The 72,089-nt window shown below is 41.8% G+C and overlaps 1 protein-coding gene, 1 long non-coding RNA gene and 1 other non-coding gene across 8 annotated transcripts in view; 2 read left to right on the forward strand and 1 right to left on the reverse strand.

The window, feature by feature from the left end:
• LOC130719221 (uncharacterized) overlaps positions 1-741 on the reverse strand; it is a 951-nt gene extending 210 nt beyond the window's left edge. Inside the window, exon 1 of the mRNA XM_057569853.1 lies at positions 1-741. This exon is cut by the window's left edge and continues 210 nt beyond it. Within this exon, the coding sequence (XP_057425836.1) occupies positions 1-741 (741 nt within the window).
• A 12,943-nt stretch (positions 742-13,684) lies between these two features.
• On the forward strand, positions 13,685-55,762 carry LOC130721260 (uncharacterized). Of its 6 annotated transcripts, none has more exons than XR_009013367.1 (4): positions 13,685-14,288; positions 14,392-16,152; positions 20,676-20,753; positions 54,966-55,762. It is a non-coding gene; the product is annotated as an uncharacterized LOC130721260 (long non-coding RNA). The 6 variants fall into 6 exon arrangements; XR_009013365.1 differs by lacking the exon at positions 54,966-55,762 and adding an exon at positions 22,513-23,321; XR_009013368.1 differs by lacking the exon at positions 20,676-20,753 and having other exon boundaries at positions 13,686-14,288; positions 54,966-55,761.
• On the forward strand, positions 24,771-24,877 carry LOC130721736 (small nucleolar RNA R71). Its single transcript, XR_009013655.1, has one exon. It is a non-coding gene; the product is annotated as a small nucleolar RNA R71 (small nucleolar RNA).
• Positions 55,763-72,089: the final 16,327 nt, after the last annotated feature.

The following is a 72,089-nucleotide window of genomic DNA, read 5'->3' on the forward strand; positions in this document are numbered from 1 at the left end:
TATCCTAGGTATGTGGCCGATTCCTGCTTGGTCGAAATTGGCTAGTAAACCCGTTGCTTTTACGTAATACTTTGCAAAGTTTTCACTAACGCACTTATACTCCTTGGTTAGTTGTTTTATTACCAACTCGGAATCGCCTTTAATAATGACGTTTCTTGCCCCCAAAGCCAATAGGATTTCGAGGCCCGAGATTAAGGCTTCGTATTCAGTTTCGTTATTAGAGCAACTTTCTCTAATTCGAAACATGAACTTAGTAGGGATGCCTTGTGGGGATACTATGAACATCCCAATTCCTGATCCCTCTCTATGGCTTGAGCCATCGAAGAACAGTTTCCAAGGTTGCATTCCTACATAGGTTATTTCCCTAGGCAGAGTGTGGTCTGCTAAGAAATCTGCTACTGCTTGCCCCTTAATTGCTTTTAGAGGGACATATGTAAGTGAATACTCGGTTAAAGCTAAAGACCATTTACCAATTCGACTATGCAAAATAGGTTTGGATAACATGTGTTTTATTATATCGAAATGAGAGAAAACCATTACATCAATTGGCTTTATATAATATTTCAGCTTGGTACAAGAGAAATACAAACACAGACACAACTTCTCGATCATAGTGTATCGAGTTTCAGCATCATTTAAAACGCGACTTAAATAAAATATGGCTCTTTCGATGCCATTTTCATCCTCTTGAGCTAGCATGCTTCCAATGGTTTCATCTGTAGCTGAAATGTACAACCTCATTGGCTTCTATTTTATAGGAGGAATCATCACGGGAGGGCTTGCCAAGTACTCCTTGAGTTCGTCAAACGCATTTTGGTGCTCTGCTTCCCAACGAAAAGTCTCTTCTTTTTTGAGTCGAAGAAGCGATGAAAAAGGCTTGGTTCTTTCGCTAAGATTTACAATGAATCTTCTGAGGAAGTTGATCTTCCCCAACAGTGATTGCAACTGCTTTTTTCTGGTTGGTGGACTCGTGTCAAGAATAGCTTTGGCCTTATTCTTGTTGATTTCAATGCCCTTCTTGTGCATCACGAAGCCCAAGAAATCACCTGCAATCACACCAAAAGCACACTTAAGAGGATTCATCTTCAAACCATGCATCCTCATTCTCTCGAATGACTTCCTTAGATGCAACAGGTGGTCATCCCTGGATGGGGATTTTACCACTATATCGTCGATATAAACCTGCATAAAAGTTTCAATGAAATCATGGAAGATGGTATTCATTACCCTTTGGTAGGTCGCGCTAGCGTTTTTCAACCCAAATGGCATGACCACCCACTCATATGTCCCCAATGCACCGGGACATCGAAACGCTGTCTTCGACACATCTTCCTTGGCAATAAAGATCTGGTTATAGCCAGAATATCCATCCAACAAACTCAAATATTCGTGGCTAGCTGCTGAATCCACCATCATCTCGGCTATGGGCTTGTGATATTCGTCTTTGGGTGTGGCGGCATTCAGATCTCGGAAGTCAATGCAGACACTCATCTTACCATTTTTCTTGATCACCGGAACCACGTTAGCGAGCCAGTCGACATATCTGGCTGTTCTAATGAACTTGCATTTCAAAAGTCTTTCGATTTCTTCTTTGATCTTTACCAAGACATCTGGATGAAACCTCCTAGGCAACTGCTTCACATGCTTCTTGTCTTCTTTGATTGGCAATCGTAGTTCTACCAACTCTTGACTGAGTCCGGGCATTTCATCATAGTCCCAAGCGAAACAATCTTTGAATTCTTTCAGCAACTCTACCATTTTATCCCTGAGCTCTGGGTCAATCAGGGCACTTATGTAGGTTGGCCTTTTCTTCGATCCATCTCCCAGATCTATTTCCTCCAAAGGATCTTGAGCCTCCATTTTCGTGACATCTACTAGAGGTTTCTCGAATCCCAAGGGGCCATCATCATAAATGCAGTCCAACCTCAGGTTGTGCACATCGTCCATGGTTTCCTCACCTGGTTCGTCTAAACACGAGTTATCCTTTCCATTTCGAGTTAACATCTCGACAGGAAAAATCAAAGCTTCAATTTCTCCTTTGATGGCCAGGTTTTCAGCCATTTTGTAGGCCTCTAGAGCCGTTCTTATCTTATTTTCGGCCGCGTAAGCCGAAATTCGAGCCAAGCTCGAATTAATCATCATTATGTGGTGTTGCCACTTCTGCAGTGGCATTTTCATCTTTTGCCACTTCTGTCGTGGCATCTTCATCTCCTTCACTTCGCCATCCGCTCATGGCGTCTACCTTGCAAGACTCGTTGAGGTGCAATCCTCGAATTGGGTCCAAGGTTACTGAGTACTCAGAGTAAGGATTGAAATATTGGTTAGCCACCGTATCCAAGGGCGCGATTGTGGCCAAATTCTTTTCGAAATTCTTCTTGTCGACGTACCCAACTTCTGCTAAATAATAGCTTTGATCTGCCTGTACATTTTCGACCACGCCATCTGCCTTCCAAATAGGGATCCTTTGGTGCAAAGTGGAGGGCACTGCTCCTACTCCATGGATCCATTCTCTACCCAACAACAAGTTGTAATTGGCCTTTGATGGCACCATGATGAATAAGGTGGATCTGCTTACCGTTCCAACGGTTATGTTGAGCATCATAGCGCCCATGGAGGTGCTTGTTTTGCCCTCATAATCTGAAAGAACCATGTCATGAGGAATCAAGTCTGCTTATGTTTTGCCTAGCTTCTTCAGCATAAACCGGGGCATTAAGTTAATTGCAGTTCCTCCGTTGACAAGAACTTTGTTGACACCTTTGTCTTCCACTTTGGCCCACACAAACAATGGCTTCAGGTGGCTTTTCATGTGCTCTGAAGGCCTCTGGAAAATAGCCCTCTCATCTTCGACAGATCCTCTTTGCATCACGTAGTAGCACAAGGGGTTGTCATCAGCCTCTTCCTCGACGTAGTAGTCCTCTTCTCATTCTGTTATTTCAGATATCCTGTCGAAGTCTGCTGGCAGGATGGACACTATGCATATTATGTTGAGGTCTTCTTCATCTCTATCATCGAAATCGTCTATCATGTCTTCATCTTCATCTTCAGCTGTTACCTTTGCTTTTTCCTTGGATGAATCTGGCAGGGTCATCCCTTGCTTGATAGCATGGTCAAACTGGTTGATGATTGAAGCCACACTTGGCTTGTCCGCTGGAGGGTCCTCTGGTTTGACATCCCATAATGAACGGAATCTGCCACCTCTTTCCCTTTCAGCCTTCCTCTTTCTTAGGAACCGTCGAAATTGGGTGCAGGTCATCTTCTCTGGCCCGTAGTAATTTCTTGAGCCATATGAATAATTTCTGGAAACTTGAGAATTGTTGACATAAGTGGATCCTTGGCCCATGTCAATCTTCGGCCACTTCTAGCGCGACTTGGGTTTAGGAGGTGCTGGCCTAAACCACTGGTTCCTGGGTACACCTGAGCTGGGCAAGTAAGATCTCCCCTTGGGGTCTTGGCCTTTCTGGCCACAATGTTCTGGCGCCTTTTCGACTTGCACTTCATGAGGGTATGTGAGCCTTCTTGCCACGGGCTCTTTTTGTCGATAATGCCTCTTCATCTTAGAGTCCTGATAAGCCTTTGCAGCTGACTTATCGAACACAGCACTGCATCTAGGGCACAACATGACTTCCTTTTCCCCATCTTTGCTTCGAGAAAGGAATTCGACAAGGGATTCTCCATCTTGGGGATAGACTTCTTCTAGACTCACGTCTTCTCCCACCGATTCCTTGACTTGTGTATGGCTTCTGGCTCTCCAAGAGTCAAGCCCAAGTCGAGCTTTTCAGCGATATCCACCATGCAAACGTGAGTTGGTTCCACGTAATTGGCCTCAGCTTTTTGCAGCGGGTCTGAGTCGATTTTCATCGGCCCCTTGGCTTTCTCGCCATATTTGAGTCTTCCCAAATCCAGTGCTCCTTGAACAAGGTCCCTGAAACGAACACATTGTGAGGTCCAATGGCCAAAAAAGTTGTGATACTTACAATATTTCTTGCTTTTCTTCTGCTCAGGAGAAGGCAATTTTTGGTCCTTAGGGACCATTATTAGACCATCAGATACAAGTATGCCATAGATTGCATCACATTCAGTCACATCAAACGTATAAGTTTTAACAGTAGGCATCTTTGGGGAATTCTTCCCCAATCTTATTGTCATAAGGCTTCAGTGCCTTACAAACATAAGGGTCTCCAGGCTGAAGTTCAGCCAAATTAATGTCATTGGAGTAGACATCAGGAGAGACGTCATGATACACACACGGGTTCTTGCAAATAGATTCAGTATCTATGTAAGCCATTTTCTCTTTCTTGGGCCATTTGTGGGTAGTCTTAGCTTTCTCATCATTCTTTTCTACTTTCAGTAATTCGACATGTCTTACTCTATCAGTGAGTTGTGACATGTTGCGAATGTACTGCGTGTAAGATTTCTTCCTGATTGAGTATTCTAAGCCACCTGCGACCAAAACAACTTGCTCATGCTCTGGGACATGAGTAAAACATCGAGATTTCAGCATCTTGAACCTATTCAAGTAATCATCGATGGATTCGACGTTTTTCCTTTGGACACTAGCCAAATCCTTCGGGCTCACCTTGCATTCCCCTCTAAAGAATTGCTCATGGAAAATTCTCTCCAATTGTGTCCAAGTGTGGACTGACCTTGGAGCAAGGGTTGTGAACCATGTGAACGCGTTTTTCGTCAGAGAGCTTGGAAAATACATCATTTTCAAATTCTCGTTAATGGCTAGGTCTCCAGCCTCAATTTGGTACCTCGCCACGTGTTCTACAGTGGACTCTCCTGAGTCCCCATAAAACTTAGTGAACTTCGGGAATTTCTAGCCTCGAGGAAGTTCTGCTTCGAGAACCTCTCCAGTAAAGGCTGAAACGAAATGGGGTCTATTCGCAAAAACCACATTGAAACCGTGCTTATTTAGCAATTGTTCGACAACTGCAGCAACATTTTGTTGCCCCCCAGCGTTCTGGTGTCGAATTCTCTCTAATACTCCATCGGCATGCTCATTTTTGTTCACCACATATAAGTTCTGTGGTGCTAGCTGTGCCCCTTCATTTTCTTCGAATAAAGGGTTTTGTCCAACATTTGGGTAGGGTCGTTGTTAGTCAATCTGCAAGTGTACAGAATCTACCCGGTTTTAATTTATCGAACCACAGGGAATTGGAATGTGAATTCAGTTTAAGCCTCGAGTTCACGGTAGGAAAGCGAGTAAAATTCAGTTTTAAAGGTTGATTGTTTTGGTGATTAATTAACAAGCAATTGAAATATAAGTGTGTGATAATCAATAGTGAGAATGTCTTGGGTTCTTGCTTGACTAATTCAGTTCTAATCAACCTATTCTATCCACAAAACTCTGAGTCTCTCCTTGATGTTCTAGCCTTATCAATCATCTATCGATGCCTCGCATAGATAATCCTCTCAAGCCAAAAGATAAGCACAATTCCTTGATAACCTAAACATTTGCTAAAGGCATTAAGCATGCAATTCAGGCCAACAAACCCCAACCCTTCCTCTATTCCTAGTAGCAAGTATAGAAGAGGTAATCCCACAACAAGTCCCTAATCTATAACAAACTTCCGTTCTATTATAGAAAAGTATAAAGCTAGCACATGTTCTAACTTGAAACATAAAGCATGGATATGGGATTCAAGGGTTTACTCAGAGGATTCATGAATAGAAATAGGAATTAAGATTAAAACATCATAAGTCTTACAAAGAACCCAAAGCAAAAGGGGTTTAGCCAAACATGGCTATGAAATCCATACAAGAAGATAAAGATGAAACCTGAAACATAGGGCTTAGAGAAAGCTCCTGAAGCTCCAGAACTCAAACCCTCTCTTCTAACTTATGAAAATATGATAAAATGACAAAAGGTTCAAAGAGAAATGTCTAAAAACCAATTTATAGCCAAAACAGTCGAGTCTGGGCTCTCAGGCGCCAATTCAGAGCGCCTGAGCGCCAATTCCAGCCCAAAAACATGCTCTCTGGAGGTGTCTGGCGCCTAGGCGCCAATTCCCAGCGCCTAGGCGCCAATTCCAAAAGCTTCAGGAAATTGCACTAGCGCCTAGGCGCCAATTCCCAGCGCCTAGGCGCTCAAGCTTCGCTGGAACAGACTTTTCAGCTCCTTGTAACTCCTCTTCAGGCCTCTTTAAGCCCTCCTTCAATTCCAAGCTTCTTGGCCTTCCTCATCCATCAGTTTTAGACCTGGTAACTTAGGCACAAAGTAAAAGAGATATCTAGAAGCTTCAAAGAGTTAATTAGCAAGGAGAACCTTCAATTAAAATAGAAAAGATATGCAAGTCCTCTAGCTAATCAAAATGCAAGAAAAGTCCCTATAAAACTACAAAATTACCAAAGCAAAGTAAAAACACAAATAAAGATAAAAATGCATGAGAATGCATGAAACACTACATGAGACTCAACAAAAAGACTCGAAACAAACTAGGAAATGACCCTAAAAACACTACTAAAATAGGGTCATCACACCACTATACTCAACGACAGCTCGCCCTCGAGCGTAAAGAACACTCGCTTGCCCTCAAGCGCAAGAAATGCTCCCTAAACAAGTGCTCTCAACAAGGAATACTTAAAAGAAAACCGGGGGATTTAGCAACTACAGCTGGTTCCAAAAGAAAGACACAACAATCCACTTCATGCAACTTTTAGACAGAGGAGAGTTTAGAGTCCATCATGAGAAGCATATAGATCTAAAATTCCTAGGATGACATATATATTAAGTACACTAAGCACACAAGTAGTTCATAGGTTATGGATATCATTCACTCAAGAGCAACAGAGATCAAACATGCACAAATTCAATGAGACTTCAAAGGGTTTAAATGTTGGCTTGGTGAAGTACAAGGTGGTTGGTCCCTAAGGAAGACTAGGCTTCAACACTATTGAGTGTGGTCCAATCACATAACCCCGGAGCTTTCAACAATACACTTTACAAACACCAGTCTCTTGACCCCTTTCTCAACTTTCTTTTCTTTTCTTTTTTTTGCACTCCAACTTTGATTAGGAGTTCTTTTCTTTTTATTTTTCTTCTTTTTCAATATTTTTCACTTGGGGCAAGAGACACTTTCAACTTTACTTAGCTCCAAAACAATGCAAGGACCAACACTCCCCAAAATCCAACCAAACATCCGTCCCAATCACTTGGCTACAACAAATTCTCCAATAAGGCTCAAATGGGACAACTAAGGACAATGTTCAAACCAACAACTCTGTAGCTCAAAAACCTACAAGTCTCAAGAATTGTACAAGTATCACAAAGCATGCAAAGAGTGAAATCAATACAGAACCAAGAAGTACAAGTGAGTCAGGATCCTCCAGGGAAATTTTATGGTGAAGGGTCAAAGATAGACCCTTATGGACTCACACCAACTCTATCCTTAAGAAACACTCGGAAGACCAAAGTCTCCTCCTCTCTTCCCCAAAGCATGCAATCACTCATCCCCAAAAGAAAACACAAGTATTCACAAAAACATTTTCAAAACCAGCACAAGTACGAGAGCATAACTACGGGCTAAAACATGTGAGTATAGGGAAGTAAAGACCCAAAAACGACTCTAACAAAACAATGCATGAATAAAAGAAAAATAAAAGCTACAAAAGAAAAATATGCAAAAATGCATGAGGTAAACTAAGGGAAAGAGTTGACCTCCTTTACAAGTTACCATGGAGGCCTTAGATACACCTCCTACTCCATAATCCATGCTCTCATTCCCTGCAAAATGAAACAAACCAACAAGCAAAATAAAACAAGACTTGGGTTGTCTCCCAAGCAGCCCTAAGTTATAGTCCTAGGTGGACTCTCCTTCCTTTGGTGTTAGGAAGGAAATTCCTTACCATCAATCTTCTTACCACATGGGCAAGGTAGCAACCTTGCACAAAACCTTTGGAACAATTCCTCCCAAGAGAGGGTTTCATCTAAACCATCGTACCAAATCCTTGCTCCCCCATTCAAGGAGTGAGGGAAGAGCTTAATCATGAACTCATCACTAGTCACACCTTCCATATTTACAAGGTGACTAGCTTGAGTGAATCGGGCCGTGTGGGCTGTAAGACCCAAGTTTTTAAGCTTATGCTAAGTGAATAAAATCTTATTCACGATTAGGGTTGATGTATTGTGAAGGGAAACCTGAACTAGAGTTTACCAAATGAAATAAATATATGAAGGAGAAAGCTCAGGAAAAGTCTGAGGATCGTACCGAAGTCGATAAAAGTTATAGCACGATCGTTATACGCTTAAACCTAGGTCAGAAACCCTAGTAAATAGCTAGTTTTCACTTATTGGCATTATGGAAGTTAATTCCAAAAATCCTCAGAGAAATGTTAGAACTTCTCTTTTTCCATATATCACAATCGTTTCGAGGCGAAACTCTAGGATCTACGAACGTCCGATTCCAATCATCGGAAGTTTGCCGAAACCGAAACCCTGGTATTTTAAAACCCTAGAATCACCCGACAATGAAGACTTTTTCTATTCAGAGCTTCAAATGAAGATTCTACACGCGTACACCCAATTCTCTTGATGATTTCAATCTTTCTTCAGAAGAAAGTTTTCTATTCCGACATCCGATGCAAAAAGCAACTTATCGGGTAAAATAGTTTTATACCGATTATGCATTAGTCGCCAAAAATACAAGGAGACCTCATTTTAGTTTTGGAATTCTTTCGCCAAAACATATCTTAGAATTCACGGAGAATGAAGCCGGAAAAATCAGATTCGCGAAACTTTCATTTTACCGCGTTTTGACAACCTCTATATATAGCCAAGAATGAGAAAATATCACAAAATCTTACCCATTTCCACCAAGAGGGCCGCGAGTTTGCATAGGGGAGGAGGAGAAGAGATTTTCTTCATTTCTTGCTTGATCGTTGATTAATCAGTGGCTACTTCAAGGTTTCGAGGTATAGTCGCTAATCCTTACCTCTGATCGCTTTTTCCATAGCTTTTCTCTAGACTTTTCTGAGCTGATAGTTTAGAGGTTTTTACAAAACTATCCTGAATATTTCATTTTTGATTCTAAACATCTTCCTTACGTGCCCAAGATCACTTCTGCCGGATTAGTTTTTCCGTTATGTCGCCGAAATTCCGCCGGAATCAATTTATGCCTCAAATACCCATTTTTGGAGTAAAGCTTCGTCTTTTGGGCTGAAAACTATCGCCTTAGCTTAGTGCTAGTAGGATTAGTTGTCATAAACGTCGTTAGTGACGTCCCTGTCAAATTTGCTTTTTGGGATTTCAGTTTTGAAATTCTAAGTTAAAAATCATGACCAAAATACCCCTGCGACAGTTTTTGATCCGATAATTTTTCCGAGTTCAGAATACCCTTAGTTACGGCTAATGAAAGCATAGGAACCAAGTTTGATCGAAGAAAAATCGAACCCTACAATTACCAAAAGTGGCCGAGCCCTATAGGGGGGAGGGGAAAAATTTCCTTTTTCGAAAACTTGTCCTTTCGCGCTAGATTATCGTACCTCGGAGTATGTACTACTTCGTGTAACCTTAGTGATGTATTGATAGCTTAGTTTCTGATAGATTCTGATAGTATTTCTGTGGTTTTGCTCTAAAGGTGATTTTGAGGAATTTCCAGCGGAGCAAGGCTTTGATTGTGAAGAAGCGTTAGAAGATCATCCTGGAGAATCTTCAGGTGAGGGCTTCTCACTGAATCTCTAGTTAATGCTTAGGGTCGATGCTTTCGACATTGTTTACTGTTTATGCACTTGCTTGTGATTGATGGGAAAAAATGTTTTCTGAGGCTTCGGCTGACAATGTAGATGATTCATCTACTGAATGTTTTTGAGAGTGAACTACATGCTATGTGCTATGTGGGTAATTTAGGATGTGTGATGCATGCCTTATATGCTAAGTGCTATGTGGTTATTGCTTAATATGTTGATATATGACATGTTGATTGATTGTGCTGAGTTATTTATGCTTTTGCAATGAAATCTGAGTTTCTGAATAGTGAGAATAGCGGGCAGGTCATGCCGATTTTATTTTGAGAGTTTTGAGAAAGTTTGATAGGACGAATGAGATTCGGGCCTTGTTATGGTGTTTTATGGATCGAGACATTCTCTGGAGTTATTTGGGGATTAGGAGATCCCGAGAACTTATAAGTTTTTAAGATAAGACTAAAAGGATATTATTTTGTAAAGAAAACTCATAAGATATTAAACAACCTCTAAATCTTCAAATAAGGATAATAAACTCGAAAGAAAGCTTTGGATGCAAAATCTTAGTTTTGGAAAACGAGAAGTGTCGTCGGATCCAAGTGTTGAGGAGATGGTAAGTTCTGAGTATGTTGATACTCTTGTGCTCTGGGAGCAGTTGTGTTGATAGGCTATCCAAGGGATGAGCCAAGGAGCTTCACTGAGGTGTGAGACCTTGTGAATGCGGGATACTCCACTGAGGCGTGAGACCTTGTGGAAAGCATGGATCTTCACTGAGGCGTGAGACCTCGTGAACAGCATGAAGCTTCACTGAGGCGTGAGACCTTGTGAATGCGGGATACTCCACTGAGGCGTGATACCTTGTGGAAAGCATGGACCTTCACTGAGGCGTGATACCTCGTGAATAGCATGGAACTTCACTAAAGCGTGAGACTTCGTGCAAGTGTGTAAATTCACTGGGGCGTGAGACCCCGTGAAAGCATAAAACTTCACTGAAGCGTGAGACTTTGTGAATGTGTGAGACTCCACTGAAGCGTGAGACTTCGTGAGAGCATTGATGACTCGAAGAGTTATCGTGAGTGGTTGCACTCATTTTATGATTATTGTATTTTGTCGCAGAATCGACTTTTACCTTAGGGTATTCTTTATAGAGACATAAAGTTAGCTAGAACACGTGGCGACGTGTCGAGTGAGGTCGGAGACGTTGTTTGGCTAATCACATTGCATTCATGCACACATAGGAGGTTAATACACGGCGTGATTACCAGACCTTCGTCGGTTTCCAAAATGGTCATAAGACCCGGAATGCCGTGTAAGAGCGTTTGTAGACGACTCTTGTAGCAGACCGAAATGGCAGACCTTAGGGTTTACTGCTGATCTGGCTACCTTTGTTTGGTGTAAGAGGCACGCGGGCAGAAATGGTCCCACCGTTGCTGGTGCTAGGATTGATCCGTTTGATGTCCATCCGTTTCCGGAATGCATTGGTTAACTGGGTTAACCGCCATATCATTTCATGCAACATGCATACTAACTTAGTTGCTGAGTGTGATTGATAATCGTTAATTTTATCTGATGCATGCTATGTGTTATTACTGTCGTTATATTCATTGCGCAACCCTAGGATGTTATCCCTAGCTATAAGCCTAAGTGGTTATTTTATTATCTGTATCTATTGGTGCTATTATTTACGTAATTCTTTGGAGTTGACCCTCGCGTCTTCTGTGTGTGCTTTGGCAGACAAACGCCCTTTGTCAGATGTCTTTGGCGGGCTGGTTCACGACGGTTCACCCTTCTGGGGAAACCAGGTCTGAGATGCTGGAACCGGAGCGTATCGCGGTTGCGAGAGGAGGACGGATGGTGTACATAGACTAGGTCGTTCTGGATTTCGAATTCAGACGACGATCATGCTAGCATGTAGGATTGAGTGTTAGTGTGAGCTCCTCGAGATGGGATTAGTGTAGGAGTAGAGTCTTAGCTCTGAACATCATTTATTTCTTTGGGGACAGGGTAGTTTCCCACCTGTAGCTTTTTGTGTGGTTTCTTTACGGGAATCACAGAGAGTTGGTTGGACTTAGGAGGTCTTGTTTCAGGCCGATTGGGCTAACTTATTCTCGTTTTTTTGAGGTTTGTGTTGCGGACACTTCACCTCTACTTTGGTCTGTAGTTTTGCCTACGGGCGTTGCTCTCTTTTACTTTCCGTCACTGGAGGTTACTCGTGACGAGGTTGGGTACTTACGGCGGGGGCTGTATTTGTTATTGTATATTAGTTTCTGATTATCCTTCGCATTAGAGTTTAATTTATTTCAGTCTTGTTTATATTATCGAAAAAAAAATATTCACGTTTTTGCGCATTAAGTTTATTTTTGTTACTAAAGTGACGCCACCGAAATCGGGGTGTTACATTGTGGTATCAGAGCACGGTCGAGTCTTTCGGGAGTTGTTGGGGAATAGGTCTTCTGTGCTAGGTTGTGTGACTCTGCAAAGAGTAAAAATTGATTGTCTGCCAAGCGATTTTCGCTTATAATTGATTGAAGTTATTGCTTAATCATATTGTATAGTTACGGAAAAGCTATCTTATGATTAGTACTAACTGTTGGTTTAACTAACCCGAACGATGGTAACCTTCTAACTATTCCTTCTCATTCTAGGATAACATGCTTTATTACTCTCGTAGAACGTGCAACACACCTAACTTGCCTTTACTGTCGAGCTTTGACTTTATAGTTATTACGCCTAATAATACTTTATTTGACCGTTGCTCGTGTTTAAACTATAGAAGTTACACGAGGTTTAGAATAACGCGTTAAGCCTAGAAAAGTAGTCTTGCACCGATGCGTTTAACAAAGAAGCTAGAAGCTGAAGAATGAATCTCCGAGGGATTCCGTATGGATAGTATACGTATGATGTTGAGAGTGTGTAGTTCCGTAGCAACATCATTGAGGATTTAATATCAAGATATTTGTGACTATTGGATGATAGGAACTCATTGACTGATCCAGTAGGTTTTTCTAGATTTCCACCTTCGATGTATTAGGCCTGATCAACTTAATATTGAGGGGGTGATATTCGGAATCACAGCTGGCTATGGACTTTGATAGAAGGATTGGTAAGATTAACTTGATTTGATCGAAGATTAGTTGAGTTTGGGAGGAGAAAGTTCTCATTAAGTAATTGTTATCCTTGCGAAGGAGTTGCAGTTTTAGGAGATGAATATTCTTTTAGGAAATGTGGAAGAGTTACAGAGCATCAGAGATCCAAACTTGGAAAGGTTTAGGTTTTAAGTCTATTAATTCTTGTCATAAGTGTGTAGGACTTGAAGTTTGTCATAATTTGATTGGGAGATTAAGAAGTTTATCGACGAGATGGTAATCAAGTTACAAGAAGGAAAGTGTTAGTATTAAGATGAATACTGTAAGATCCAGAATTAGATAGACTATTTATTTATTTAACTCCTTAATTCACGGCAACGCGTATTATTTATTAATTAATTATGATTGAAATATTATACGCGCCACGACGACGAGAAATACCTTAAGGAATATTTTCCTTATAGTTATTTAATCGCACATTTATATTGTAGTATTTTTATAATATTTTCTTGACTCGAATCTAATCGCGATTTGAGGAAATTTATTAAGATAATTAATTTCAATATTTCAATCTTATAGAGGTTTATTTAAATACAAAAATAAAATTAGAATTATTTTCGTGTGTTATTTCATTTTAATCTTAGGAATTTATACTATTTAATTATCTCTTTCTCTTATAGAAATGACATGTTCTAACATGTCACATTTTTATAATTACCTATGTTAGCCTATCACCAAAGAATATTCTTTATTCTTTTCTTAACCACTTATCCTTTCATTCAAATTTCCACTAACACTTTCTCTCTCTTCGTGGACCCTACCTCAATCAGTTTGACTTTTCCTCTCTTCCCTCATTCACTCTCCAACCGTTTCCACTCTCTCTCTTTACTCATCCAATTTATTTTTCCTTTCCCAATCTCTCTCTCCAAGGGCCCCACATCCACCTATTCAGACTTTTCTCTTCCTCACTCCACACTCTCCCTTCTCACTCACGATTCTCTCCCTCTTTCTCCCACAAAAGAAAAATATCTCTCTTTCTTTTATTATTCTGATTTCTTTCTCTCAAAAACAAAAGCTGCAGAACACTTTCTCTGAAGCTTGTCTGCAACTTCTCTTCTTCCTCCTCACCATTTTCTTCTTCCCAACATGTCTGGAACAACAACACCACCACGAGCCAAAACCGCGAGCACCACCACCTCTATGCCTCCTTCACGCAGCAACCACCACTGTCCATGTTCTGTTTTTCCTCTCCATGAGAGCCACCACCAAAACCCTAGCCGCCACCTTTTTCCTCCGATCTCCGGCGAACCATTAAGTTTTTGGAGAAACCAACGCCACCACTGAACTCCTCTCATCAACCGCAACAAAACCCCTTCATCGATTCGATGATCGGCCACCGTGACTCCGGCGACCGCCGCCGCCGCCGTCTTCTCCGGCGAGCTTTGTTCTGAGAAAGGAGGCCAATTTCTTGAAGCTATCAACCTCCTCTTCCTGAATCCAAGGCTCAATCATCATTAATAGGTGATTATTCTTATCTATTTCAAATTTCCCTTTTTAAAACCCTAGCTTTTCTCTTGTTCATATCCTGAGTTCCATTCTCTGAGTTATGTGCCTATATTTTCAGTTTCAATGGCCACTGGAGGAAGGGGAGAGCACGACTAGACCAGACCAGAGGAAGAAGTGAAGCTCAGTCCCAGGACCATGAGACTTGAGGTAGAAGGAGAAAGATTTGAACACTGTGTTTAGAAATTATATGTTAATAGAAAAAAAAAATATAGTGGTAGTATTTTGGGCTTATCCTTGTATTAATTAGTTATGATGGAAAATGATATTGTTGGTGTCTATATTGGTATTGTTATTCTAAAAATAAAACCATACGTTAAAGTTGAAGTAAATGTTTTGAAGGTTACACTTAGGTTATTTTGGCTGATGAGATCAATGGAGTTATATTGAAAATAAATAATTAAAAATTTCAATCCTTTGTGTAATTTTGCCATGATTCATGGTTATTTAGGGCTGTCCCTTGTTAAATAGAATTTGGATTTTTCACTGGACTTTTTCTGTCAAAATGGTCTCTCACGTAAGCCTTGTAGTTTGTTGGACCATCCTCCCCAATTTTGATGTATTTCAACTCCAATTTCGTTAGCCATTATTTCTAGTTACCTAATATGCTAATGTACAATGACTAATACTCCTTTTTGGGGTCATCTAGTTTTAACTTAAAATATCATTCTCTTTTAACAAATAATGGCCTTGCCTAGACACTAGACAGTTTGATATAGCTCTTGTGAAAATACAACAATTGATGAATGTAGCAAAAATACATTAAAATAAGAATAGTTCTTTGCAACTTTTAGTTCACGTTTTCATTACTCTTGGTTTTGATTGAAGACCTCAGTTTTAAAAGTCAAGCAATTAGAATCACTTAAGTTTTTGACAATAATTTTCTATTGTGATTCCCACACTTAAGATTATAAATTTTCTTTATTTCTAGTGAGCTATTTTGTATCACGAAAATTGGGACAGCTATACCTTTAAAGTTGAGTTTGGAAATGCTTTTGCCTAAAGTGAGTTTGAATTTGGGACTAGCTTCTCCTAGATTATTATTTCTACGCCTTTATCACCTACATGAAGTTTCCTTACATGAAGTTTCCTTCCAATTTTAATGATAACCATTTTAATTGCTCTAGTTGTATAATCCTTTGGGGATTCAATGTTTAAATAATTATAAATAAAAGTTTATCCTCTTGTTAATTAAATGATGTAGGTGACTATATGTCTAGTATTTCTCGTGGCACCAAAATAGAATTTCAAAGAAAGGTATTATTCTATGTGTGTGTGTGATTGTATAAAATAAAGGAAAAGATTTATTGTGAGATGCTATGTAATTAATTAAATTGAAAGAGACTCATTTGTATGATATTGTGAAAAGACCTCAATGAGTATCCTAATAGAGACTGAGAACTCTAAGGAAAACTAGAGGAGTAAATACTAGTTATGTATACTTTTCTATTTTAAAGATATCAGTATTTGGTTTTAAAGTCGACTTACTAAGTCAAAAGTTTTTTGAAGTATTGAATATTGTTACTATTTTGTTGTTATTACAACGACTTGTCTGAATTTCTGAGTTTTATCCTAATGGGTTATAGCCATTATGGGGATTAGGTTTAACATACGTTCGCTTCGAGTCAAATGCCTGAAGTCATAGTTTAGACTTTAAGTCAGTATGTTAACTCGAATAGTAATTACGTTATGGGTACTCATGAAGGGTACGAATGACGGGTGCGCATGACGACGAAGCTAAAGAATAAAAGGGAGCGAACCGACACGGGAAAGCAAAGATGTGTTGGGATTGAAATTGCAGTTAGTATGAGAATTGGCTAAGGTGAGGGCTTCTCACTGAATCTCTAGTTAATGCTTAGGGTCGATGCTTTCGACATTGTTTACTGTTTATGCACTGGACTGTGTGTGATTGGAAAATGTTTTCTGAGGCTTCGGCTGACAATGTAGATGATTCATCTACTGAATGTTTTTGAGATTGACTTACATGCTATGTGCTATGTGGGTAATCTAGGATGTGTGGTGCATGCTTTATATGCTAAGTGCTAAGTGTTTATGATGAGATTTATTGATATATGACATGTTGTTGACTGTGATGAGTTAATTATGCTTCTGTAATGAAATCTGAAATTCTGAGTAGTGAGAATAGCGGGCAGGTCATGCCGATTTTATTTTGAGAGTTTTGAGAAAGTTTGATAGGACGAATGAGATTCGGGCCTTGTTATGGTGTTCTATGGATCGAGACATTCTCTGGAGTCAATTGGGGATTAGGAGATCCCGAGAACTTATAAGATTTTGCGATAAGACTAAAAGTATATTATTTTGAAAAGAAAACTCATAAGACATTAAACAACCTCTAAATCTTTAAATAAAGATAATAAACTCGAAAGGAAGCTTCGGATGCAAATCTTAGTTTTTGGAAAACGAGAAGTGTCGTCGGATCCAAGTGTTGAGGAAGTTGAGGAGTGTTGAGTATGTCGATGTTCTTGTGCTGTTGGAGCAGCTATGTGTTGTTGGGCTATCCTGGGGATAAGTCCGGGAAACCGTTAGTTTCCGAGAGTGTGATATTCTGTGCTCGTTGAGCAGTTGTGACCATCAGATTGAGATGAGTCGGATGATTTGGAGATCATCGTGAGTTATGTGTTGTTATGAAGAAGTGTCTTTTGTCGCAGAATCGACTTTACCTTAGGGTAAGCTTTTAGAGACATTAATTTAGCTAGAACACGTGGCGACGTGTCGAGTGAGATTCGGAGACGTTGTTTGACTAATCACTGCATTGCATGCACTCATTAAGTGGTTTAAACACGGCGAGATACCGGACCACGGCGGATTCCAAAATTGGTTATAAGACCAGGATTTCCGCGTAAGAGCGCTGCTAGGTGACTCTTAGTAGCAGACCGAAATGGCAGGCCTTCGGGTTTTATGCTGATCTGACTACGTGTTGTTGTTGGAGTAAGAGGCACGCGGGCCGAAATGGTCCCACCGTGGCTGGTGCTAGGGCTGATCCGTTGATGTCCATCCGTTCCGGAATGCATATTGGTTGACTGGGTTAACCTGCATATCATATCATGCAACATGCATACTAATTTAGTTGTCGAATGTGATTGTTATTTGTTAATCCTATTTGGAACATGTTAATTGTTATTATTGCTGTTATGTACATTATGGAATATGCAACCCAAGGATGTTATCCCTAGCTATAAGCCTAAGTGGCTATTCTATTATCTGTATCTATCGATGCTATTATTTACATAATTCTTTGGAGTTGACCATCGCGTCTTCTGTGTGTGCTTTCGCGGACAAACGCCCTTTGTCAGATGTCTTTGGCGGGCTGGTTCACGACGGTTCACCCTTCGGGGGGAACTAGGGTTGAAATGCTGGAACAAGAGCGCATCGCGGTCGCGAGAGGAGGACGGATGGTGTACATAGACTAGGTCGTTCTGGATTCAGATTTGGACGACGATCATGCTAGCATGTAGGTTTTAGTGCTGGTGTGAGCTCCTCGAGATGAGATTAGTGTAGGAGTAGAGTCTTAGCTCTGAACATCATTTGTTTTTCTTTGGGAACAGGGTAGCTTCCCGCCGATAGCTTTTTGTGTGGTTTCCTTACGGGAATCACAGAGAGTTGGTTGGACTTAGGAGGTCTTGTTTCAGGCCGATGGGCAAGCTTATTCTCAATTTTTGAAGGTGTGAGTTGCGAATACTCAACCTTTCCTTGTGGTTTGTACATATTGCCTACGGGCGCTACTCTTCTACTACCGTCACTGGAGGTTTACTCGTGACGAGGTTGCTACTTACAGCGGGGGCTGTTTATATATTGTATATTAGTTCTATTGCCTTTCGCATTTGGGTTTTATTTAATTAAGTCTTGTCTTAGTTATTATCAAAAAAAAAATATTCACGTTTTTCCGCATTAAGTTTACATTTTGGTTACTAAAGTGACGCCACCGAAATTGGGGTGTTACAAATACTTGAAGTTGTCATATTTGGACAAGCTACTCAGAGTCTAATAGTGAATGGAACTTTGTTATGGATTTCGGTGATGCATGCTAGAGTTAGCAAGTGAATTTTGCTCAGTTGAATAAGAATCCTATGATTAAGATTGACTTGGGGAGTTGAAAATCATGTATGAGTAAGGGATGTAGTGGTGATAGCAGTTACGATAGTAGTTAAACCTCAGAAGGTTGGAGGATCGGATGACGAAATGACTAGTTAAGTCCCTTGAGGTATAGTTATGATTTGATCTTCTAGAGGATAAATCTCGATTTATGCGAAGTGTTAGAGATTTCAGTAAGTCTGAGTTGGTTTGAGTGAGGAAGGTTTTGAGGACGAAGACGATAATAATGAATTGTTAGATATTAAGATGAAGGTTAGCTTATAAGTTGTTGATAAGTTAATGTTAATGGGGATGAGTCTTGTGATGCACAAGGTATTAAGACTCAAGTTGAGCATTCACTCCGGAGCATAGAGATGTACCGAGTTTCTAAACAACATTTTGGACGAACAAAAGCAAAGGAATAAGTGGTAAAGGCTGTGCGATTGCACGAATGCCAACAAATATTATTTCCAACGGAGACCCGATGCAAGTGGTCCAACCGGACAACATAGAATTGAAAGATGATATGTCTGTTGAGACGCCGGCGGTCAACATTGGGACTAGAAGAGTGAAACAATCGAAGGGAAAGCAGAGTGCTTTAGAGAAAGTCATTTGGAAACAAAGACACAGACGGTGCCATATGGGAGTTAGAGGAAAAGATCAAGGAACACGATCCAGAACTTTTTACTGATCCTTAAGTTTCGAGGACGAAACTTTCTTTTTGGAGGGTACTCATGTAAGACCCAAGTTTTTAAGCTTATGCTAAGTGAATAAAATCTTATTCACGATTAGGGTTGATGTATTGTGAAGGGAAACCTGAACTAGAGTTTACCAAATGAAATAAATATATGAAGGAGAAAGTTCAGGAAAAGTCTGAGGATCGTACCGAAGTCGATAAAAGTTATAGCACGATCGTTATACGCTTAAACCTAGGTCAGAAACCCTAGTAAATAGCTAGTTTTCACTTATAGGCATGATGGAAGTTAATTCCAAAAATCCTCAGAGAAATGTTTGAACTTCTCTTTTTCCATATATCACAATCGTTTCGAGGCGAAACTCTAGGATCTACGAACGTCCGATTCCAATCATCGGAAGTTTGCTGAAACCGAAACCCTGGTATTTCAAAACCCTAGAATCACCCGACAATGAAGACTTTTTCTATTCAGAGCTTCAAATGAAGATTCTACACGCGTACACCCATTTCTCTTGATGATTTCAATCTTTCTTCAGAAGGAAATTTTCTATTCCGACAGCCGATGCAAAAAGCAACTTATCGGGCAAAATAGTTTTATACCGATTATGCATTAGTCGCCAAAAATACAAGGAGACCTCATTTTAGTTTTGGAATTCTTTCGCCAAAACATATCTTAGAATTCACGGAGAATGAAGCCGGAAAAATCAGATTCGCGAAACTTTCATTTTACCGCGTTTTGACAACCTCTATATATAGCCAAGAATGAGAAAATATCACAAAATCTTACCCATTTCCACCAAGAGGGCCGCGAGTTTGCATAGGGGAGGAGGAGAAGAGATTTTCTTCATTTCTTGCTTGATCGTTGATTAATCAATTGCTACTTCAAGGTTTCGAGGTATAGTCGCTAATCCTTACCTCTGATCGCTTTTTCCATAGCTTTTCTCTAGACTTTTCTGAGCTGATAGTTTAGAGGTTTTTACAAAACTATCCTGAATATTTCATTTTTGATTCTAAACATCTTCCTTACGTGCCCAAGATCACTTATGCCGGATTAGTTTTTCCGTTATGTCGCCGAAATTCCGCCGGAATCAATTTATGCCTCAAATACCCATTTTTGGAGTAAAGCATCGTCTTTTGGGCTGAAAACTATCGCCTTAGCTTAGTGCTAGTAGGATTAGTTGTCATAAACGTCGTTAGTGACGTCCCTGTCAAATTTGCTTTTTGGGATTTCAGTTTTGAAATTCTAAGTTAAAAATCATGACCAAAATACCCCTGCGACAGTTTTTGATCCGATAATTTTTCCGAGTTCAGAATACCCTTAGTTACGGCTAATGAAAGCATAGGAACCAAGTTTGATCGAAGAAAAATCGACCCTACAATTACCAAAAGTGGCCGAGCCCTATAGGGGGGAGGGGGAAAATTTCCTTTTTCGAAAACTTGTCCTTTCGCGCTAGATTATCGTACCTCGGAGTATGTACTACTTCGTGTAACCTTAGTGATGTATTGATAGCTTAGTTTCTGATAGATTCTGATAGTATTTCTGTGGTTTTGCTCTAAAGGTGATTTTGAGGAATTTCCAACGGAGCAAGGCTTTGATTGTGAAGAAGCGTTAGAAGATCATCCTGGAGAATCTTCAGGTGAGGGCTTCTCACTGAATCTCTAGTTAATGCTTAGGGTCGATGCTTTCGACATTGTTTACTGTTTATGCACTTGCTTGTGATTGATGGGAAAAAATGTTTTCTGAGGCTTCGGCTGACAATGTAGATGATTCATCTACTGAATGTTTTTGAGAGTGAACTACATGCTATGTGCTATGTGGGTAATTTAGGATGTGTGATGCATGCCTTATATGCTAAGTGCTATGTGGTTATTGCTTAATATGTTGATATATGACATGTTGATTGATTGTGCTGAGTTATTTATGCTTTTGCAATGAAATCTGAGTTTCTGAATAGTGAGAATAGCAGGCAGGTCATGCCGATTTTATTTTGAGAGTTTTGAGAAAGTTTGATAGGACGAATGAGATTCGGGCCTTGTTATGGTGTTTTATGGATCGAGACATTCTCTGGAGTTATTTGGGGATTAGGAGATCCCAAGAACTTATAAGTTTTTGCGATAAGACTAAAAGGATATTATTTTGTAAAGAAAACTCATAAGATATTAAACAACCTCTAAATCTTCAAATAAGGATAATAAACTCGAAAGAAAGCTTTGGATGCAAAATCTTAGTTTTGGAAAACGAGAAGTGTCGTCGGATCCAAGTGTTGAGGAGATGGTAAGTTCTGAGTATGTTGATACTCTTGTGCTCTGGGAGCAGTTGTGTTGATAGGCTATCCAAGGGATGAGCCAAGGAGCTTCACTGAGGTATGAGACCTTGTGAATGCGGGATACTCCACTGAGGCGTGAGACCTTGTGGAAAGCATGGATCTTCACTGAGGCGTGAGACCTCGTGAACAGCATGAAGCTTCACTGAGGCGTGAGACCTTGTGAATGCGGGATACTCCACTGAGGCGTGAGACCTTGTGGAAAGCATGGACCTTCACTGAGGCGTGATACCTCGTGAATAGCATGGAACTTCACTAAAGCGTGAAACTTCGTGCAAGTGTGTAAATTCACTAGGGCGTGAGACCCCGTGAAAGCATAAAACTTCACTGAAGCGTGAGACTTTGTGAATGTGTGAGACTCCACTGAAGCGTGAGACTTCGTGAGAGCATTGATGACTCGAAGAGTTATCGTGAGTGGTTGCACTCATTTTATGATTATTGTATTTTGTCGCAGAATCGACTTTTACCTTAGGGTATTCTTTATAGAGACATTAAGTTAGCTAGAACACGTGGCGACGTGTCGAGTGAGGTCGGAGACGTTGTTTGGCTAATCACATTGCATTCATGCACACATAGGAGGTTAATACACGGCGTGATTACCGGACCTTCGTCGGTTTCCAAAATGGTCATAAGACCCGGAATGCCGTGTAAGAGCGTTTGTAGACGACTCTTGTAGCAGACCGAAATGGCAGACCTTAGGGTTTACTGCTGATCTGGCTACCTTTGTTTGGTGTAAGAGGCACGCGGGCAGAAATGGTCCCACCGTTGCTGGTGCTAGGATTGATCCGTTTGATGTCCATCCGTTTCCGGAATGCATTGGTTAACTGGGTTAACCGCCATATCATTTCATGCAACATGCATACTAACTTAGTTGCTGAGTGTGATTGATAATCGTTAATTTTATCTGATGCATGCTATGTGTTATTACTGTCGTTATATTCATTGCGCAACCCTAGGATGTTATCCCTAGCTATAAGCCTAAGTGGCTATTCTATTATCTGTATCTATTGGTGCTATTATTTACGTAATTCTTTGGAGTTGACCCTCGCGTCTTCTGTGTGTGCTTTGGCAGACAAACGCCCTTTGTCAGATGTCTTTGGCGGGCTGGTTCACGACGGTTCACCCTTCTGGGGAAACCAGGTCTGAGATGCTGGAACCGGAGCGTATCGCGGTTGCGAGAGGAGGACGGATGGTGTACATAGACTAGGTCGTTCTGGATTTCGAATTCAGACGACGATCATGCTAGCATGTAGGATTGAGTGTTAGTGTGAGCTCCTCGAGATGGGATTAGTGTAGGAGTAGAGTCTTAGCTCTGAACATCATTTATTTCTTTGGGGACAGGGTAGTTTCCCACCTGTAGCTTTTTGTGTGGTTTCTTTACGGGAATCACAGAGAGTTGGTTGGACTTAGGAGGTCTTGTTTCAGGCCGATTGGGCTAACTTATTCTCGTTTTTTTGAGGTTTGTGTTGCGGACACTTCACCTCTACTTTGGTCTGTACTTTTGCCTACGGGCGTTGCTCTCTTTTACTTTCCGTCACTGGAGGTTACTCGTGACGAGGTTGGGTACTTACGGCGGGGGCTGTATTTGTTATTGTATATTAGTTTCTGATTATCCTTCGCATTAGAGTTTAATTTATTTCAGTCTTGTTTATATTATCGAAAAAAAAAATATTCACGTTTTTGCGCATTAAGTTTATTTTTGTTACTAAAGTGACGCCACCGAAATCGGGGTGTTACATGGGCTTGGAAGTTCTCATCTTTAGACCCCCCATACTTGTTTTCACTAACAAGCTTGATGAGAGCTTGATTAAGCCCAACATCTTTTTCACTTACCTTGGGGGTCTCCCTTGAAGACCTGGACAAGCTTTTGATCATATCACAAACAAAACCATCATTAATGTTAGTTTGCAAATTAGAATTGAAAACCGAAAATCTTACCTTGTCCTCACCAACTCTGAGAATGAGCTGACCCTTATCAACATCAATTTTAGCCCTACCAGTGGCTAAGAAGGGTTGGCCTAGAATGAGAGGAATCTTTGCATCCTCTTCCATGTCCAGCACCACAAAGTCCACAGGGAACACATACTTTTCCACCTTCACCATAACATCTTCAATGATCCCATAAGGTGTTTTTAGGGATCGGTCTGCCATTTGTAAGGAAAGCATGGTCGGGGTGACCTCTCCTAAGTTCAGCCTTCTAAACATGCTAAGCGGCATCAAGTTGATGCTCGCTCCCAAATCACACAAGGCTTCAACAACAGTTAACCCCTCAATCTCCACTGGGATAGTGAAACTCCCAGGATCCCTTCTCTTCTTAGGCATTTTTCTTTGCAAAATGGCACTACACTCCTCAGTCATCATGATAGTTTCATCTACCTCACTCAACTTCCTTCTTTTACTTAGGATATCCTTCATGAACTTAGCGTAGATTGGCATTTGCTCCAAGGCTTCAGAAAAAGGAATATTAATGTGGAGTTTCTTAAAAACCTCCAAAAACTTGGAAAATTGTTTATCCAAATTTTTCTTAACCAAAGCCTTGGGGAATGGAATCTTGCTGAGTTCAGGAGAAGGAGTACTCACAACTCTAGCTTTCACCGGTTCACTCACTCTCTTCTCCATGACACCCTCATCTTTTTGCTCTACTTTCTCATTTTTCTCTCCCTCAACTTGTTTTTTTGACTCATGTAACACTCTCCCACTCCTAGTGGTAACTACAGCAGAATTTTCTTGTTTAGAAAAAATTAAAGAATCGGGAGAAAACTTACCTTGAGGTATCTCGGCCATTTGCTTGGCCAGTTGGCCAATTTGACTTTCCAAGTTCTTTATAGCCACCCTTGGTTCTTATAGTTGTTCTTCATGCGGTTGATGCAGCTCTCCAATAGCTCCTCTAAGCTCTTCTTGCCACCATCATCTTCACCAACTTGCTCTTGGACTTGTTGAGAAAGTCCAGAGCTTTGACCTTGGAAACCCTGACTAGTAATGGTGCAAAATTCACTAACATTGGGCCCTCCAATAGCCACACACTCCACTTTGGCTGCTGTAGCACCGACCAAATTGGTCGCCTTTATATGTTTCTGGATTTCCGCCATTTCCTCGGAGAGTTGCTTGTTGGAGGCTATGAGCTTGTCATAAGTTTCCACTTCAAAAGAACTTCTTCGGATTTGGCGTTCATTCTTGGAGTTCATGGCTCTCACCGCCATTTTTTCAATCAAATCATACCCCGCTTGTGGGGGAAGAGCATCGAACTCGCCATTTGAAGCTGCATCTAGGCCAAACCTCCAAGAGTATTGTAGACCATCATAAAATGTTGTAACCAATTCAGCTTGGGTGAGATTGTGTTGAGGACATTTCCTCAAGAGCTTCTTGAAGCGCTCCCAAGCTTCATAGAGATTTTCTTCAGTGGGTTGCACAAAATTCATGATGTCTTTTTTCAATTTCCTCAAAAGGGCTCTTGGGAAGAACCTTGTTGTGAATTTTTCTGCTAGGTCTTCCCAAGTAGTGATACTCCCTTGAGATTGTGAAATCAGCCATTCCTCCGCTGCATCCTTCAAAGAAAATGGAAACAAGCTCAACCGAATTGCATCCGTCGGAACATTGTTCACACGGTAAGTGTTGCAATTCCGGATGAACCTCTCCATGTGAGCATGTGGATCTTCCAAAGTACCTCCACCATATTGGTTTTGGCTCACCAAGTTGATGAATGTCGGTCTCAACTTAAAGTTTCCCACTCCCTCGGGAAAGACAATGCTCCCGGGATAGTCATAACTCATGGTAGCCGAAGTGAGTTCCCGAAGAGACCGGTTGGCATTCTCAACTTCTTGTTCACATAATCGGAGGGTGATCCCCTCTTGGATTCTTGCCTCGATATGGGCTTGCATCTCCTCCTCCGTCATTTGGCCACCCATGGTGGTGTCTCTTGTGAGAGTAACCTGAATCTGTGACACTTAAACAGAGAAAGATTAGTAGCACCAATTCTAGACAAAGATAAAAACAAAAAATAAAACCACAAACTAAAAACTTAAACCAAAAAACCACAAACAATTCCCCGGCAACGGCGCCAAAAACTTGTTAGTCAATCTGCAAGTGTACAGAATCTACCCGGTTTTAATTTATCGAACCACAGGGAATTGGAATGTGAATTCAGTTTAAGCCTCGAGTTCACGGTAGGAAAGCGAGTAAAATTCAGTTTTAAAGGTTGATTGTTTTGGTGATTAATTAACAAGCAATTGAAATATAAGTGTGTGATAATCAATGGTGAGAATGTCTTGGGTTCTTGCTTGACTAATTCAGTTCTAATCAACCTATTCTATCCACAAAACTCTGAGTCTCTCCTTGATGTTCTAGCCTTATCAATCATCTATCGATGCCTCGCATAGATAATCCTCTCAAGCCAAAAGATAAGCACAATTTTTTGATAACCTAAACATTTGCTAAAGGCATTAAGCATGCAATTCAGGCCAACAAACCCCAACCCTTCCTCTATTCCTAGTAGCAAGTATAGAAGAGGTAATCCCACAACAAGTCCCTAATCTATAACAAACTTCCGTTCTATTATAGAAAAGTATAAAGCTGGCACATGTTCTAACTTGAAACATAAAGCATGGATATGAGATTCAAGGGTTTACTCAGAGGATTCATGAATAGAAATAGGTGTAATTCAGGTTCCCTCTGATACGATCGTCCTGCGCGATGCTGGGACAAGAGGTTCGACAACCGCTTAACAGTAAAACAAAACTTAACAACAGAAACAACAACACACAGTAATTGTTAACCCAGTTCAGTGAAAAACTTTCACCTACGTCTGGAAGGTTTGCACCCAAAGAAAGGAAATCCACTATCTCAAGATTCAGGAATTACAGACACTCATGAACAACTCAGTTCATAGTTCACTTCCTAATCTACCCAGTGTATTTCTACTTAGAATCTCAACCTAAGTATGAGAGCCCCTCTCACTTTCTCTCAATCACTGCCACAGTGATTGGTAAACACAATGAACAATCAGAGTTTGAACGTAATCAAACAACACAGAACCCTACTTTGCTTTATAGAATCAGTGAGCAAAGAGGATTCACAACTAACAAAGAACGAAGCACAATAACAAATCCTAAAACACTCGATCTCTCTCTCTCAGCTTCGGTCATTCACGTTTTAGGTCTTCATCCTTTTATAGACTTCAGCAGCGGTAGCATGGGCTTTAGGGTTGGCACGGGCTGAAGAAACAGATATCAGTAACAGCAATTCAAAAACACAATCTTGATAGATTCAGTTTCTTATTGCACAAGTAACGATAGAAACCAATCTTTTAGCAAACATATCTTCAGTAAATCTTGCTCCACAATTAAAACCCTTCTGGATAGCTACTTGCTCCTCAAGTAACTCAAAAACATATCTTCAGTAAATCTTCAGAGGGCCCACACCATAAACACAAGCTGAGGACTGATGCCCTAGCTTCACGAGGTCAGATGCCACGGCATCTGCTTCGATAATCGGTTGTTTTGACAAAATGCATGGCAACATGTTCCAACAATCTCCCCCTTTGTCAAATTTTGTCTAAAACAACTCACAATCAGAGAGGATAAAAACTAGAGAGACAATTCTCCCCCTTAGTCAGAACTCCTCCTCAAACTGATGCATCTACACAACCAACTACCATACTTCAGAAGACATAGTCGGAACAAACCACTTAGCAGCACAAACACAAAACCAAAGGTACAATCAGCCTTAGCACATGATGACACCAAAATAGATTAGCTTGAACATCATCGTATCAGAAATACTACCTTCAGAAGCTGGCAGCACATGATCAGGAGCACTACTATCAGAAGTAACGTATCAGAAGTAACGGTTCAGAATCAAACATAGCCATTGTCTTGAACTTGTCTTCAAAATTAAACAGACCAATGCTAGCACTATCAGAACACACATAGCAGAGACAGAACTCCACAGTAGAAACATAGGTCTTCACAAACTTCTGACAACTCAAACATCTGAAAACTCCTCACAAACTTCTGAAACCTCAAAACGGCTGAAAACATCTGAAAACACTGTTCACAAACTTCTGAAACTTCAAAACAACTGAAATCTGAAAACTCCTCACAAACTTCTGAAACCTCAAAACAGCTGAAACATCTGAAAACACTGTTCACACACTTCTGAAACTTCACAATAGCTGAAACCATCTGAAACATCTGAAAATAAAACACATGCATACTACTCCCCCTTTTTAGCACAAATTTGCAAAGGGTGCACGAATACATCAGAAACAAAACAAACTAGTCTTCAGAACTGGAGTCCTTTCCTGATCCTTCTGCACTTTCCTCTGCACACTCTTCAGATCCTTCCTCCTCTTCATTACTCACATTCGGAGCAGCAGCACTTTGTTCACCATCTTGACGTTCTTCTTCTTGTAGCTTGAGTAGCAACGCATCAACTTTGAGCTTCCTGGCAGTGCTCACCCTGATTGTCTCCTGCAAAGCCTTGGAAACCTCCAGTAATTCAGCAATGATGGCCTTAGCGTCAGATTCAGTCACAGGAGGAGCAGATGTTCGGCTGGTTGGTAAGGCAATGTCTAGAACATGTGGCTCCATAAACAAACGGTGATCCAAAGTGATTGGAACTCCACGAGACATAGCCACATCATCTGCCCTCAGAATCTGAGGATGTTGCTTTAAGATTATCTCAGTAAGAAGTGAAGGAAATGAAACAGGCAGCTTCACAGCACAAGTATCAGCATGCTTCAATGTCTGCTCAAACACAAAAGTTCCAAAGTCAAAAGCCATAGACTTGCCAATCCTATAGATCAATTTGGCAAGCGTTGCAGAAACACCAGAAGTATGTTGAGTAGGAACCCAATTCACAGCACCAATCCGGTTAAGAATAGCATACTTCACACTCAGATTTCCAGTAGACAACAACTTCTTGCTGGGCCACTTCTTCACATAACCTGCAGTAAGCTCCTTGGCAACATCATCCATGGACACTTCTTCATCAACAAATTCAATAGCACTTCTTCCAAGTGCTTGATTGACCACAGCAGGTGAGAACATCACACATTCAGCCCGCACATAGACTCTCCTGAATTCTGCACTATCAGGAAGTCCCACATCAACAGAGAGATTCACCAAGAACTCTTTCACAAGCTTCTCATAGCACCGTCCCACATTCTGAATAGTCTTCATCAGACCTGCTTTCTCAACTAGTGCAATGACATCTCTGCATTCAAGAACATCTGAACCAACTTCCCTTTCCTTGGCCATTCTCCTCTTGCAAACAAACTTCCACTTCTGCACATTCTCTTCTAAGTGGAAAGACACTCTATCAATAGGAACAGCAGGAACATTCTGAGGAATACGCTTACCAGAGAACTTCTTTTTCTCAGAAGATCGAATGTCCCAGACACCGACTTCAACATCTGACTCAGAGTCTTCAACTTCAACTGAAATCTTCCTCTTCTTCTTCTCAGTGGGAGTCTTTTCTTCCTTTTGCTTTCCCTTACTCTTCACACTGGCCTGTCTGGATTTCTTTGATGGAGTAGGAGTGACTTCAGGAGAAGAAATCCTTCTTTTCTTCTTCATCCTCGCAGCAACACTATCAGCAAAAGACTCAGTCAGAGGAACATCATCAGAAGCATCATCAGAGATGTCCTGAACAGAGGCTGGATCAGCATCCTTCGAAGAGGATGAAACAGAGATATTAGGCTGGGTAGCATCGCCTGAATTTTCAGGAGAAGTGGAATCCTTTCCAGGAGTTTCTTGAGCAGAACTTCCCTTAGACCCAGTTGCCTCAACATCAGCCACAACATCAGGGGGCGATTTCACTGGAGAATCTTCATCATTGATTTCCTCTTCGTCCGGAACATCCTCAAGAATAGGAACATGTGGGGCTTTGCTGTTCTTGATCTGCGATTTGTAGACCTTACACGTTGGGTTTCTTGATCGCATCTTCTTGGAGGCTTTCTTGGACACAGAAGATGGTTGAGAAAGATCACTCTTCAAACCCATGCACTTGACTCCTTTAGCAGTTCTTTCAATCTTGGCCTTGACAGATTCCTTCTTTCCTGAACTTTGAGACATGATGAATCGAGAGCAAATACAAACAGAGTACAGAACAATGAAACAGATTTGCGAATGAGAGATGATAAGTCTTGAAGAAGATAGATGCACACTCGGTTGAGAGAACACAATTTGCCCGTTGGATGGAGTTATAGGATAAATGAACCATGAAGTAACCTTTTCTCTGCTGATGTCACAACGGCAGTTAATGATGACCAAGAATAAACTAGCCGTTAACATACTGGGGCAAGCTAATTGCTATGCATCAGAAAGACAAATCCCTAGACTTCCTCTTAATTTTTCAAAAGTGATTGCATCAAGGGGTTTTGTGAAAATATCAGCCAATTGCTTGTCAGTTGTAACATGATCCAAATTAACAATCTTATCCTCCACCAAGTCTCTAATAAAATGATGTCTAATGTCAATATGCTTGGTCCTGCTATGCTGTATGGGATTCTTAGAAATATTAATTGCACTGAGATTGTCGCAGTACAATGTCATGACATCCTGTTCAACATCATACTCTTTCAGCATTTGCTTCATCCACATGAGTTGTGTACAACTACTTCCTGCTGCAATATACTCTGCTTCAGCTGTAGACAATGAGACACAATTCTGCTTCTTGCTAAACCATGAAATCAGATTATTCCCTAGGAAGAAACATCCACCAGATGTGCTCTTTCTATCATCTGCACTACCTGCCCAATCTGCATCACAGAAACCAACTAAAGAAGAATTTGTATCATGAGTATAGAGAATACCATAGTCACTCGTGCCATTGATATACTTGATAATTCTCTTGACTTGTAGCAGATGACTGGCTTTAGGAGCTGCCTGATACCTAGCACAAACTCCGACAGCAAATGTGATGTCTGGTCTGCTAGCAGTGAGATACAACAAGCTACCAATCATGCTTCTATAGAGACTTTGATCAACATCTTCCCCCTGTTCATCCTTGGAAAGTTTGATGTGTGTAGCAGCAGGAGTTCTCTTGTGACCAGCCTTCTCAAGGCCAAACTTCTTGACTAGCCCTTTAGCATACTTACTCTGTGATATGAACATAGAATCCTCCATTTGTTTCACTTGTAGTCCTAGAAAATAGTTCAATTCACCAACTAGGCTCATCTCAAATTCAGATTTCATTTGTCGGACGAAATGCTCCACCATTGAGTTCGACATTCCTCCAAAGACAATGTCATCCACATAAATCTGTGCTATCATGAGCTTACCTTTGTCATTCTTCACAAACAGAGTTTTATCAAGAAATTCAATTAATCTTTCATACCAAGCCCTAGGTGCTTGCTTCAAACCATACAACGCCTTCCTCAACTTGTACACATGATCTGGATGATGCGGATCTGTAAATCCTTTAGGTTGTTCAACATAGACTTCTTCATTCAAATAGCCATTCAGAAAAGCACTCTTCACATCCATCTGATATAGTCTGAACTTCAAGAGACAAGCTACACCTAACAAGAGTCTTATAGATTCCAGTCTAGCTACAGGAGCAAAGGTTTCATCAAAATCAACTCCTTCAATCTGAGTATATCCTTAAGCAACTAGCCTTGCTTTATTCCTTGTGACTGTTCCAGTTTCATCTGACTTGTTCTTGAAGATCCACTTAGTACCAATGATGTTTACTTCTTCAGGTCTAGGAACTAACTCCCACACTTCGTTTCTTCTGAACTGCTCTAGCTCCTCTTGTATAGCATTTATCCAGTATTCATCAGTGAGAGCTTCATTGACATTCTTGGGTTCTATCTTGGAGATGAAACAACTGTGAGCAATTATACTTCTGGATCTGGTAGTCACCCCTTCTTGAAGATTACCAATAATGTTTTCTTGAGGATGATTCTTCTGAACCCTGATTGATGGAGCTTTGTTTGATGTGATATCTTTGTCTTCCTTTTCATCAGCACTTGTTTCTGACTCATTGTCGAGGGCGGTTGCTGAAGCATCGGCTGGAACATCAGTACCATCATCATCTTCATTCAGAACTGCTTCTTCCTTCTTGCTTGGTTCATCATCTACAGTCACATTCACAGATTCCATCATGGTCCTTGTGCGAGAGTTAAAAACTCTATAAGCTTTGCTGTTCATAGAATATCCCATGAAAATTCCTTCATCACTTCTAGGATCAAGCTTCCTCTTAGGATCACGATCTGCAAGGATATAACATTTACTTCCAAATATGTGAAAGTATCTTACAGATGGTTTTCTACCTTTCCATAGCTCATACTGTGTGGAGGATGTCCCTGCCCTGATGGTGACTCTATTATGTATGTAACAAGCAGTACTCATAGCTTCAGCCCAGAACTGGTGTGGTATCTTCTTAGCATGTAACATTACTCTAGCTGATTCCTGGAGAGTTCTATTTTTCCTTTCAACTATTCCATTTTGCTGTGGAGTGATGGGGGCAGAAAATTCATGACTAATACCTTCTGTTCCACAGAACTCCAAGAATTTTGAATTCTCAAACTCCCTTCCATGATCACTTCTTATTCTCACAATCACACAGTCCTTCTCATTCTGAAGTCTCATACATAGATTCTTGAATATTTCAAAAGTCTCTGATTTTTCTCTCATAAATTCAACCCATGTATACCTTGAAAAATCATCTACACAGACAAACACATACCTTTTTCCCCCCAAGCTTTCAGCCTGCATGGGACCCATGAGATCCATGTGAAGCAATTCCAGAACCTTTGTCGTGGTCTGATGCTGGAGCATCTTGTGTGGCACCTTGGTTTGCTTACCAATCTGACATTCTCCACATAGCTTTCCTTCTCCCAAGCTCAAATTGGGCAATCCCCTTATTGCTTCATCTGCAAGAATCTTTTGCATGCTCCTGTAGTTGAGATGTCCTAGTCTTTGATGCCATACATTCACCTCATCTTCTTTAGTTAACAAACATCTGGAAACATGAGCTTTTTCTTCTGATGTCCACATATAACAGTTGTCTTTTGATTTGACTCCTCTCATCACAACTTTCTCATCATCAGTGGTCACAACACATTCTATCTTATTGAACTTCACATCATATCCTTGATCACACAGTTGACTTATGCTGATTAGGTTGGCTGTTAAACCATTCACAAGTAACACATTGTTCAAGTTAGGAGATTCTGTGCTAACAAGTTTTCCTACTCCCTTGATCTTTCCTTTAGCTCCATCTCCAAAAGTAACATAGTTGGTGGAGTGACTTCTGACGTCTTGCAAGAAGCTCTTGTTTCCTGTCATGTGCTTTGAGCAGCCACTATCAAAATACCAATCTTCCTTTGATGATGCTCTGAAGGACGTGTAGGCTACCTGACATCTGACTTCACCCTTGGGTTTCCATTGCTTCCTCATCTGAACAGGCTTTTTCTCGTGCATCTGAGGATAACCATATAACCTGTAACAGTAGGGCTTTATATGACCATTCTTACCACAGTAGTGACACTTCCAAGGTACAGTTTTGTCAAGCTTAAGCTGGGGTTTCACATGCAAAGGTACATATCGAGGCAATGAATCTGACAACTGATAATTTCTGGGCTTCTTGAATTCAGTTTGTTTTGCAGCAGACACAAATTTCTTTGAACCTTTCTGATTTCCTTTGTTTGCTGTTTTATAGTCAAAGTCAATTCCCTTCAGACTCCCTCCTTGCTTGCTAGTTTCTTTCAGAATTTCGTCAAGCATATCAGAACCACTGTTCAACATTCTAACAGATTTGTGAGTAGCTTCAAGCTTTCTTGTCAGAGTTGCCACTTCCTCTTGAAGTCCTGCATTAATCAACACTAGATTAGCCTTTTCAACAACATCAGCATTATTAAACTTACTTTGCCATTCCTCCAGATCTTCCTTCAGCTTTGTGCTGAGCTCTTTCAGCCTTTCATTCTGAGAGACAAGTTGATCTATCTCACTTTGCTTTTCTCTCACAAGTTTACATGCTTCTTCCCACTTGATGTGTAGCAGCTTGTAAGTCTCAGCCAATTCCTCATCTGTAATGTCCTCATCACTTGTATCAGACTCATAGATGGTTCCAGAGAAAGCATTGACTTTGTTTGCAGATATCTCCTCCTCATCTTCTGTGTCTTCATCTGACCAAGTTACCATCATACCTTTCTTCTGCTTCTTTAGATAGGTGGCGCATTCAGACCTGATATGACCATATCCTTCACATTCATGACACTGCACTCCTTTATTCTGACCAGATCTTTCTTCTTCTTTGGTCTTCCTCTGTGAATTAGAGAGCTTGAGTTTGTTATCGAACTTCACGTCCTGAACATTAGGCCTGGTTCTTTTGTCAATCTTTCTCAATGCTCTGTTGAATTTTCTTGCTAGCATGGCCAGAGCCTCAGAAAGATTTTCACCCTCACAATCTTCATCATCACCTTCATCAGTGTTTGACACAAAAGCAATACTCTTATTCTTCTTCTCAGATTTTCCACTAAGTTTCAACTCAAATGTCTGCAAAGAGCCAATAAGTTCATCAACCTTCATGTTCTCGATGTCTTGAGCCTCCTCAATTGCAGTGACTTTCATAGCAAACTTCTGAGGAAGAGATCTCAAGATCTTCCTTACAAGCTTCTCATCTGACATAGGTTCTCCCAAAGCAAATGATGCATTAGACAAGTCACGGACACGCATGTGGAATTCTGAAATAGTCTCTTCTTCAGTCATCATCAAATTTTCAAATTGAGTAGTGAGTATCTGAAGCCTTGACATCCTTACTCGAGTAGTTCCTTCATGTGCAGTTTTCAGAATTTCCCGAGCATCCTTTGCCACAGTACACGTATTGATCAGCCTAAACATATTCTTGTCAACTCCATTAAAGATAGCATTTAGAGTCTTTGAATTTCCAAGAGCAGCTTCATCTTCAACACTGGTCCATTCTTCTTCAGGTTTTTCCACAACAGTAGTAGAGGTACCTTCAACCTCAGCCTTAGTGGGGTGCTTCCAACCCCTGACAATAGCTTTCCAAGTCTTGTTGTCAATTGATTTGAGAAAGGCTGTCATGCGAACCTTCCAGTAGTCATAGTTAGTACCATCCAGAATGGGTGGCCTATTGACTGATCCTCCCTCCTTGTTATCCATGAGAACTTGAATAAAACTCCCTGGAGCTCACCCAACCAGAACAGGGTGCCTGCTCTGATGCCAATTGTAATTCAGGTTCCCTCTGATACGATCGTCCTGCACGATGCTGGGACAAGAGGTTCGACAACCGCTTAACAGTAAAACAAAACTTAACAACAGAAACAACAACACACAGTAATTGTTAACCCAGTTCAGTGAAAAACTTTCACCTACGTCTGGAGGGTTTGCACCCAAAGAAAGGAAATCCACTATCTCAAGATTCAGGAATTACAGACACTCATGAACAACTCAGTTCATAGTTCACTTCCTAATCTACCCAGTGTATTTCTACTTAGAATCTCAACCTAAGTATGAGAGCCCCTCTCACTTTCTCTCAATCACTGCCACAGTGATTGGTAAACACAATGAACAATCAGAGTTTGAACGTAATCAAACAACACAGAACCCTACTTTGCTTTATAGAATCAGTGAGCAAAGAGGATTCACAACTAACAAAGAACGAAGCACAATAACAAATCCTAAAACACTCGATCTCTCTCTCTCTCAGCTTCGGTCATTCACGTTTTAGGTCTTCATCCTTTTATAGACTTCAGCAGCGGTAGCATGGGCTTTAGGGTTGGCACGGGCTGAAGAAACAGATATCAGTAACAGCAATTCAAAAACACAATCTTGATAGATTCAGTTTCTTATTGCACAAGTAACGATAGAAACCAATCTTTTAGCAAAGATTGTTTCAACAAATAACAACTCCACAATTAAAACCCTTCTGGATAGCTACTTGCTCCTCAAGTAACTCAAAAACATATCTTCAGTAAATCTTCAGAGGGCCCACAGCATAAACACAAGCTGAGGACTGATGCCCTAGCTTCACGAGGTCAGATGCCACGGCATCTGCTTCGACAATCGGTTGTTTTGACAAAATGCATGGCAACATGTTCCAACAATAGGAATTAAGATTAAAACATCATAAGTCTTACAAAGAACCCAAAGCAAAAGGGGTTTAGCCAAACATGGCTATGAAATCCATACAAGAAGATAAAGATGAAACCAGAAACATAGGGCTTAGAGAAAGCTCCTGAAGCTCCAGAACTCAAACCCTCTCTTCTAACTTATGAAAATATGATAAAATGACAAAAGGTTCAAAGAGAAATGTCTAAAAACCAATTTATAGCCAAAACAGTCGAGTCTGGGCGCTCAGGCGCCAATTCAGAGCGCCTGAGCGCCAATTCCAGCCCAAAAACATGCTCTCTGGAGGTGTCTGGCGCCTAGGCGCCAATTCCCAGCGCCTAGGCGCTCAAGCTTCGCTGGAACAGACTTTTCAGCTCTTTGTAACTCCTCTTCAAGCCTCTTTAAGCCCTCTTTCAATTCCAAGCTTCTTGGCCTTCCTCATCCATTAGTTTCAGACCTGGTAACTTAGGCACAAAGTAAAAGAGATATCTAGAAGCTTCAAAGAGTTAATTAGCAAGTAGAACCTTCAATTAAAATAGAAAAGATATGCAAGTCCTCTAGCTAATCAAAATGCAAGAAAAGTCCCTATAAAACTACAAAATTACCAAAGCAAAGTAAAAACACAAATAAAGATAAAAATGCATGAGAATGCATGAAACACTACATGAGACTCAACAAAAAGACTCGAAACAAACTAGGAAATGACCCTAAAAACACTACTAAAATAGGGTCATCAGTCGTACATGCCTACAAGCAGGGATTGCGACTGGCGGGATTGGCTCAATCCCAGGTAGAGGCGCAACTTCATTTTAGGCTTCTAACGCTGTTGCAAAACGTCTCATTTGATGGGCCAATTGTTGGTTGTTGGCATTGGTGTTTTGGATCAGGGGATTGATAATCTCTCCCATTTGTCGAGATAACATGTTAACCATTTCGTGATGGCTATCGTTGTAAGACCCTAACCTTTACTATGTAATGTTTAAGTGGTTTATTCATTAAAAATGGTGTTTTTAGTGAAGTTTGCTTGAATTGCTTGTCTGTCCGTGATCTTGTGTGAAATTTTAGGAGGTCTTGACGACCTTATTTGGAGAAGCTTCCTTCATGAGATTTGTAGCTCTCTGAGATAGCTAAATGCTTCAATTGGTTTCGTATCAATCCGATGTCTGTAGCTCAAGATAATTGAATTTTATGACGAAAGGTCCTGCTGTACAGTACCTACGAATTTTACAAAAATCAGAAATTGTATTCTTAGGTTAAATCCTTTTGGTTAATGATTGATTGTGGGTTAAAGATCCAGTCAGAGGATGTGGGCTTAGGATTAATAGGAGAAGATCCTAATTGGGCTAGGAGTGTCATGGGCTTGAGGAAGGAGGGAAATTAGGGTTTGAAACCCTAATAACCCTTGTGGCTGGCGGCCACATATGTTGAATGGGGGGGAGTTTTATTTGTTCTAAGGATGATTATGGCTAATTAATGGATGATTAATTAAGTTGACTTTGTGCTTATGGGCTTGGGCTAGCTAGGAAGGAAAAAGGAAAAACAAAACAAAAACCCTAGCCCATTTGATGTGTGCCGCCGGTTTTGGTGCATGGAGAGGGGGGAAACCTTGTGCTTTTCTCACAAACTGAATTAGAAGCCTCACCAGAACACTTTCACGTGAAAGCTCAGCAAGGAAAAGTGAAGAAAGAAGAGAGAAAGAAAGAGAGAAACCGAGAGAGAAAGGGAGGAAACGAGAGAAAGAGTGAGAGATAGCGAGAGAGAAAGAGAGTGATCGAGTGGGAGAGAAGAGAAGGGACGTTGCAGCAGCTTGCTTGGACCTTTTTCAACACCAAAACCTTTCCCTTTCATCAAGAATCATCAAGGTAAGGGCTGGTCTAGGAAACGGGTAGTTGCTTAGGGTTTTTCTTTACCATGAAATTCATGAGAAAGTTGTGATATTGCATGTTTGTGTGTGAGATATGTGAAAGTGTATGTTGCTGCACCTTTGTGCTTGAAAAGCATGTTTATTGAGGATGCTTGGATTAGAGTTTTATCAGGTTGAATCAAAATAGGAACCCTAGACTTGATCATTCGTAAAGAAATATGAGGCCGAAGGGACGCTGTCAGATTTCTGTGCTGGACAGCGAACTTCGAGGTCCAATATCACCCAGTTGTAGCGTTTAAATGAAATATCAGTGAACTAACAAATTTTAGGATTTTTAATCACCTTTCCAGAAGTATAAAGAACATATTTTTTGGTTTAGTAATGAGTTCTGGAGAACGTTTTTAGTAACTGATGTACCTGCTGTTTTTCCTGTACTGGACAGAAAACTTCGTGGTCCAATATCACCTAGTTCTGATTTTCAAACGAAAATGCGGTGAACTAGAAAGTTGTAGGATTTTAAATTCTCTTTCCACATATTTGTAAAACGTAAAATTTGGATGTGAAATGAGTTCTGCAGAACATTTTTAGTGACTGTGGTTTCTGCTTTTTTTTTAGAAAACGACCGTGACCTTTAAATTCAGAAAAAACTTGTATCCATCTACTATTTAGTTGGTTGTCCTTTTGAATTCTGAACATCTTGCTCAATGGTACTATTTGATGTTTTGCTTGATTAATTTGGCATCGTTTATGTGTGGAAGGCATGTGAATATGATTATGAATATATATGATATACGAATATTGCCTGACTGAGGAACCATGGGTCGCCCACCTAGCCGTAATTCCCATTGGTGTTGTGAATATCTATTTTCGTTATGTTTATTATTTGTCGTTAAAGTTTTTAAGACTCTAGGACTGACTTTAGAGCCTTAAATACAAAGAGAATGAGATTATAATTCGCTTGCAAGTAAATGTGATTAATCGGTCATAGGTCTAGTGAAGACTATGGGTCATGAGAACGATGGTGCCGTTAGAGACAAATGGTAGCTTGCACGCGAGGGAGATTTTGTGGATCAGTGGATCCTCGTGATTTGGTTGACTGCGGTCACCGTGAGAATTGTGATTTGTGGATCATTGCGTATCCATGTGATTGTACATTTGCGGATGTATGTGATTGGCCAAGGTGTTTTGGTGGGTTGTGTGATGTGAGGATGCCCTAGTCTAAATTACTAACTGTCATAAAACTTAAATTTCATATGCGAATGATTATTGTGCTTTATGATATGGATTATGATTTTGTTGTTTGCGACCTGACCCTTGCACTACTTGTTTATGTGTTTATTTGGGGGGGGGGGGGGTAGTTGGTCGTGAAGATGACGGCGACGACTCATTCTGGGGAGCTGATACTACGTGACGAGCCACTACCAGATGACGACTATACTCCTTATGAAGAGGAAGAAGATAAAGGGGAAGGGGCCAAGGATATGGTTGGGTTGAGAGACATCCATTTTTCCTTTTGGGTTGAGAGTACCGAGTTTTGGAAGCATTGAACAATTACTTTATTTTAGTTGGGATATTTTAACTTGATGTAATTTACTTTGAATTTTTCTTCCGGATATTTATTTCATACTCTTTTCAATGATTAATAAAGTTTGAGGTTTACGTTGATGATTATTTCCGCAAGTTCGAAATGGTTAAGTTTCAAGAATTTTGTGAAATTGAACTTTTGTCACTAATTGAAGATTAATTAATTAAACGACGAAAATTCACGACGTTTTGGTTACTGTGTGACACTCGAGAATCGGGGCGTTACATTGTGGTATCAGAGCTCCGGTTGAAAAACCAGAGCACTAAGGGTTTTGGGCTTACGAGTTTCTGAACTCGTTGGTGTTTTGTTTTTTTTTTATAAAGGTGTTTTCAAAGTTTCCGCGGTGAGATTGGGTAGACTTGTTTGCTAAGATGTTTGCTTGGCTGTGAGAATGTCTGTGATTAGTATCATTGCCGTGATACTTGAGATTAAGTGTTTGACTCTATGTCAAGATATTTTGAGGAAGTTGATCTTGGATGAGGGTCATAAGAGTAGATTGAGTATTCATCCGAGAATGACGAAGATGTATCAAGACTTAAAACTTCATTTCTGGTGGCCTGGGATGAAGAAACGAGTAGTCGAGTATGTATCAACGTGTTTGACGTGTTAAAAGGCGAAGGTAGAAGCTAAGGATGAATCTTAGTGGAATGACATATGAATTCAAGAGATGAGATGTCAAGGGTACATAATTTTTGAGGTTGAAGTATTAGAAATTGAATCGATTGGATAGGACCTCAATTTATGTGACTATTGGATGATAGGGACTCATTGATCTTTCCAGTGGTTTTTCTAAATTTTCATCTTCGACATATTAATCCTAATCGACTTAATATTGAGGGCGGTGATATTCAGAATTATAGCTGGCAATGGACCATAATAAAAGGTTGATAGGAATTGATAGATGTTGGTCAAATCTGAGAGATGAGTTTTGTTAGGTATTTGATCCCTTTGTGAAGAAGTCGTAGTGCTAAGAAATGAATATTCATCAAAAAAAAATGTTGAAGAGTTAGAGGACATTATTGGTGCGAACTCGGTGAAGGTTTAGATTTTAAGTCCATAAATTCTTGTCCTAATTGTGTAGGACTTAAAGTTTGTTAGAATTGGATTGAGAGATTAAGAAGTTGATTGGTATGATAGTGATCAAGTTAGAGAAAGAAAGTTTTAGCATAAGTTGAATACATGAGAGTGTTGATATGGATTTCAGAGAAATGTGCTAGGATTACTAAGTGAGATTTACTAAGCTGGATTAAAACCTTAGGGGTTAAGATTGTCCTTGAAAGTTGAGAGACAGGTATGAATAAGAGATTTAATGGTTTTAGTTGTGACGATAGCAGTTGAACCTTTGAAGATTAAAATCTAGGGATCAAAAGTTGGGCTAAGTCCCTTGAGGCACAGTTTATGGATTGATCTTGAAGGGAATGAATTCTGAGTTATGCAGAGATTTCAGACTTAAAAATAAGCTATAATTTGACTTGTGGATAAGTGAAAGATTGATTTAAGGTCTGAATGAGGATAATTCCGAAACAAGAGATGATGTATGGATTCTTAGGTATTAAGATGATGATTAGGTCATAAACGGTTGATCAATTGGATTTGGATTTGGCGCCTAGTGCCCTAGTACGAGCGTGATATCTAGGTCTATTTGAAGATGATTGCTAGATATCTAAGGGTTGTTGTTGCCTTGTATGTCACCCTTGAGGTGAACTTGCATGACGTCTTCCAGGTTTTGGGATGCGTGCTGACGCTACTTGTAAGTTCGAAGAAAAGTGAGGGATTGAAAGGATGTTTTAATTAAGGGTTGTCGCTTACCAAAGATTGAGGTTGGAATGAACGCTCCAAGTGGGACATGCCTGACCACATCGAGACTTGGTGTCAGACTTGGTAAAATAAATAATATTTGGTATTATTTCATTTTGTGAATGGTTTGTGATTTATGTGTGTGATGTGATTTGGCGTGCTGAAGGCTCATTGTTGAGTCATAGAGGCGGGGGAGAACACTGACCGAGTCAATGTCTTCCTAACGTTTTGTGGTGTTTTGTGTGATTGTGTTACACTCCCGATTTTTCCTCACTTAGCAAAGATGGTGGATGGAACCATGAGCTAAGAAAGGATGGCGGATGGAGCTAGTGAACGGAGTGCGTCGATCGAGATGGTGGATGGAACCATCAAGGTCGATGAGATGGCGGATGGAGCCAAGGAACGGAGTGCGTCGATCAAGATGGTGGATGGAACCATCAAGGTCGATGAGATGGTGAATGGAACCATCGGTGAAGCAGGAATGGTGGATGAAACCATTGGTCAGACCGAGATGGTGGATGGAACCATCAGGAAAAGCGGGATTGGTGGATGGAACCGACGATCGTATATGGTGGATGGAACCATAGATCGGACAAACCAGATGGTGGATGGAACCGTCGAATGGACTAGGTGGTGGATGGAACTACCGAACGAGTGAATTGGTGGATGGAACCTTTGAGCTCGGTGTCCGGAAAGTTTGTTTTCCCGTGTCTGAGCTGTTGATGTTGCATCTGGATCACCTGGACGGGACGCCGACCAGCGTGTACCGGCATAAGCATAACACCTGTCTGACTTAAACTTTTGTTGTTTTGTGTGACTGCAGTGAGGCAGTTTGGGTCGTGTTCTAACGGAAGAGTTCCGTAGGGTCTACGACGAATGTCTAGGTTACAGACAGTAAAATGAGAGTTATTTGAACATCCTTACCAGTTATTTTTCTAGTTACCATATTTTGGATATTGAGCCTGATCAACTTGATATTGAAAAATGGTGATCGGAATGATAATTGGTGTTGGACTGTGACAGGAACGTTAAGGAGAGACAGTTTCCCTTTGTGAAAATGATGTGAAACTAGACCATTAGAGATGTCACGTGAAGACCAGAAAGATGAGACTAAGGACAATAACCTATGCATCGAGACGATTGAGAAATTTGTGGAGAGTATCAGAGTGCGCAATGAAAGCGTGGTGTGACTTCCTATAGTAGTTTCGAGGACAAAACTATTTTTAAGGAGGGTGGTATTGTAAGACCCTAACCTTTACTTTGTAATATTTAAGTGGTTTATTCATTAAAAATTGAGTTTTTAGTGAAGTTTGCTTGAATTGCTTGTCTGTCCGTGATCTTGTGTGAACTTTTATGAGGTCTTACCGACCTTATATGGAGAAGCTTCCTTCATGAGAGTTGTAGCTCTCTGAGTTAGCTAAATGCTCCAATTGGTTTCGTGTTAATCCCATGTCTGTAGCTTAAGATAATTGAATTTTAGTGACGAACGGTCCTGCTGTACAGTACCTACGAATTTTACAAAAATCAGAAATTGTATTCTTGGGTTAAATCCTTTTGGTTAATGATTGATTGTGGGTTAAAGATCCAGTCAGAGGATGTGGGCTTAGGATTAATGGGAGAAGATCCTAATTGGGCTAGGAGTGTCATGGGCTTGAGGAAGGAGGGAAATTAGGGTTTGAAACCCTAATAACCCTTGTGGCTGGCGGCCACATATGTTGAATGGGGGGGAGTTTTATTTGTTTTAAGGCTGATTATGGCTAATTAATGGATGATTAATTAAGTTTACTTTGTGCTTTTGGGCTTGGGCTAGCTCGGAAGAAAAAAGGAAAAACAAAACAAAAACCCTAGCCCATTTGATGTGTGCCGCCGGTTTTGGTGCATGGAGAGGGGGGAAACCTTGTGCTTTTCTCACAAGCTGAACTAGAAGCCTCACCAGAACACTTTCACGTGAAAGCTCAGCAAGGAAAAGTGAAGAAAGAAGAGAGAAAGAAAGAGAGAAACCGAGAGAGAATGGGAGGAAACGAGAGAAAGAGTGAGAGATAGAGAGAGAGAAAGAGAGTGATCGAGTGGGAGAGAAGAGAAGGGACGTTGACAGCAGCTTGCTTGGACCTTTTTCAACACCAAAACCTTTCCCTTTCATCAAGAATCATCAAGGTAAGGGCTGGTCTAGGAAACGGGTAGTTGCTTAGGGTTTTTCTTTACCATGAAATCCATGAGAAAGTTGTGATATTGCATGTTTGTGTGTGAGATATGTGAAAGTGTATGTTGCTGCACCTTTGTGCTTGAAAAGCATGTTTATTGAGGATCCTTGGCTTAGATTTTTATCAGGTTGAATCAAAATAGGAACCCTAGACTTGATCATTCGTAAAGAAATATGAGGCCGAAGGGACGCTGTCAGATTTCTGTGCTATACAGCGAACTTCGAGGTCCAATATCACCCAGTTTTAGCGTTCAAATGAAAATTTTGAGAACTAAGAAATTGTAGGATTTTTAATCACCTTTCCCGACGTATAAAGAACATAATTTTTGGTTTAGTTATGAGTTCTGGAGAACGTTTTTAGTAACTGATGTACCTGCTGTTTTTCCTGTACTGGACAGAAAATTTCGTGGTCCAATATCACCTAGTTCTGATTTTCAAACAAAAACGTGGTGTACTAGAAAGTTGTAGGATTTTAAATTCTCTTTCCAGATATTTGTAAAACGTAAATTTTGGATGTGAAATGAGTTATGTAGAACATTTTTAGTGACTGTGGTTTCTGCTGTTTTTTTTAGAAAACGACCGTGACCTTTAAATTCAGAAAAACTTGTATCCATCTGCTATTTAGTTGGTTGTCCTTTTGAATTCTGAACATCTTGCTCAATGGTACTATTTGATGTTTTGCTTGATTAATTTGGCATGGTTTATGTGTGGAAGGCATGTGAATATGATTATGAATATCTTTGATATACAAATATTGCCTGACTGAGGAACCATGGGTCGCTCACCTAGCCGTAATTCTCATTGGTGTTGTGAATATCTATTGTCGTTATGTTTATTATTTGTCGTTAAAGTTGATAAGACTCTAGGACTGACTTTAGAGCCTTAAATACAAAGAGAATGAGATTATAATTCGCTTGCAAGTAAATGTGATTAATCGGTCATAGGTCTAGTGAAGACTATGAGCCATGAGAACGATGGTGCCGTTAGAGACAAACGGTAGCTTGCACGCGAGGGAGATTTAGTGGATCAGTGGATCCTCGTGATTTGGTGGACTGCGGTCACCGTGAGAATTGTGATTTGTGGATCATTGCGTATCCATGTGATTGTACATCTGCGGATGTATGTGATTGGCCAAGGTGTTTTGGTGGGTTGTGTGATGTGAGGATGCGCTAGTCTAACTGACTAACTGTCATAAAACTTAAGTTTCATAAGCGAATGATTATTGTGCTTTATGATATGGATTATGATTTTGTTGTTTGCGACCTGACCCTTGCACTACTTGTTTATGTGTTTATTTGGGGGGGGGGGGGGTAGATGGTCGTGAAGATGACGGTGACGACTCATTCTTGGGAGCTGATACTACGTGACGAGCCACTACCAGATGACGACTATACTCCTGATGAAGAGGAAGAAGATAAAGAGGCTTCTGAATCCAAGACTCGTGCTTGATTCTGAGCTAAGCTCCCCCTGAATCTAATACTTAATATCAACGTTAGTAATATCTAGATTCTGAGCTAAATAATATAGGAGTTGTCAAGATACTATAAGTTCTCCCCCTTTTTGTCATAAGCAAAAAGAATGAAGGTGGAAAAATAGTAAGAGCATAAGACGAAATACTCCCCCTCAGAAGGAATACCAAGGGATACTTGGCTGCTGATTAGTGTATCTTCTGATGAGAGCAGAAGTGTGGTTCTGGTGTCATCTCCGTTCTAGACAAAATTTCATCTTCAGATACTTCAGAATGAGAAGCTAGGAACCTACTCTTCTTCTGATGACGCAAGTCAGAAGTTGTAGTAGCATCTTCTGATGTTGTTGCTTCTGGTTCGTCAAGTTCTGAGTCTTTGTTTCTTTCTGAAACGGTCATGCTCATCTCTGCAAGCTTTTTCAGCTAGCTTTGACTTGTCAGAGTCAAGCTTATCATTAATTCTAACATGAATAGCGTTCAGAATATCAACAGAGGGGTTCTTATCAAAAACCAATGATTCCTTGACCAAATCTTACTCTACTGATGCCTCCAAGAACAACTTCACCTTCAGGTTCAAGTTTTGGATCTTGGGACATATGTCTTTCTCCCGTCATGTGTTGCTTGCATCCACTGTCCAGGTTCCATGGTTGGAGTTTCGATGGACCTATTGAAGATATCTGCAACATATATAATCTTATCCCTAGGTACCCACTTTCTGGGTCCTTTCTTGTTAGTTAGCCCAGAAGTTCTGACAACTTTGGGTCTTTCAGCAGGATAATGGAAAGGAATTTGAGCATGATATTTTGACATAGAGAAAGTTCCTTTCTTAAGAGATGATGCAGCAACTTCAGAAGGTTTAGAATAGACAATGCCATATATTCCATTTTTGCTTACGCCATAGATCATTGAAGCCATTAAGCTTCTGTCTACGCTTTTAGCCAGGAATCTTTGAAAAGACTTTTCATACTTAGATTCATTTCTACAATCAGAGGCATCACAAGCAACTATATCTTCTAACTTAGCAATCTGGTTCTTAAGCACAGAGTTAGAATTTACCAAAGCATGATTATCATTTTTCAAATCAGAAATAATTTTCTCATGTTCAGAAGGAGTCTTGGAAACAACAGATAAGTCCTTTTTCAACTTTTTATGCTTAGACAATAAAGAGTTATACTTATCCATGATATCAGACAAAGCATGTTTCAGTTCAGAGGTAGAGAAAGAAGCGAATACCTCATTTTCATCGTCTGAGTTAGGATCTCCTTCTGATTCTGAGTCAGAGTCAACAGCTCCCTTTGACTCTGCTCCTTTGTCTTTGACAATAGCCATGAGTCCTTGAACTTCACCATCAGAGTCAACATCCTCTGACTCTGATTCATCAAAAGTCACCATCAGACTCTTCTTGGTCTTGAAATGCTTCTTTGACTTTTTGTCCTTTGATGAGCCTTTGAATATGCTCTGCCTGTGCTTCCAGATGCAGTTGAGCTTTCTGGATATCAGAGTCAGCTCATCTTCATCATAATCTTCAGAGGCTTCTTCAGATTCTTCTGCTTCTGCTTGGAGAGCCTTAGCCTTTTCAGATTTGGATTTCAAGGCTATAGACTTCTTCTTCTGATCCTGATGTTCAGCACGCTTTAGTTCATGACACTTCAGTATGCTTATGAGTTCTTCCAAACTCATCTGCTCAACATCTCTAGTTAGCTCCAAGGAAGTTATCAAAGGCATCCAGCTTTCAGGAAGACCTCTAAGGATCCTCATGACATGATCTGCAGTGGTGTAGCTATTGCTGAGGGGTCTTATTCCAGCAATAATCAACTGGAATCTGGAAAACATATCCTCAATGGATTCGTCAGGTTCCATTTGGAAGGATTCATATTTCTGGATCAAAGACAGTGCCTTTAATTCTTTCACTTTCTTGTTTCCTTCATGAGACATCTTCAAGGATTCAAAGATGCCCTTGGCGGAATCACGATCAGTAATTTTCTCATATTCTTCATATGAAATGGCACTTTGCAGAATAGCTCTTGATCGGTGATGATCTCTGAACTCCTTCTTTTGATCTTCACTCATCTTCTCCCTTGGGATCTTTACACCATGTTCATCGACAGGAGGGGTGTAGCCATCAACAACAAAATCCCAGAGATCAGGATCAAAGCCAAGAAAGAAGCTTTTGATTCTATCTTTCCAAAAATCAAATCTCTGACCATCAAAGATAGGTGGTCTTGCACTGTATTGATATTTGCTTGTAGTAGTGGTGGAATCCATGAGTTTTTCACACTGGCCCGGATCTACTGAACACTGTTAAGTGTGGTAATCAGAACTTGCGCTCTGATACCAATTGAAGGTGTGAAAAACGACTAGAAGGGGGGGTTGAATAGAGTTTTGAATATAAAAAACTTTCCCCTTTAGATTTAAAGTAAATCTTTTCGGTTTCTCTGAGATAGATGGTGCAGCGGATAAAGATAGAGAGAAGAGAGAAGCACACAAGTATTTTATCCTGGTTCACTTGATAAATCCCTCAAGCTAATCCAGTCCACCCGTTAAGGTGATTTCTTCCTGCTTAGAATGAAGGTAATCCACTAATCAGATAATTGTTACAACTGCACTTGAAACCTACAAGTGACTAACAATACACTGACTTAGCTCACACTAAGATTCACTGTCTTAGTCTTCTCTAGGATCCGATCAACCTTGATCTCCTAAAGGAATCACCACTAAGATTCACTCTCTTAGTCTTCTTAAGCATACTGACCTACCCGGTCCCTTAAGGAAAATCAAACAACTGTTTGAGGTTGGTGTTTACAAAGGTTTGCTTCTAAATAAGCTGAGTGTAAACTAAATAAGAACAGATGAAGAAAGTAGAGGCTTGAATCTTTTCTTGTATTGCAGCTCTTGATCTCTCTCTTAGCTTTCTTCTTTTCTTCAGCCTTTTATAGTCCAAGGTGCAAAGGATATTTCTGTTGAGAGAATATGACCGTTGGAGGGCATTTCTGGAACTTCCAGAACCTGCTGTGGCTGAACCTTGGTAGGTAGGCTTGTCAGAATAGTACACTGCTCTTGTACTTCTTGATAGAGACATTTGCCTTTAACCAATGACTTCTGATCAGAGTTATGCTTCGTGTTGGAACTTGTGAAGCTTGGTGATCAGAGTCAGAGGGATGCTTGGATCCTCTGACCTTCGTAACTTCTGCTTCTGGACCTTCAGAGCTTCTGGTCTTCAGATCTTCTGATCCTCAGATCTTCTGATCCTCTGATCTTCTGATCCTCTGATCCTCAGATCCTCTGATCCTCAGATCCTCTGATCCTCAGATCCTCTGATCTTCAGATCTTCTGATCTTCAGAACTTCTGACGAATATATCTTCTGGTGTCAGAATTAGAACCTGTTTGTCAAAACACTCAAGACAAACATTAGAGTATCATAGTTGTTCATCCACAAATAAATACTTGTTATCATCAAAACATAGAGTTGTACCACATGACCAAATCTTGATCTTACAATGGTTTGGTTGAGAGACATCCATTTTTCCTTTTGGGTCGAGAGTACCGAGTTTTGGAAGCATTGAACCATTACTTCATTTTAGTTGGGATATTTTAACTTGATGTAATTTACTTTGAATTTTTCTTCCGGATATTTATTTCATACTCTTTTCAATGATTAATAAAGTTTGAGGTTTACGTTGATGATTATTTCCGCAAGTTCGAAATGGTTAAGTTTCAAGAATTTTGTGAAATTGAACTTTTGTCACTAATTGAAGATTAATTAATTAAACGACGAAAATTCACGACGTTTTGGTTACTGTATGACACTCGAGAAATCGGGGCTTTACAATCGTCGACTTGCTGCCTAATAGCTTGAAGCGACCCCGAGTTCATGCCTGTGGGCAAGTACATTTGCGAACTTTGCCCCGTGGTAAAGCCAGGATGGCTTACGCGATTCGCTTAAAGGAAATGCATTCTCATAGAATGTCGAATAACTGCCCTGCAAGCCATGCATCAACGATGTGGGCATGCTAAAGGGCATATCCCTTGCGGGCGGAGGAAAATTTGACATAAATGAGGTTTGAGCCACATTGGCCGCTCCTCTCGTCACAGCTGGCAGCGTGACTGCCTGAACCGTCGTGGAAATAGGCATTTCCGCCGCGGCAGACATCGCTACACCTTGAGGTGGCGCCGTGATGCCAGAGCTCGTTCCATGAGGTAATTCCTCATCATTGTTACTGCTGCTTCCACCGAGACTGTTCTGATTCACCACATTGGATCCCTGGGGGGAGGTTCTACCTCGACTGTTCGCCACACTTACAGTTGTACCACTTCTCAAGTGCATAAAACCAACTCACGCAAGCAAAGAACAAGTAGCAAGTAACATGCAATAAACACAACACACAAAACACTTCTGTAAAACTTAGTTTTCACAAAAATGGTCCCACTGGGCGTGCCAATTTGTTTACAGTGATATTTAGTAAACAAACATCTTCCAAACTCGATTGGAAAAAGTTTAAGAATTTTGCGAATTAAGGGTTCTTTTGGGAAAACGTCTTGCCAAAGCGTTATGTGCAAAATAAGGTTTTCTCGAAAACCGTGGGCCAAAGAGTTGATTCAGTAATTCAAGATGCAAAGAACAATTGAAGGTGCATAAAAGTAAATTTCATTAAGTAAAAACAAAGTACACAATTCGAAAAGCTGCAATTACATTAAACAAGCAGAGAAAATCGACAGGAAATCCAAAGAGAATAACAACAAATTCGAAAGTGTTTAAGTGCAGGAATTGTAAATGGCTGGTTCTGCAACATACTCCTCCATGATCACGTTAGGATCGTTGAGTCTCTTTGATGCGGACATGTGAGCTTTTTAGTGAGTTTGAGAGTTGAGTTGGGAACCCCTTTTTTTTGAATGAGTGCTCTTCTATTTATAGTGCTCCATGGTCTCACACGTTCTTGGCGGTTTTTTCCTCTCGATGGATGAGTTAGTGGGTCTGGTTTCCCCACGATCTGATGCTTGTTCCGGAGGTTCCATGCGTAGTGGGGAGGGGGGTGTGCTTCAACCGCTTGTCTGCCACGTAGGGCTTCTGCAAGTGACCAAACGCTCCTCAAACCGTTTTCGTTATGGCCCGATCGTGGGTTACGAGCACGTGCCCAATTGACCCGTTTTCACAGCAACCACTTCCAACGTATCTCTTGTCGAGTTCTGCCAGCAACATGACTTACCGTTTCTCCTGATTTCCCTGGCTTCATTCTTCAACAAGCCCATGTGATTTTGGGCCAACACCATAACAGGTTCAAGAATTGCCCATTCAATACTTAAGCCTTGCAGTGAGTTTGGGCATACCCACTCTAAATTGGCCAACCTCATTATCCTATACCACAACACTTTCACTCTTGGGCATAACACAAAGAAATGGGCATTTGTTTCTTCCCCCAAATTGTAGAAGCAGCACAGCCAGCCATTCCCCACTTGCACCACTCTTTTCCGCAGATTTTGGTTAGAGGAAAACTTGTTATGGAAAGCTTGCCAGAACAAGAGACTAACCTTTTGCGGAATGCTTTTCGAGAACTCAACACTGACCTCTAGCTCCTCCTCATAAATCTACTCCTCCACCTAGATGCACAGTCCTTTAACACTGTAGAAACCATTATTATTCCCACACCAAATCAAATAGTCCTTTTCTTGAACTGCAAGGCACCTCGAGTTTATTAGTGCCATGAAATTGTTGAAAATTTCGACCTCCTACCCAAAGAACAGCCTCTTGAAAGGGATATCCGACACCCATTTGCCCTTCACAAAGAGCCCAACTTCATTAAGCCAAGCTGATTTATTAGTACAGTTTGCAAAAATCCTTGGAAACAGGACACTTAGCGGCTTTACATCTGCCCACGGGTCAGCCTAGAAACAAATGTTTGTCCCATTACCCACTCCACAAAATAACTAGTCTTTGAATCCCTTAGCTATGACAGAATCTTCTTTCGAGACCTCGACAATATCTCTCATCACCTTCGATCAAGAGCCTCGATTTTCCATAGCCTCATGAAGTAGCAGCCTTTTACTTCCCAGGTTATATTTTGCAACTAAGACTTTCCTCCAAAGACTAATGTTTTCCAAACTAAACCTCCACGCCCATTTGAGTAGTAAAGCTTTATTCTTCCATTCTATGTGACCAAAACCCAAACCTCCTATCTCCTTTGATTTACATACTAGCTCCCATTGTATCCACGTTACCTTCCTCCCTCTTTCTTCCCTACCCCACAAGAACATCATATACACCTTTTCTACTTCAGCAATGACTCCCTTGGGAGCTCTAAAAACAGTCATCCAAAACACAGGGATCCCATTTAGCCCAGCCTTGAGTAGTACTAGCCTCCCACTCAATGACATAAATTTAGAATTGTAGGATCGCCACTTCTTCCTCAACTTGTCTAGCATTGGAGCCCCAAAGGCTAGCCTGCGAGGATTACCCCCAAGGAGGGCTCCAAGGTAAGTTAGTGGAAGTTTGCCCACCGACCACCCAAACGGTAGAGCAGCATTTCCATCCTCTGAATCTTCCATGTTACACCCTATAAGCACAGATTTTGACATGTTTAACTTGAGCCTCGATGCGTACATAAAAGCAAATAGTGCATGACATAACTAAGATGCAAATAAGTAACACAAGAAAGGGGGGTTTGAATTCTGTACTTGAAATTTACATTTTAAAACTTTGGTTTATGAAAAGAATATAAGTTCTTTTAAGAAAACGTTAAGTATGACTTTTCGTAAACTGTTTAGTGCAGCGGAAATAAGTTAGTAAAGCAGAACGATCAGCACACAGAGATTTGTACTGGTTCACCCTAAACGATTGAGCTACGTCTAGTACTTAGCCACCACCAAGATTTTCACTAGCAAGTATCAATGACTTCTCCAATACAAGTATTCAACAAGACTTCTCCCACAAGTATTATCACGGACTTCTCCAAGTATTCTACAGGACTCCTCCTACAAGTATTAATCAGGACTTCTCCAATAATCTTACAAAGATTTAATCACTCTACAGAATTTCTCCTCGTTCAAGAGTAGTGGTAGAGAATTTATGGTACTGGAACTCTAAGTGTTTGAGTTCAGATCTGACTTTGAATCACTTAAGAGTTCTGAAACTAAATGAGAAGAAAATAAAATGATTTGACTCGTTTAAGGTACGAGGTTCTCTCTTTCACTTGCAGAAGTAAAGGCTTGTGTTTAACTCTTAGAAACTTTCTGCTTGAGCTTTGAATGCTTTTGAGAAGATTGGAATAAATGCTTGAGTTCTTGTTCTTTCAGAATTAATTCTCTTAGTCTTCAATCTTCAAGAGTGCCTTATATACTCGCTTGCTAGTGTTGTAGCTTTTATGAGACAAAATCCAACCGTTGCTCTAGCCGTTGTGAAATGAGATCAAACCGTTGATTCAAATGACTTTGGTTGGTAGCTCCATTTAATGCGAGCTCAGAAGTAAGTCTGTCCTTTAGTCGTAAAGATGATGTTTGTCCGCTAGTAGGTGGTGATAGACTTGGGCTACTTTTCAAACATGAGATGTAAGGCCCAAGTTTTAACGCTTTGGATAAGTGAATAAAATAAAAGAGTTATTTGATTAAGATAAATTCGGGAAGGAAAAAGGTTCAGGAAAAGTCCAAGAATTTATCGAAAAACCGATAAGAGTTATAGCACGACTAACATACGCTTAATCCTAGGTCAAAGGTATTAGTGAATAGTTAATTTACGCTTTAGGACACGATGGAAACTAATTCCAAAAATCCTCAGAGAAATGTTAGAACTTCTCTTTTCCGTCCTTAAACAATCATTTCGATGCAAAATCCTGGAAAGTACGAACGTCAAATTCCAATTCTCGGAAGTTTGCCGAAACGGAATCCCTGATAGTTCGAGAAACCTAAGATCGACAGACGATGAAGACTTTTTCTATTCGGAGCTGCAAAAGAAGATTCCACCCGCGTTCTCCTATTTCTTTTGTTAATCTCAATCTTTCCTCAGAAGGAAGTTTTCTCATCCGACGATCACTGCAAAAAGTAGTTTTTCGGGATAATCCGACTTACACCGACTTATGCCGATTTTGGATCTTTTGGTTTAATTCCAAGAATCCTGTTTTGAGTTCTGGAATTCTGTCGCCAGAACCTATCTTAGAATGCGCAGAGGAACGCGCAGGAAAAATCGGAATCGCAAAAAAATCATTTTTCCGTTTTTTCCAAAACCTATAAATAGCTTGAAAATTAGATTTTTTTTTGAAAAAATACCCATTTCCCCTCCCCAAACCCGCGAGCATCAAGAGAGAGAGAGAGATCCGGATCTTCGTCGTTTCTTGCCCGTTTGCTTCACCGATCGTCACTAATCGAAGACCTCGAGGTAGGTAAACTATACTCTCCTTCGAATCGTTGTTTCTGTCCACTTCTCCTACGACTTTCTGAGTTCAAAATTTTGAGGTTTTTGAAAAACTGTTCAAATCAGCTGATTTCGGCGTCTAAACTTCTTCCCTGCATGCTCCTGAGCGTGTTCTGCGGATTAGATTTTGTCGAATGTCGACGAAATGCCGCCGGGATCAATTTCTGTTGGAAAAACCCATTTCTCCGCAACCTTTACGCTCTAATCTATCTACTTGGCTTAGTGCTAGTAGGATTTGTCGTCATAAACGTCGTTGTGAACGTCCTCATCCAATTTGTTTTTCAAAAATCCAATTTTGAAAATTCTGAGCTAAAAATAATGACCAAACTACCCCTATATCAGTTTTCGATCCGAAAATTTTTCCGAGCCTAGAACCGTCTTAGTTACGGCTTATGTTAACCTAGGAACCAAGTTTGATCGAAGAAAAATCGACCCTCCCAATTAAAGGAAGTGGCCGAGAGCTATATCAAGGGGGGGGGAGAATCCGATTTTTCGAAAACTTGTCTTAACGCGTTAGATTGTCGTACCACGGAGGTAGTGGTGTACCGTGTAACCCTAGGACTCTTTGATTGCTGAGTTTCTGACTCTTGGTGTTGATTTCTGTGATTTTTGCTTAAGGTTCGTTTGAGGAGATTCCCAGAGATCAAGGAGAAGAGCTTGAGGAACATTTTGAGGAAGAAGCTGGAAGACCCACCAGTGAGGGCTACTCTCTGAATTACTAGATAATGCTTTAGGTGTCGACAAGTTCGACTTGATTTATGTGTTATGCACTTAATTGCTAAATGTCTGAATTGTTTTCTGAGGCTTCGGCCGAACTTGTTGAGTACTTGATGCCATGATATTGTGTGTTAAATGATTCACATGCTATGTGCTACATGGTTAACTTAGGATGTGTTGGAATATGCTGTTTATGCCTATTGGTTGAGCTGTTTCATTGATGCTATTCCACTCGTGCCTATAGTTCTGGAAAGTGAGGATTGCGGGCAAGTCATGCCGAATTTTTATGAGATTTTGAGAGAGTTTTAAAGGACGAACGGAGTTCGGACCTTGTTATGTTTTAATGGATCGAGACCTTCTCAAGGAATTAATTGGGATTATGGGATCCCTGAAAACTCATAGGAAGTATCATAAGACTAAACGAAATCTATTTTCTCAAAGAAAATCCATAAGACATTAATCAATCTCTAAACCCCTTGAACAATGATAACAACTTTAGATAAGAGCTTAGAGCTTGAATATTAGTCTTGAGGATATGAGAAGTGTCGTCGAGTCCAAGTTTTGAGGAACTTACAAGTTTTCGAGTATGTTGATACTCTTTTGCTCGATGAGCAGGTTAATGTTTGGCTATCTAAAGTTTAGCCGGAAACTATGAGTTTCCAAGTACTTCGGTACCTTTTCGCTCAAAGAGCAGTTTATTGATTGGCTATCTAAAGTTTAGCCGGGAACCATGAGTTCCAAAGTACATTCTTCTTCTTTTGATTAATTCATTTTGTCGCAGAATCGACGTTTGCCTTAGGGTAGGCTTTTTAGAGACAATAAGTTATTTAGAACACGTGGCGACGTGTCGAGTGAGGTCGGAGACGTTGTTTGGCTAATCACTTGCATTCATGCACTCATTTTGAGGTTAATACACGGCGTGATACCGGACCTCGGTGGATTCCAAAATGGTCATAAGACCCGGATTTCCATATTTAGGACACTACGGTGGTCCTCAGTAGCAGACGGAATGGCAGACCTACGGGTTCACTGCTGATCTGACTACTTTTGTGCGGTGTAAGAGACACGCGAGCAGGAAGGTACCCACCGTGGCTGGTGTTAGGGCCGCCTCGTTGATGTCCATCCTTCTTCCGGAATGCATTTTGTTACCCAGCATTGCATTTCATGCAACATACATGCTGACTTAGTTGCTGAGTGTGATTGGTAACTGTTTATCCTATTTTTGAGGCATGCTACTTGTTTTTATGGTTCTTTATATTCATTGTGATACATGCAACCTTAGGAAGCTATCCCAAAACTTATAAGCCTGGGAGGCAAGTATTTATTATCCTATAATTATATCTGGTTTTATTAATTATATAATTCTTTGGAGTTGACCCTCGCGTCTGCTGTGTGTGTTTGGGCGGACTACGCCATTTGTCAGATGAGTATGGGGGATTGGTTTACCATGGTCAGCCCATCGGGGGGGACCAGGTACGAGATGCTTGATCAAGACGACCCAGGTGCATGGGTGGTCGATCCCGAGGGCCACCGTGCGACCTACACCGGTCGGGTCATGGAGGACCGTGTCGACCGATTCGGACGCTTGACGGAAGGGGTGATGAGGAGGCACATAGTGAGCTTCAACCTGCCTCCAGGAGTACACTGTGGACCCGGCTTGGGAGGACCTCCACCGCCACCATCCCCTTCGGATGATGAGGACCCCTCTGAGGAGGTGCCAGTAGGTGGGGCTTCGACGGAGTCTAGTCCGTCTACTGCTGCTGCTGTCGTCGCGGATCTCGTTCCGGGCCCCGAGCCCGAGAGGCCAGTGCAGGAGCGCATTAGGGTGGACAGAGAGGGCAGTGTTGAGTATGTCGACTTAGTCGTCCTGGATGCAGATTCGGATGACGACCGCGCTAGCATGTAGGATCGAGTGCTAGTGTGGGCTCCTCGGGTAGGGATTAGTGTAGGAGTAGCGTCGATGCTCTGACCGTCATGCTTCAGTTTGGGGACAGGGTAGTTTCCTACCGGTAGCTTTTTGTGTGGTTTCCTATGGAGATCACAGAGAGCTGGTTGGATTTAGGGGGTCTTTTCTTAGGCCGCTGGGCCAACTTATTCTCAGTTTTTGAGGTTTAGTGTTGCGGACACAGTATTTTTACCTTGGACTGTACATATTGCCTTCGGGCGTTACTCTCTTTCTGTCACCCGTCACTGGAGGTTACTCGTGACGTGGTTGTATTTAGCGAGGCATGCATATATAGTTGTATAGTAGTTTCTTTTATCTTTTGTTGGGGAGTTTATTGCTTTCTGTCTTTAGTTATATTGTCGAAAAAAAATAATTCACGTTTTTCCGCTTAAGTATTTTCTTTTGGTTACTAAAGTGACGCCACCGAAATCGGGGTGTTACATGAGACAATTGGGAAATATGATGTTGACGGCTTGTACTTTTCCCTTGTTGGTCAGCTTGCCTTTAGCTGAAGTAAACTAGTTTTCACGTGATCTAATTTGAATATAAGTCAATTGGTTTCCTTTTGATTTGAATGTTGGGCAGCTGGTCACAATCGAACTTTAACTTTGGCGCTCAAAATTTGTCTTCAATAAATCTGACTGATGATGTGGCATTGGACGTTCAGAGACTTGAATCTTGAGTGAGAGTCAGTTTGGTTCCCAAACTGTTTTGTAACTTATGAAGCTTTACTTTTTGAGATGGTAGAACATTGAAGCATATCACATTACTTGAGTTTCTCCTGAAATTCAAATGCTATAGTGAGTTCAATTTTCAATGAGACTTTTATAAAATTGTTATAATCAAAATAAGATTTTAAAAACGTTATGATGCGTTTGAACTTAACAATAACAATTCCAATTGGTGCTCATCTTTTTCACAAAACAAGAGGGTCGCAAATTGTAGATGGTTCAAAGTTAATCCTCCTCCAAAGTTAACCCCGCTGAAAAGATTACCTTCCAAGTCTCCCAGGAGTTGGTTTAACATGGTGGATAGCCCATTAACACATATGTTGAAAATAATAGAAGAAAGCGGATCTCCTTGTCTTAAGCCTTTCTCAATGTCAAAGAATTCAAGGGAGATCCATTGACCAACACCTCTAGTGAAGCTGTTGTGATACAACTCTTAATCCAAGTAATCCATTTGGCTCCAAAATTCATTTCCTCCAGCAGGTTCAGCAAGAACTTCCATTCAATCGAGTCGTAAGCTTTGGCAAAATCCAATTTAAGGAGAAATCCCCCACCTTTTCTCTTCTGAAGAAGATCCACCACTTCAGACGCCACCAAGATGAAATACGCTATTTGCCTCCTGGGCGTGAAAGCGAACTAATGTACGGTAAGAAACCTGGGCAAAAATTTATGCAGTCGTCTCGTAAGAACCTTTGCTAACAGCTTGTAGACGCTGTCAATCAGACTTATGGGCCTAAAGTACACCACCTCTATCAGGAAACTAACTTTGGGAATCAGAGATATGAATCTTGCGTTAAGACCTCAAACTAGCTTACCATTCATATGGAACTCTTCAAAGAACTTGCAAATATCCCTTTTGATCATCGGCCAGAAATGCTTGAAGAACGTAAGGTTGAACCCGTCGGGGCCCGGGGCCTTATTCCCATCACATGACCTGATTGCATCCCAAATTTCCTCTTCCGAGAAATGTAACACTCCGATTTCGGTGGCGTCCCTTTAGTAACCAACAATAAACTTAATGCGGAAAAAACGTGAATATTTTTTTTTGATAATAACTAAGACAAGACTGAATTAAATAAAACCCAAATGCGAAAAGCAATAGAACTAATATACAATATATAAACAGCCCCCGCTGTAAGTAACAACCTCGTCACGAGTAAACCTCCAGTGACGGTAATAGAAGAGTAGCGCCCGTAGGCCATATGTACAAACCGAATATAAAGGTAAGTGTCCGCAACACTATCCCTCAAAACTGAGAATAAGCTGACCCAATGGTCTGAAAATAAGTCCTCCTAAGTCCAACCAACTCCCTGTGATTCCCGTAAGGAAACCACACAAAAAGCTATAGGCGGAACTACCCTGTCCCCCAAAGAAACAAATGAAGCGAAGACTGTCAGAGCTAAACTCTACTCCTACACTAATCCTAACTCGAGGAGCTCATACCAACACTCAAAACTATGTGCTAGCCTGATCGTCGTCTGAATCAGAATCCAGAACAACTGAGTCTACCAACCCTATCCGTCCTCCCCTCGCAACCGCAGTGCGCTCCGATGCTGGACTCACGGGCTTAGGGCCCGAATCCTGATCATCAATGACCGCAACGCTGGGTGCACTAGACTCTGCCGAAGGCACTCCCACTGGCTCCTCCTCTGAGGGATCCTCCTCGTCTGAAGACAACGGTGGTGGTGGTGGTCCTCCAAGTCCTGGTCCACAGTGAACGCCCGGTGGCAAGTTGAAGCTGACAGAGCATCTCCTCAACACTCCTGACCTCAGGAGTCCTCCACTATCTACGTGGTCCTCCATGATACGCCCCGAATACGTCGCTCGATGGCTCGCGGGGTCAACCACCCACGACCCGGGGTCGTCCTGATCGATCATCTCGTACCTAATCCCCCCCGAAGGGTGGACCATTGTGAACCAATCCGCAATGGACATCTGACAAAAGGCGTTGTCCGCCAAAACACACACAGAAGACGCGAGGGTCAACTCTAAAGAACTATGTAGATAATAAACCCAATAGGTACAAGTAATAGATAGCCACTTAGGCTTATAGCTAGAGATATCATTCCTAGGGTTGCATGTTCCACAACAACATAAACGCAATAATAGCAGATAGCATGTTCCAAATAGGTTTAACAATTACCAATCACACTCAACAACTAAATTAGTATGCATGTTGCATGACATGTATGCAGGTTAACCCAGTCAACCAATATGCAATCCGGAACGGATGGACATCAACGGATCAGCCCTAGCACCAGCCACGGTGGGTCCATTTCGACCCGCGTGCCTCTTACTCCAACAACAGCGGTAGTCAGATCAGCCGTAACCCGTAGGTCTGCCATTTCGGTCTGCTACAAGAGACGTCTACAGACGCTCTTACACGGAAATCCGAGTCTTATGACCATTTTGGAATCCGACGAGGTCCAGAGTACGTCCTGTGTTAATACCTCATTAATGTTGCATGAATGCAGGATGATTAGACAAACAACGTCTCCGAATCTCACTCGACACGTCGCCACGTGTTCTAGGTAAATTAAAGTCTCTAAAAGCTTACCCTAAGGTAAAGTCGATTCTGCGACAAAAGACACTTCTTCCCAACAACACATAATCCACGATGATCTCCAAATCATTCGACTCATCTCAATCCGATGGTCACAACTGCTCAACGAGCACAGAGTATCACACTCTCGGAAACTAACGGTTTCCCGGACTTATCCCCAGGATAGCCCAACAACATAGCTGCTCCAACAGCACAACAACAAACGCTGCTCCAACAGCACAACGACAACACATACTCAACGCCTCTCAATTTTCTCAACACTCGGATCCGAAGACACTTCTCGTTTTCCAAAACTAAGATTTGCATCCGAAGCTTCCTTTCGAGTTTGTTATCATTACTTAAAGATTTAGAGGTTGTTTAATGTCTTATGAGTTTTCTTTACAAAATAGTATCCTTTTAGTCTTATCGCAAATCCTATCAGTTCTCGGGATCTCCTAATCCCCAAATGACTCCAGAGAATGTCTCGATCCATACACATCATAACAAGGCCCGAATCTCATTCGTCCTATCAAACTTTCTCAAAACTCTCAAAATAAAATCGGCATGACCTGCCCGCAATCCTCACGATTCAGAATCTCATATTATAGTGCAAAAGCAGAATTAACTCATCACAATCAATCAACATATCATATGTCATTATCTTAAGCAATAACCACATAGCACTTAGCATATAAAGCATGCACCACACATCCTAAATTACCCAATTAGCACTTAGCATGAAGATTCAATCTCAAAAGCATTCAGTAGATTCATCCTCTACATTGTCAGCCGAAGCCTCAGAAAACATTTTCCAATCACACACCATCCAGTGCATAAACAGTAAACAATGTCGAAAACATCGACCCTAAGCATTAACTAGAGATTCAGTGAGAAGCCCTCACCTGTAGGTTCTCCAGAATGATCGTCTAACGCTTCCTCGCAAGCAAAGCCTTGTTCCTCGGGAAACTCTTCAAAAGCACCTTTAGAACAAAACCACAGAAATCAATCAAAATCTATCGGAAACTAAGCTATCAATACTTACTAAGGTTACACGAAGTAATCTATACTCTAAGGTACGATAATCTAGCGCGAAAGACAAGTTTTCGGAAAAGGAAATTTTCCTCCTCCTCCCCCTATAGGCTCGGCCACTTTAGGTAATTAGGAGACTCGATTTTTCTTCGATCAAACTTGGTTCCTATGCTATCATTAGCCGTAACTAAGGTTATTCTGAACTCGGAAAAATTATCGGATCAAAAACTGTCGCAGGGGTATTTTGGTCATGATTTTTAACTTAGAAATTTCAAAACTGAAATCCCAAAAACCAAATTTTGCAGGGACGTCACCAACGACGTTTATGACAACTAATCCTACTAGCACTAAGCTAAGGCGATAGTTTTCAGCCTAAAGGTTGAAGCTTTACTCCAAAAACTCCAAAAATGGGTATTTTAGGCTAAAATTGATTCCGGCGGAATTCCGGCGACATAACGGAAAATCTAACCCGGCAGAAGTGATCTTGGGCACATAAAGAAGAGGTTTAGAATCAGAAATGAAAGATTCAGGATAGTTTTGCAAAAACCCATAAACTATCAGCTCAGAAAAGTCTACAGAAAAGCTATGGAAAAAGCGATCAGAGGTAAGGATTAGCGACTATACCTCGAAACCTTGAAGCAGCAACTGATTGATCGACGATCAAGCAAGGATTGAACAAAAACTCTTCTTCCTTCTTCCTTGTTCTTGGCCGCGGGTTTGGAGAGAAAAATGAAGGAAAATTTGTGTTTTTCTTCCTTTCTTGGCTATATATAGAGGTTGGCAAAGCGCGGTAAAATGAAAGTTTCGCGAATCTGATTTTTCCGGCGTCATTCTCCGTGAATTAATAGATATGTTTTGGCAAAAGAATTCCAAAACTATAAAGAGGTCTCCTTGTATTTTTGGCAACTAATGCATAATCGGTATAAAACTATTTTACCCGATAAGTTGCTTTTTGCATCGAATGTCGGAATAGAAAATTTCCTTCGGAAGAAAGATTGAAATCATCAAGAGAAATGGGTGTACGCGTGTAGAATATTCATTTGATGTTCCGAATAGAAAAAGTCCTCATAGTCGGGTGATTCTAGGGTTTTGAAATACCAGGGATTCGGTTTCGGCAAACTTCCGATGATTGGAATCGGACGTTCGTAGATCCTAGAGTTTCGCCTCGAAACGATTGTTATATATGGAAAAAGAGAAGTTCTAACATTTCTCTGAAGATTTTTGGAATTAACTTCCATCGTGCCTAAAAGTGAAAATTAGCTATATACTAGGGTTTCTGACCTAGGTTTAAGCGTATAACGATCGTGCTATAACTTTTATCGATCATAATGCAATCCTTGAACTTTCTCCTTCATAAATATATTTCATTTAATGAACTTTTGTTCAGTTTTCCCTTCACATTACATCAACCCTAATCGTGAATAAGAAATTTATTTACTTAGCATAAGCTTAAAAACTTGGGCCTTACAAGAAACTCCGTTCAAGATCATCCTTTTCAAAATGGCTAAGCTTCATCAGATTATTGCATTTCAATAATGGCCTCTTGTGAAGAACGACTGAAAGGGCCTTCTAATTGCTGATTTTATAAGATATGCATCCTCCACATTTTGCCCTTCAGCGCGAATCATAGAGATATGGTTCCTTGACCTCCATATCTTACTCACCCGATGGAAAAAAGCAGTGTTTTTGTCTCCAGATTGAAGTCAATGCACCCTCTCCTTTTGCTGCCATTTCGATTCTTCTGCGTTATCTCGTCCCATAACTCACTAAGTACTTTCCTCCTTTCACTAAGGAGACCCCCATGTGCCCCTTCAGCCTCAAGCTTGCCCATCACACCTTGTAAATCGGCTTCCAAAGTTTTGATCCTTAGCTCACACTAAGAACCTGAGTGTTCCCTCCACAATTTAATTCTCTTTTTGAGTTCTTTCAATTTCTGTTCTAGCACAAATCCTGACCATCCCTGAATTATCAAAGAGTTCCACCATTCTAGAACCAAGCCGTGTGTTCCGGTCAAGAACATAGAATCAAGGCATGGTGCCTAGAGTGTGTGGAGTGTGATCGGAAATCTTAGAGAGATGAACTCTTAACTGTTTAGAGAGAGAAAATATAACTGAATTTCAATGTTGTTATTGCCAAATGAGCTAAGAGTCCCTTACAATTGGTAACCGTACCCTATTTATAGATTTGGGGTTGGGCCTTCGTGCCTTTAATCTGTCTAAATGGGCCGATTGGGCCTTGGGGAGAGCGACCCAAGGTCCAGGCATGTTCCGCGCCTAAGGCTGAGTTAACTGGGTGAGGGGCCCTGTGGTCTTGCCCAGTCCACAAGACACCGAGCTCGAAGCATGAGAGCTAAGTGTGTCTTTAAACAAAAGAAACCAAGGCGAGGACTATGAAAGACTAAACAATGATAAGACCTAAAGTTTTTAACAAAATGAAAAAACAATTGCCAGCATGGTTGGGAGAATAAAGTCAAAAATCTTCGTGTTCCAAACTTTTCACTCCACCACCCTTTTCCTAGGCAAACTGAGTCCACAAGCAGTCCCAGGGCGATGGCACTTGACCTCCTCGACTTGCCAGTACTGCGCACGTGCCCTAACTCATGACACTTTGACAGGTGTCGTGCGTTTGCCACGCATTGCGCCCTGAAGTAGTTTTTAAGTCAGCAAATCCCCCGAATCTCGACTGCCACCTTTGAAGTGTCTTTTCGATTCCCAACGAACCCTGTCAACCTGAATTTCAACCAATAAGCTTCCGTTACGGTACCTTCCATTTAATGCGTTATGTCAAACCCTGACATTTTTTGAATTTAAACCAATCAGCATCAACGGTTACAACTTTTCACCTAACACGCTGTCGTTGCTTTTTTCAGGATTAATGCCACGTTTCCCAAATAATCATTCCACCTTTGTCATGATGGACACGATTTCCGAAGCGACTCTTAATTCCCACTTTAAAATTTTCTTTCTTCTCCACTTTCGCCATTCTTGAACATCCGGCGATAATTCAAAAGTCATCGACTCAACATTCCCTGTGAGCCTTCTCCCTTCATTCTCAGAAATGACTCCCAAGCGTCGTACCCATAGGTCCTCCCGATCCCGAAGTGTTGCCTCTGCGCCCCCCACTCCTGCCCCGGCGGCTACGCCTCTTGCCGGGGGAACTCCCCTTAACGAAGATGAGAAAGATGCCTTTTGGAGACAAATTTTCATCAATCTTCCCCAGCCCACAGTCGAAGAGCCTAAGCATGCGGCCATTTGTCAAACCTCTGAGCTGTCTACTAACGAGTCTATCGCCGAGTCATTTCGTAAAGCCGGAGGGCTCTGCCGTGAAAAGTCTTTGGAGGATGCCCTCATCATCGGCCCAGGCTTGGACATTCGTCGCCCCTGGAGGTGTCGTGGTCTTGAATAAAAGGCTAAACGACCACATTTCTTCTATGTTTATGAATATTTCTATATTGAGTTAGGAATCAAATATCCTTTTTCCCCGTTCCTCTGCCAAGTCATGAGGAAAATCAACGTGGCCCCTTGCCAACTCCATCAGAATGCTTGGGCCTTCATCCGTTGCTTCGAGAGCCTCTGCGAAGCTATCGGCCTCGAAGCAAAAGCCTCACACTTTTTCTACTTTTATGGGGTAGACCCAAAATGCCTGAAGACGGAAACTCCCGGATGGATTTCCTTGAAATCCCGCTCAGGTAGGCATCGCTTTTACCTTTATAAGAGTAACGTTAAGAAGGGCCCTGGGCGACGCTATTTCTGTGTGATCGTTCATCCCTCTTACCCTGAAGCCTTCACCCGACGAGATGGATCCGTTCTGTTTCCCCTTTACTGGACGAAGAGTCCTTGTGATGTTCCCCCGCCAACTGACTCGTCACTGAGCAGCGAGGACAAAGCCACCATCGGCCTTTTCGCCGGACTTCCCATCTTTGAGTGCTCCCAACTGTTGGAGGCTGTCCGCAGCGGCTCCCTCCGCTCACTCTTGGAGGGGTTCAATTTCACCGAAGCCTCGCTGCAACGTGCTTTGGCCGCTGATTCTCCCAAATTTCCTCCCACCTTTCACACCGAGGGAGTGAAACAGAAACGCACCGCGGCTAGTTCAGACGCCGAAATCGATGCCCCTCCTGCGAAGAGAGTTAGGGGGTCTTCCTCCACTACCACCATCCCCTCCGCCGAGGTGGCTAAGGTCGTCCCCTCTCCAAAAGGGCCCGAACCTACGCCGAAGGATACCGTCCAATCTTTACCCTTAAGAGAAATCCAAAAATCCAAAAGGGGTGCCCTTGGTACCGATGCTCCCTCTTCTCAGAAAGAGAGAAAAAAGAAGAAAAAGGAGAAAAGATCCAAGACTGGCGACGCTGCTACTTTCCCTCAAGCTTTGGGGGGTGAGGAAAACGCTCTTTCGGGCGACGCTGAACCCTCACCCTGCCCTAGAGGAATTGCTACCGGCGAGCCAAATCTGGAGGGGGTCCCTTCGGCGGTTCTCTTCCCTGATCGCTCGTCTCCTCAAGTCGAGGCGACCCTAGATGAAACCTTGCTTGCCTGCCCGGTAGACCCACAAGGTGAAGACCTTGCTCCTCGCACCCCGCCATCTCCCTGCCAAACCTCCTTCAAGGCCAATCTTACTTCCACTGGTGATAAAGCAAGCTCCATTCCAAACCAGCGGACTTCTCCTATTGATTTCGTCCTTTCTGACAATTTCTTTGGGAGCGCGAGAGTGGCTGAGATTCCCGACCTCGATCAGGCCGCGCAGGAAGCTCTGTCCAACCTTCTACGCGGAGGGTGTCTCTTCGCCAAACTGTCTCAAGGCTCAGCTTCTTCTCTAGAGATGGAGAGACTACAGCAGGAGGTTGAAGGCAACCAGGCAGCGGCGCAGGAAGCGCACCGCAAGTATGACGAGATGCTATCCCAAATGGTGGCTCAAACCAACAAGCAAGCAAACTTATGCATAGAGCTGAACCACCATGAGGAAGACTTATCAGCTTGTAAAGATAGGATGCAAGATTTGGAGCTGGATTGGTTTGAACTGCGAAGGGAAGTGAACGCAAAGATAGAGTCAATCAACGCCGGCAGGGCCACTTGCATCCTCAAGGATCGGGAAATCGCGTTCAATCAAGACTGTAGGAAACGAACGAGTCTCTCGCCGACGTGAGGTTGCAGCTCGAGGAAAAGAAACAAGCCCACGTCGAGAGGGACTCGCAAATCAAGACTTCTCAGGCTAGGTCCGTGGCTGGCGCTGCTGTTGAAATTTTGGAGGAGCGAGGTCGTGGTTTCTTCCTTGCCAAAGCTCAAGTTCAACATCTCTACAAAGGAATCAACCTTGATGGCATGGGAGCTTTTAAGAAAGTTACTCCTCACGGGCTTGTTGGTCGAGATGATCCCCCATGCTATTCCGCCGAGCACTTTGCTGAAATTGAGGAAGAAAAGATGAGAGAGAAAAGTTAATGAAACACAGTTATATTCGTACTAATTGTATGTACTTTGCTTTCTTGGTAATTGAATTGTATCTTTGTATTCATTTAACTTGTTTCGTGCATGGTTTTATTCTCGAGTTTTTCGTCGCCGTTTTAGGCTCTGCCTTAAATTCCATCGCTTCGTGTTCTCCGTTCGCCTTTTAGGCTTAGCTTTTCCTTTTGCTCGTTCGTGTAGCGATTTTGAAGGTGTGCCAAAGAAACTAGGACTTTTGCTCAGCTTTTGAACCGAGGCTTTTCTTCGCACCAATATTTCCCGTAAGAGCAGGTGCGGCCTCGACGGTTTTTTCCCGCCAAGGGCTTACACTGCTGGGGGCCCAATAGCCATATGGGTTTACCCAGACTTACGCCTAGTTTATATTCTCGCCACATATTTCGGGGAGGTCTCTTATTCCTAGATTTCGGGGAGACTAAGGGGATAAGGCACTTGCCCCATTTTGGGGATAAGTCGCTTTCCCGCACACATCGCCAATGAGAAATCAGCGTTTCGCACTGGACTTCCCCGGAGCAATCCCCAGACATCAAGGTCGTGTTGGGATTGCCACCTTCGGAGAATTTTTCTCACTGGGCGAACGGAGTTGAATGTTTTGAGCTAGGAGTATTTCTGGCGAATATCCTTTTGTATTTGATTTCTTTGAATTTTTACATCAAGGGATGCCTCATTAAAAAACTCCCGTGTCGGATAAAAAGAGTGCATCTTTATTTTTCAGTCCTACTTCGTGGCTAACCCCAATCGCCATCCTCTTTGCCGCGCCCCTGCTTGCCTAGCTCGTCCCTCAAAGTACGGTGCCCAGCACTTCCTCTTTCGTCCCCGAGGTACTCGCTATCCATTCACTCGCAGAATGCCCATTCACCTCTAGTTCTTTCTTTTGCATGTTACCCTTGACCTTCTTGTTCCTGGAGGCTATTTCCCTCACCACGGATTTCCCTTTGTTCCTACCACCGTGTGCCGAGCCTTTCTTCTTCCTAAAGCGGTCAGGCACTTTGCTCAACCCTTGTCCGTAATCTTCTCGCCGAGATGCTTCCAAGTCCATGCTTCGGCCCATCGCCACTTTCCCCTTCCAGTCGCCTGGTCCCATGCTCAAAAGAGCTGACGCTTTGAACCGCGGAAAGTTCCAAAGTGTAGCGTCCTTCGGACTCCAGCTGAAGAGGTCAAAATTGCCCTCTACCAGCTTTTCCAACCGTCTTTCTTGCTCAAGGGTGAGCCTAGGCTCAATCACCAACACTCCCCTGCTGAACTTATACCTTTCTAGGTCATCCATGATGCCTGCCCAGCGTTCTTCCGCTGAAATGTCTGTGAACGGTCCATCCCATTCTGTCTTCCCGACTTCTTCTTCAACTCGCCTCTGGTTACTCCTCTGCCTTTTCACCCTCCCATGGTCTATCTCCCACGTCTCAACCCTTGACCTGCTCTGCTCGCTCTGAACTTCCTGTTGGATCTCAATTTCGTGACACCGGTGCCCCTCGCCTGCTCCCTTTTTCCCGTACATGCTGAGACAATTATTGTAGCATTCCCTTGCCCTTCTTTGATCCACCACAATTTTCCCCACCTTCCCACAAAGCAACGGGTACTTTACTGCAAGATGGGATGTTGAAATGACGGCGCACAAACGGTTTAAGGTATTCCTCCCAATAATAACGTTGTACGAGGCTACAACTTGTATCACCAGGTACCTTACACGAAGGAGCTTGGCATTGTCCTCTACTCCGAAAACGGTGTCTAGATCTATATAACCTCGCACCCACACTTGCTCGCCCGAGAACCCTACTAGCGTTCCTGTATAGGGCATCAAATCCTTATCGGTTAAACCCAGCTTATCAAACGCATCCTTGTAAATGATATCGGCGGAGCTACCTTGATCCAAAATTACCCAGCGAACATTAAAACTGTTGATCCGAACCATAATGACCACCGGATCATCTTTATGCTTTTTGACTCCCTCAAAATCCGCTGATGAGATTACTATATCCGGATGCTGGAAACCAAAAGGAGCTTGGTATTGTTGCACCGAGGTTACTGCTCTGACATGTCTTCTTCTTGCCGAAGTTGTATCTCCCCCTCCGCCGAAACCACCTGCAATTGTATTAATTGTGCCCACCGGTGGGTCGAGATCTTTATTAAATGTTTCTTCTGCTTTCTTTTTCTTGGTAGCCAGTGTGTCCTTCTTTTCTGCACTCGGCGTGCGACGGCGATCCTCCTGTCGGCGATCATCCTGCTGGTGAGAGTTCCTATACCTATTTCCCTGTTGTCGCTGGCCATTCCAACGCTCATTGCGGTCATTTAGCTGCGCTCGCCCTGCTCTGATGAGCTTTTCTATCTCATTCTTTAAAGTAAAACAATCCCCTGTATCATGTCCTGCTGACCGATGATACTCACACCACTTAGTCTTATCTGATTTTGGTCGCGACAGGTCTGCTTCCCTTTCGCCCTCTTCAACGGCATGGGTCGCCTTAACCTCACGGAGCAACTCCGTTAGATGAGCACTTAGACTCTTTCCCGACTCTCCACGCCGGCGAGAGTCAGCCTGGTGCCAGGGTCGACGACGCTCAGCATTGTCCCTCCTCGGATACAAAGGGTCTCTCGTTGTCTTCTCCACTGCCCGGACTTTCCTGTCTCGCCCTTTACTCCCTTCAAGCTTTTCCTTGCTTGCTTTATCTTCTTGCGATGCGTCCCCCTGATCACCATCCTTTTCCACCTTCGCCCTTCTTCGCTTGAAAGCGTCGTCCTCCTCGTCAAGAATGTACGTGTTCGCCCGCGCGCGTACCTCGGCCATTGATTTGGCCGGCTTACGACTCAGTTTTCTGTTTAGCTTTCCAGGTTGTAGACCATTTTTGAAGGCCCGGGCACAGGCATTCGGCTCCGATTCCTCAATCTTTACCGACGCAGCACTGAATCGTTTCACGTATTGTTTCAGAGTCTCCCCTGCAGACTGTCGCACGTTGTACAAGTCCTCGATCGTCACTTGCTTAGTCTTGCTCGCTGAGAACTGGACGAGGAATTTGGACGAAAAATCTCGGAAGTTGGTGATGGATCCTCGCGGAAGAGTTGTGAACCACGCCATTGTTGTTCCTTTGAAGGTTGCTAGAAACATTCTGCACTTGACTGCGTCGGAAGCGGTGCTAATCACCATCTTTGTATTGAAATACAGTAGGTGTTCCATTGGATCTGCTTTTCCGCTGTATGTTTTAAGGACTATATTCTTCATATTATCTGGAATGGCCACCTCCCTTACCGCTGCTGAAAATGGTTCAAATTCAGCCACAGCTTCTACCTCGCGCTCTCCTTCGTCTTGCTGCTCGTAACGATAATACTCTAGCTGCTCCTGGAGATAGTCGTTCCGTTGCCTTATCTCGTCGATGCTGCTGATCAAGCGTCTCCAATCTTGGCCAGAGATCGGAGCTTGAGGTGCCTGCGTCTCTCCTCCAGTGTCCACAAGTGATTGTTCTGGCGACCTTCTTTGTTCCGGTGACGTTGGCGGTGAAGGCAGCGAAGGTGTTGGAGACGGAGGAGGTGGAGGCGGAGCTGGAGGACTTACTGGAGTTGCTTCCTCGCGGTGAATCGTCTGGCGACGCGGACGGCCCCGAACGCGACGCGGTGGCGAAGTGTGCCGTCGCACGGGGTCTTCTTCCCGTTGTCTGCGATGTGTTTCCATCGGCACCTACGAACGTTTACCAAAAACTCAAGAACTAACGAAATGTCTCACAGAAAACCAGAGAATTTCTCCTGCAAATCACGATCCACGTAGTCCGGGAATCAAAATTTACCGATCCCCACAGGTGGCGCCAATGTTCCTGTCAAGAACATAGAATCAAGGCATGGTGCCTAGAGCGTGTGGAGTGTGATCGGAAATCTTAGAGAGATGAACTCTTAACTGTTTAGAGAGAAAAAATATAACTGAATTTCAATCTTGTTATTGCCAAATGAGCTAAGAGTCCCTTACAATTGGTAACCGTCCCCTATTTATAGATTTGGGGTTGGGCCTTTGTGCCTTTAATCTGTCTAAATGGGCCGATTGGGCCTTGGGGAGAGCGGCCCAAGGTCCAGGCATGTTCCGCGCCTAAGGCTGAGTCTCCTGGGCGAGGGGCCCTGTGGTCTTGCCCAGTCCACCGTGAAATTCTTTGTCTAGCAACCAATCATTATAGAAGAGAAATGGTTTGGGACCAGAACTATGTACTCCCATTGAAATTACCACTCCTCTATGATTTGAGAGACCCCAGTTCACCACCCTTTGAGTCACCTCTTCAAAGTTGGTCCAAGCTTCTTCGCTGAGGAGCCACCTATCGATTCGACTCCAAATCCCTTCATGTCGTGCACTGAACCATGTGAATTCAGAGTTCTGTAATGGCAGATCAATCAGATTCTTTTCATTCACAAAGTTGCTAAAAGATGGTTCCATTCCTCCTCCTCCTCCACTCCTATCTTCCATGTTAAGAGTTGCATTAAAATCACCACCCAGAAAATAACATCCAGTCCAGTTGCTCAATATTTCCCCCAGCTCCCCGAAAAACACCATTCTTTCAGCCACCGTGTGTGGACCATAAATGTTGCCAATAGCACAGATAAAGCCCTTGAATTTTAAAAGCACTGTAGTAATTAAAAACATGTCCCCTTTGTAGACATGCTACAGAGAGAAAAATGTTGCTGCTTTCCACATTGTTATCAATCCAACCGCAGCTCTATTTGTTGGAACAAAGTGAAATACGTAGTGCAGGGCTTTTGTAAAGTTCTGAATCTCTTTCTCCTTCTGTGATCAATTTCTGACCTCTCTCTCCCCTTTCCTCCCTCACACTCTTTCTTCTTTAATTTCCCCGGTCTTCCCCTTTGTCTTTTGACTAGGGTTAAAGCTGGTTCACTACTTTCTCTCTCTGTAGTTCCTTCTGGAGACAGTTGTGAGCTTACCTTCTCAATGTTCGCAATTGCGAGTGGGTTCTCCTTAGGCCCAAAATTGGCCCAACTTGAAGAAGGCCCAAAGTCCCTATTACCCAACAGGTTTAGTTCCCACCTCATATTGCTGACATGAGAAACCACCGAACATAATAAAGTAACATTATGATGTTGCCCTCAATACTGGTGTAAAAGGCAGGCAAAGTGAGTCCCCCTCTTTGCACTTCGAAGTCATATAGTTGTCTCCACAACAACCATGCTTCCCCTGTGACTACCGCTTTTAGTCTTACATTGTCTCCCATGCACACGCAACACCTATTTTGCTCCCCGTTGACCCAGCACACAACCCGCTCTTCCCTAGGTAATTTGAAAATATTACCCAAAGGAACCTCTGATGTCGCCACCCTCTCTCGTACTATCTGTGTCTCTTTTCTGACTAAACATTTGTCCCCATCCTCTCTCCCTGGGTCCCGCCTTACCAAAGCCTCCTCCGGTTGGTTTTCCCCACCAAACCCACCTGAGTTAGCTCCCTCGAGCTCCTCCTCTGCCACTGATACCATCGGGGAGATGGTCACCATCTCCTCCCCATTTAGTTCTTCAAGTATATCCCCCTTAAAGCACTGATTCCCCGGATCTTTGTAACTTTCCCCTTCCACAATCACGCTAAAACTTTGATCCTCCGACCTGAGGGATACTTTCCTTATTTCTACGAAGGGTAATGAAGAGCTAACTAAGATTCTGGCACACACATAGTTCATGCGCCCAAGAAGCCTGCTATCAGATTGAAAAACTGCTTGTTCCATGCCCCCAGGGGAAAGTGTCAAACCCTAACCCAGATAAAGTAGCGCATTGGTTTGTCCATGATGGTGGCTGGTCTTATAACCTCAAACCTATCTCCAAGGCTCAAGAACTAGAACTTCTCATCCTGAGTAGTGAAATCTAGGGCCACCTCCTTTGCTCTCATAGGATTCTCTATATCTTGAGTCATGACATTGATAATTATTAAATTTGAGTACATTAATTATTTCCACAAAGAGACTCTAACACTTATTAATGAAATATCTCAACAAATGCATTTTTATTTTCTAATTAAAAATTATTTCAATATTTATTTAAACTATAAAAATTATATAATGTTAAAAATATTATAAATAAACTCGTGCATTGCACGGCTATTATATCTAATCATAACGTAAAAGAGGCTCGATAACTAGTGGATATAAAAATATTTATGGGTTAAATAGGTTCATATTTAAAGTGGAATAAAATTCAAATCGATTAAATTTCTTTCGTTTAATTTGGGTTTCTCCTTTTTATTATCATTAGTTGCCTCTTTTACGGATAACGGACCCGCTTAGTATGCACAAGGAAAATGGTTGTGTAAGGTTACACAACCACCTCTTGACCTACTACAACAAGTTTACCGGTTTAATTTTTAAGAAAATAAAAAAATAAATTTCTGAATAAAACAATTAAGTCTACAAAATAATTAGGTTAATTGGATCTGGGTTGCAACAATGGAGCCGGCCCTAATTTTACAGAGACTGAGCGCTCTCCTTCATCTCTTGAAAACCTTAGGCACCCACAATCTCTCACACTTAGCTGCCGCCGCCGCCCTTCATCCATTGTCGCGCAGCCACCACTACCTTTTTCCCGTTTCTGGCCCCATCCGCGCAATCACCATCTTCAATGGTCACCAAGGAGGAATAATTGAGAGTAAAGATTTGATTGAAATTGGATCAGCTAAGAGACAAGAAAGATAAAAGCATTTCAAGGCCAAAGGAGGAGTTACAAGACAAGGGGAATAAAACTACATTAAGAGCAGTAAATGTGTCGTATTCTAGTCAACAAGAGCATTCACCAAGGGTGTTTCAGCACACTAATGGCACACCTAAGCTGATCAAAAACACAAGAATTCTTCCATTTTCTTTGTGTAATTTTCTGCATAGGATTCCCCCAT

This window comes from Lotus japonicus, chromosome 5, assembly GCF_012489685.1.
Source record: "Lotus japonicus ecotype B-129 chromosome 5, LjGifu_v1.2".
NCBI classification, from domain to species: Eukaryota; Viridiplantae; Streptophyta; class Magnoliopsida; order Fabales; family Fabaceae; genus Lotus; species Lotus japonicus.